At 37.8% G+C, this 72089-nt stretch overlaps 9 protein-coding genes across 9 annotated transcripts; 1 reads left to right on the plus strand and 8 right to left on the minus strand.

Moving 5' to 3' along the window:
- The first annotated feature begins 11479 nt into the window (after positions 1 to 11479).
- On the plus strand, positions 11480 to 11807 carry K441DRAFT_233315 (uncharacterized protein). Its single transcript, XM_067640660.1, has 2 exons — positions 11480 to 11590; positions 11644 to 11807. Exons 1-2 carry the CDS (start codon positions 11513 to 11515, stop codon positions 11728 to 11730), a joined length of 165 nt encoding a protein of 54 aa, XP_067500205.1. The 5' UTR covers positions 11480 to 11512; the 3' UTR covers positions 11731 to 11807.
- Positions 11808 to 13245: 1438 nt separating this feature from the next.
- Positions 13246 to 13416, minus strand: K441DRAFT_577996 (uncharacterized protein; the record flags this gene model as incomplete). Its single annotated transcript, XM_067644275.1, has 1 exon — positions 13246 to 13416. A coding segment is annotated over one exon (171 nt), but the record flags the coding sequence as incomplete, so codon positions are not given.
- Positions 13417 to 13692: 276 nt separating this feature from the next.
- On the minus strand, positions 13693 to 14244 carry K441DRAFT_578372 (uncharacterized protein; the record flags this gene model as incomplete). Its single annotated transcript, XM_067644286.1, has 2 exons — positions 13693 to 13863; positions 14131 to 14244. Coding segments are annotated over 2 exons (285 nt in total), but the record flags the coding sequence as incomplete, so codon positions are not given.
- A 4735-nt stretch (positions 14245 to 18979) lies between these two features.
- Positions 18980 to 20485, minus strand: K441DRAFT_680106 (uncharacterized protein; the record flags this gene model as incomplete). Its single annotated transcript, XM_067651340.1, has 3 exons — positions 18980 to 19170; positions 19237 to 19558; positions 20021 to 20485. 3 exons carry the CDS (start codon positions 20483 to 20485, stop codon positions 18980 to 18982), a joined length of 978 nt encoding a protein of 325 aa, XP_067500208.1.
- A 10762-nt stretch (positions 20486 to 31247) lies between these two features.
- K441DRAFT_578326 (uncharacterized protein) lies at positions 31248 to 31430 on the minus strand (the record flags this gene model as incomplete). Its single annotated transcript, XM_067644285.1, has 1 exon — positions 31248 to 31430. A coding segment is annotated over one exon (183 nt), but the record flags the coding sequence as incomplete, so codon positions are not given.
- A 165-nt stretch (positions 31431 to 31595) lies between these two features.
- Positions 31596 to 32885, minus strand: K441DRAFT_452811 (uncharacterized protein; the record flags this gene model as incomplete). The annotated part of the gene is made up of 2 exons (XM_067641709.1): positions 31596 to 31750; positions 32684 to 32885. Coding segments are annotated over 2 exons (357 nt in total), but the record flags the coding sequence as incomplete, so codon positions are not given.
- A 22008-nt stretch (positions 32886 to 54893) lies between these two features.
- K441DRAFT_689264 (WD40 repeat-like protein) lies at positions 54894 to 56094 on the minus strand (the record flags this gene model as incomplete). The annotated part of the gene is made up of 5 exons (XM_067652281.1): positions 54894 to 54936; positions 55048 to 55172; positions 55206 to 55640; positions 55674 to 55985; positions 56077 to 56094. The coding sequence occupies 5 exons, from the start codon at positions 56092 to 56094 to the stop codon at positions 54894 to 54896; spliced, it is 933 nt and encodes a 310-aa protein (XP_067500211.1).
- A 4076-nt stretch (positions 56095 to 60170) lies between these two features.
- On the minus strand, positions 60171 to 60332 carry K441DRAFT_577988 (uncharacterized protein; the record flags this gene model as incomplete). The annotated part of the gene is made up of 1 exon (XM_067644274.1): positions 60171 to 60332. A coding segment is annotated over one exon (162 nt), but the record flags the coding sequence as incomplete, so codon positions are not given.
- Positions 60333 to 68929: 8597 nt separating this feature from the next.
- On the minus strand, positions 68930 to 69298 carry K441DRAFT_578404 (uncharacterized protein; the record flags this gene model as incomplete). Its single annotated transcript, XM_067644288.1, has 2 exons — positions 68930 to 69034; positions 69149 to 69298. Coding segments are annotated over 2 exons (255 nt in total), but the record flags the coding sequence as incomplete, so codon positions are not given.
- Positions 69299 to 72089: the final 2791 nt, after the last annotated feature.

A 72089-nucleotide genomic window follows, 5' to 3' on the forward strand; every position in this document is an offset into this window, starting at 1 on the left:
AGAGAGCAGTATAGAGACCGATTTGGGGATCTATTATATATATTAGGAGGCTACTTAAGCAGATGAGAAGGAGGCAGGAATATTAACGGCCCAATTAAACGCTGGAAGCCAGATATTAGCGTAGTTAAAGCTACAATCGAATTCACAAAGGAGACTAGACGTTTATACCTAAGTATATAAGACGCAGAAAGTATAGAAGCTAACATTAATAAGTAAAGACTCTTAAGAATCCCTCCTCCAATTATCTAACCAAATATACCGCGAGCCTTATCTACACATACCTCCACTAGTGCGTTACCGATTAAGAAGCGCATAACGCTAGAATAGCCCTGCGGATATAAGGCGTCGAAAACTACTTACCTGGGCTCGCCTCTAAACTTTAACTTTCTTTTAATAGTAACGTATTACTTTCCTTTATTTCCTTAGTTAAGTATAATATTAGGTAATAGATATATAGTTCTTATAGTTGGCTTCTAAACTAGAGCATACATATTAATAGCAGGAAGTATTTAGTTAGCGCTCTATAACGGCCTATACCCTAAATAGTATATGGCTATAATAAAATATATATATATATATACATATGTCGAGATGGAGGAAGTGGGAATAAAGTGTAGGTGAAAAGTTTTAGTAAGTGCTGACCGATCTAAGCGGCAATTAAGCCCCAGCCACGTGTAGCGGAGTTAGTGTTTTGGGTACCCCACAATACGCCGCTTCGGAAGCGGATTAAACTCCTTGCTCCGCAGCTAAGCGGGGTTACGAAACCTTACTACCAAATGATTCGATATTATAATAATTAAGGGGGAATCTGTGCTAAAGTCTCTTATCTAATGCTAAGGTGTCTAATATGATTGTTACGAATTACGAGTGAAAACTTATGTTTTTATTCTGACGAAGAGCTTCTTATTAATGTATTTTTATACTCTAGGTCATTATCTACTATACGCTTCAATGCTCTCTCCTCTTGATTAATATACCTCGCTTTATTGCTAGAAGCGATATAATCTAGAGGTATCTCTAATCTTTTCCGCTTCTTAAGTCTAGGAGCCATTAAATGCTTGCTAAGTAATCCCAGCTATCGTACCTTAGTCTCCGCCGTGGTAAGGTACTGGTAGAGTTATTGGGCAGAGATTACTAATCCTAGATCCTAATCTCCAATCTTACCCTGTATAAGTTCTTTATAAGCAAAGTCTATAAGTTTAAGTTAAAGGCCTAGATAATTAGTAGGATTTCCTTAGTTGTTGCGGAACGCCTATAAAGAATATCAGATATTAGATAAAAGAGCGTCGTTTTAAAATAGAGTATACCTTATCTATAACTTCTTAAACTACTTTTAATTTATCTCTATTAGTAGTATAGAATATACAAGTTTACTATACCAATAACATCGCCTTGCGCGACTACTTCCTGCCGTATTTAATGTCTAAGCCAATAATAACCTATACGCTCGCATCTAAATCTAGAAGATAGTCTTCGGCTAGCCTACCTAACCTCTTCCTCTTTTGTAAATATATAACTTTAATTATAACGCTAGGATATTATACATTATCGTGCTAGAAAGAGGCGTCCGGCTTATATTTTAACTTTATGCTAGGCGAAGCGCCGTTAACTAGAAAATAAATCTCGGTAGAACGGGCTGGCCGCACCTTCTGCGCGAAAAGGGCTGCCTTGTCTGACCCGTTGCGAATTACCTTTAGCTAACTTTAAATTGTGTCCTTAATACTATTAATAAAGAGCTTATATATACTAGTCGGCATACAGATAACAAGTCGGTGGCTTCTTACGTTATAGTTATACCTGTCCGATTTCCATCATCAGCTACGCCTGTATTATTCTTTAAGGCTATGTACCGTATCTTATCCTTAGCATACCTAAATAGCGCCTCGTCTCGCCTAAGCTGACGCTTTATATTATTATACTCTCCTTATAAAAGCTGAAATTCTGTCTATGGGTGTTCCTTAATATGTCTTCCAGCTTTAATATCTTTAAAAAGCGCAATAAGTCGGGGAGCTTAGGTAAAGGCTTTCTTGTTAATTGGCGGAGGCGTTAAAGGCGCGCTTACGAAGCTTAAAGGCGGTGTAATATGCCGATTATCTTTTATAGGAGTCTGCGACGTAGACATAGCCGTATGTTATGCTATAAGTTAGGCCGCATTGCGAAGTTAAACGGTGACCGTCGCGAAAACTGGTTGGGGTTTGGCGGTTCCTTACGCTTCAAGTTAACTCAGCAACCGTGCCACTAAACAGCCGAGCAGCACACAAAAGCGTTGGTGGGGACTGTGGCGTGTGGATGCGGCAGTGCTTTACCGCTATAACGCCACGCCCAAAACACTTGGTTCCAACGCCAACTACTTTTTAAGGTTGAAAAATAGAGAATATAGAGGAAATGGGCAACTATAGACCCTTATAAGGGTGTAGCCAGAGCGGGTCGGCACCCTCCCTACTAGCGCCGGCATAACGTTAAAGTAAATTCACACAGCATCGGAACCCTCAACAAAGGGCAAGACGGTTTTCAAGTCACTTGCAAAAGGGATTAGCAGACATGTTTTTTAAGCCCTAATTCAAAAAGCTTCTTTGAAGGAAAAGGGTAGTGATTATAGGCATAAAGCAGGTGCTAAGAAAGTACTAATAGTAGATATATGAAAATGAAAATAACTTTAACACTATAAAGAAGAAGCTGTTTCTGTATAAAGAGCCCTATAGACCTAGTATGCCGGACAAGTTCCTATATAATAGATCCTATAGGCTTAAAGAACTAAAGAAATTCCTATAAGAGAAGCCTAATGAATTTGGTGACAAGTAGAAGTCCTATTATACTTCCTCCTAACCCTTTCCTATTATATTAATAGAGGTATATAATCCCACTTAGTAGATTGCAATAGATGGAATAAGCGCTAAAGAGTATACACTAGATATTATTCTTTAACTCTTTAATATATAAATCTATAAGCCCACTAACCTTAAACACGACTGGTACTTACTTAGGATGTAAGTGTTTAAGCTTAGAAAGAAACTTATAGAGTTTAGGGTTATTATTATATATTAGTTGTCCTTTATTGGTAATACAGTGAATAAAATCTTCTGCCCGTATTAAGAGACTTAAGAGATTATTATAAATTATATAGAGCTCGGAAGAGGTCAAGCTAAAAGAGACGAAAGTGTAGGTTTTAGAACATAGACAGACCACTAGGCGTTTTACAGGCATTCTATAATTTCTTATTAAATTTCTACTTTATTCTTCCGTATAGTATTACACTTATAGAGTCTTACCTATTAAATTACGCCAAATCCTAAGTTCTCTATTATCACTCGATAATCCATTATCGTCACTCCGGCTTAGTTTATCAATATTGGTAGTATTAATTCGCCCTTCTACTAGGTCACTTTAGCGTAATCTGTTAATAGAGTGGCTAGAAGTCTGTAGCTTATTACTATCATTTAAAACTACCGTCTCTTTATTACTATCTTTATTACTATCCTCTTTTTATCCTTAATTATAAGGTGTGAAATATATAACGCTAGGGTAGTATATATAGATCGTTTCCTAAGCTCTTCCTGCAGACCTATGAGAATTATTAGCAATCTAATTTAGGTTTGTCTGAGGCATATATATAATAGGACTTATTTAACGAGCACAGAAAAGAACTATATTTTAGTAAGGCTTAGTATTTAGGGAAAAGCTAGCTTGATCTGAGGACATTTTAAGGTAAGGTGAATGCTACCTTTATAATATTTCCTCTACTGCTTAGCTAAGCTAAGACTAAGTTTAGAAAGAGAGATTAATATTACCTAAATAAGGCGAAGTATATTAGCGGCCCCTTTACCCTAAAGCTGGCGTATAATATCCGTTGGCTATAATTACTTCTTACTTGGTGTACTGTTTATGCCTAAAAGCGTAGGCTGCTAGACTAAATCTAACGGTAGCTGTTTAAATTAAAGGAGGCATTGCTAGGGGTAATTATTGGCTAAGCTGTTACTAAATATAAATACCTAACTAAAATATATTATATTAGTGCGGAAGAACTAACGCACTAGTCTCTAGCTTTGTAAGCAGTGCTTAGCTGTTATTATTTATTAGATTATAAGTAGTCTTAATGCTCTAGCTCTTGTTAGTATTAATATAAAGAAGCTTATATAAACACCGCATACTTTAACGGCTGGAGAAGTTTATATGAATTTGTTAACTAGGATTGTGTAAGTTACTCTAAGATTGATATTTCTGCCTAAATCCATATGACGTGGGTGAAAGTAATGCCGCCTTCTAAGCGCTGTACTATGTTTTTAAGGCATGTAGTATAAGTAAGGAGTTAGGAGATAAAGCTGCGGCGTATTTAGCCACCTTTGACGTAACTGAGAAGAAGTTTAGGAATATAGTTTCTACTCTATTTGGAACCGGATAAGGGCTTCTGTATACTAGTGTTTAGGGGTAGCCCTAATAGTTGATTATTGTTTAAAGTTGATGATCCGGCCAAGCTAAGTTTTACGCTTAGAATTAAATAGGGGATTTATTTGATATTATAAGAAGAAGCTTAGATACTGGATGCTAGTAGAGGTATTAGCCCCCTAAATACCTAGAAGCTATAGGTAGTAAAGAGATTATCCTATAACTATTAATATGACTTAGTATTGCGGCGAAGCAGCTTGCGTAATTTAATATTTTTAGATTAGAGCTGTGCTTCTAGCGTTAGTCCTACGAGGGCATAAAGGGCGCTATTGCGTAGTTTTTTTTGCTTTATAGTACTTATAATTCCTAATTCTTTTATACTAGCCCTAAGCTCTTACCAGCTATGCTTTCTCTAGTTAAGGACCACTCGCAGCCGTCTAATTTTAGATAGGTGGGAATACTATCTTTACCTGCCCTAATATCCGGAATGGAAATTTCGTATCCTTACGACACCTAAGAGTATAAGGATGTGTATATCTTGGGAATAGACTATACGGAAAGCCATAGTAAGGCCAGCCCTATATTTTAAGTTTGGCTTATTAATCTTCTTACCTAATAATAGGCTCGTCTGACCCCGCGAATATAGTCGCTAATGTTGAGTACGTTTTTTTAATACCTTCTAGTAAGATAGCCGGATAATTATAGATCTTTCAATTACACTAATAGCTAAGTAGGTGACGATAAAGCCCACTTTATGGATGTTTCTAATAATAGCTTAGATTATAAAAGCGAAGATAAACAGCCTATTAGATTCCTAAGAAGACCAAACTAAATTTTAGAAGGCGTAATTAAAAACGGTGCACTTAAATACTGGGTAGAGTGGAAGCCTAGGCTGACGAGCATTAGAGCCACGGAGAGAAATAAGAATTTAAGGTATTGCTCGGTTTATATTATGGATGGAGTAGTAGTTTTATGCTAGAAGCCTATTAAAGAGCCTATAACTAACCTAATGTCCTATAAACTTTAATCTTATTATAAAAAGAATCTTAGTAAGTTTATTAAGTATATTATAAGGTTCCGAGAGCTTAGAGAGGCGCTTAAAAAGAAAGACAGAAAAACACTTATGGCTTTAGTAGATAAGAGTGGAATATAGAAGGGACTTAGATTAACCTCACGAAACGCCATTAATAAAAGTAGTAAAAAAGAGATTAACGGCAAATCTTTAAAAGCGAAAGAGAAGTAGAGATTACCCCTAAATATATGGCGTGTAGTGGGCTTAGGCCTAAATAATTTGGGAATAGAACTTTCTCCTATAGTACTTTAATAGTTTTTAAATAATTATTAAGTATTTCTAGTTACTGTTAAGCAATTTAATTATTTCCTATATATAATACGTTTTAGTCTTATTTATCCTACTATTTCTTAGGAATATCCTAATATAAGTGGGAATAGCTGGAGGTTCTAAGGGCTCTTAAGCAAGGCTTATAAAGCAGAATAATATATACTATATATGCTATATAACTATAGAAAAGAGTTTATTAAAAGGCGGAACATTAGATAGTTAGACAAAGGTTAAGCTTAGGTCTACGTCCTTACTGCTAGTGAATTCCGCCTGCTAAGACCACCTGGACTAGACGAGGTCTCTAAACTAGGTTAGGCATATTTATTCTTAAATATAAAAATCAAAAGCACTTAATAAATGTTATAGGCTTTTATAGCAGAAGCAGTTGTTCTAGTACGTTTGATAGCACTGCCTAAGATAACAACTTTCTTGCTAATGCTTTCTAAAATATTTAAGTTAGGACTAGGACTAGATAGTTAGTACAAGCTCTATTAATTTCCTTATATTAGTGCTATTTGCGTTGTCTTATCTGCTATAATGGATAAGTAAACGCACCTACTTACTTATAACGGATCTTAACTATAGTCCCTTAAGCTAGCTGGTCTACAAAGAGCGCGCCACGCGTTTACGGATCATAAAACAAATTTTCTACTCTGAGTTCCCTTACGGAGATCCTATCTAGTACTAGCTAGCATTTACCCCGCCATTAGAAACTCTTAGCATCTACCCCATATACTATCCTGTAGCGAAAGTACGTTTAAACACTAACCTCTCCCTTTATTCGCGTTTAAAAATTAAACGCCTCTTAAACGTATGTATGTATATATGTATAATCTATTATAGCCATATACTATCTAGGGTATAGGCCGTTACTAAGCGCTAACTAGAGTAAACTAATACAAATTATACCTGCTTTAATTTAGTAGCTAACTATAAGGGCTATTTCTCCTTCCTTTTACGCTGTAATTAATATAGGAAATAAAGAGAGAGTATATAAACCTAAGAGATAAAGAGCGTATATATATGTTGAAATTCCATCCTATAACCTACCCGTATCCGCCTATACCCTTAAGGAGCGCCTCCCTAGCCTCTATTACCGATAACTGCAATAGCTGCTTCCCTTAGTAGCAGTTTACTAAGTTATATTATTCTTAAACGGCCTAATACTAATAAGCAGGTTAAGAGGGCGGCGGCAATTACGTATTAAGGCGAGATCTAAAACAAAATTTAATAGAGAATAAGAATAGGGACCCGGTTACCTATGCTACTAAATTATAAGAATCCTGTCCTTCTCTTTCCTATATACTGGGCATTTACGGTATAAGGCTTAGTGTGGGCCTTAGCAGTTTACGTAGCGCAGGTTTACTGTCTTATACTAGAGATAACCTTCCTAGCCACACATATCGTATATATTGGGTCATATATAGTCTCTAGCTCTATATCTAAACCTTTTACATTTAAAACATGCCACTAGAGTGCGTCGCTCTTTAAATAGCGATACTACAATCGTACCTCCACTAAACGACACACTATCTATCCTAAGAAGCTTCTCCGTGTCCTCCTTTGTTGCTACCTTAATAACCACTAACACATGCTAGCTACTAGGCCTTAGTCTTCCGAGCCATCTCATTATATATACCTCCACCCCATTCTCCTCCCTAAACCGCTCTATAGCTAATTTACTTACTTTCCCACTATTAATATTTATTGCTAGAGCCACTTTAACCTAGTCCGCTTTAACTGTATACTACTTAGGTCCGATAAGCCTCGCCCTAGGGATATACGGTTTAAGCTACTATATAGTTATCTACCGGAACGCGGCCTCTTTATCCTTTTCCACTAAGAATTTAATAACGCTTATATTATCATTCGCTCGCTATACGCGGAAGTCCTTAACTATAGCCCCCGTAAGTCTCTTAACATCACTTATACCCTACATAATAGTTTATTTTACCACCTCTATATTCACTATCTTCTCTATCACTCCCTATCCCGCTTAGCTAATATTAATCACTAGCTAACCGTTGGGCTCCTTATAAGGGTCCCCAGCGCTTATTATTCGCAAAAGTTATCCCTAATCCTGCTACGCCTCTACTAGCCGCTACTGACGCCCATAATTATATTAATGGAGGCGATACTAAAAAATTATTAAACTGCGTTCGGAGAGAACGGATCTCCTCCTAAAGTTCGGCGTATTGGCTCTTAAGGCTCTGCTGTTCTAAGTAGATCTCTACAAGGTCGTCTTAGACGCTTTTGATAATGCTGTTCTAGTTCATAATAACGCTACTCTGCTATGTTATAATCTCTTTCAGATTTGTGATAAGCCTCGCGATTTCCTCTAAGTTAGTGCTTCTTCCCTCGCGTTTAGGTGAGACGGAGACGCTTGCGGTAGGGAATGGGGGTAGTCCATTCTGCGTTGATCGTGGCGCGATTGTTTGTGTTTTTAGCGACTGCTAGGCCTCTAGCGCCTTCGCGCTCGGTTTCCTTGTACGTCCTCTTATTGGAGCTGCTGGCGTGGCCAGAGAACGCCTCTTAAACAAGGGTGTGGCCAGAGCGGGTCGGCACCCTCCCTGCTAGCGCCTGTAGATGGCAGCATCGTGACGATGGTTCTGGAAGAGTCCTCTACATTCTTTCCTGCTTACATAAGCAGATTCCCTTTATTTCCATCTTACCTCAGCGAGCTCAGACGTGAATTTAATTGGAGCGGATGTTCCTTCGGCCCGTCAGCAAGCTAACTAACATCCACCAAAATCACGTCTAAGGCACTTTGGCGAGATTTGTTAAAATTATAACCAAAATCTTAATTTTGGCGATTTTATAAGGGGATTTCCTCCACGATATAATAAAATAAAGTCTTCAGAAGTTCATAGATGAATTTTAGGAGGCTACTTTACATATTAAATATTTTAGAATTATATTGTTCCCTTCCAAATCTAAGATTAATTTCGTTAAAGTTGAAATTCCCGTTGTTAAAACTATGAGCTTCTTTTGTATAGGCCTATATGGGCCTATATAAAGGTATAAAAAGCCTAAAATCTTATAATTTATAGAGCTAGATCTCCTGAGTAATTTAATATAATTTTTACCTTAAAAGACGCTGTAGGGATGTTGATCAATTTTGTTGGGGTTTATGAGTTTTCCTTACTAAAAAAGCTCGTGCTTCTATACAAATCTCGCCAAAGCGCCTCAGACTAAGAAATCGATCAAATATCCGAAGGAGATTAGCGCGCCAGCGTAATCGATTTCTTAGTCTAAGCTTCTGAGGTAAGTTTCCATCTTGGTCGACATCCATAAGCAATTGCTTATGACTTATAGGTATAGGCCTATATAAAGGCCTATATTTGTTGTAGATAGATTCTATATATAGATTCATTCATTCCAATATTATCTAGTTTATTACATCGAAATGCGTTCTAGTAATATGGCAAACAGGAGCTTGCTATACCCTAACTTTTAGCGTGAAAAAGGCATTGCCTTATTCCTGTCCTTCGTTCTTCACTAGTAAATAAGATCTATATGCTATATGCGATAAAGACCGTTCCAAGCTGGTAATCTCAAGCCGATCTATATTACTCAAATGCCTAGGTCTTTAGCGCCCTTTATTGTCGGTGTGTCTTAAAGACAGTATATACTGCTTAGGAGGCACGCTTTATATAGCGTATTCCGCTAGATATAGTTATACCTACTGTAAGTAGTAGGCTAGCGCCTGTTCGCATACAATCCGATCTGGGTAATCCTCGGCCAGCGTGCTTTCTTCAATCTTAACCACCTGCTCTAGCAGCTTTACAGCCTCCTTAACTTGCCCATTCGCCCCGTAAGTAATAGCAATTGGCTAGTATAGCGTATATAGATGGAGATAATGCAGAAACAGGTAATTCTTTACCTGGTCGCCCTTGGAGATAAATGCAACTCCTATAGAGGTTTAGAGAGGACTAAATTATTATAAAATAAATCGCAAGCATTGAAAATAGGTTATACTAATATTTAGAGTTTTTAAATCGCTGTGTGGATTTTAATTAATTAATTAGTATTGTACGTTATAAAGGTTTAAAGGTATACGTGGGTGGAGGCACTCCTAGCATAAACAACCTTGCCTTTACTTGGAGAGGACTTAGACGAAATATAGAGACTCTTAAATTAACGGAAGAATCTATAAACCCGGATCTTAGGCCCTGCTTATCCTAGTACTATTCCTTCCTCTATAATATTGACTAGGTAGCAGGCGGAGAAGGTAAAGGTTAGTGCCTTAGGCATTAGGGATATACGTTAAAGACTTTCGCAGTTATAAACATCATGTAGATAAAAGCGTTTATTAGTTTTGGGCGCCTTAATATCTAAGGCAATAATACCACTTGCAACCAGCTGAAAGCCCCTTACCGTTCTCCACGAAAGTGCGCATTAAATAACAACTGCATTACGGTTATTAACGGGAAATCTTGCTGTAACACCATTCTCTTAGTATAAAAGCTCTATATAATCTAACTTTATAGAGATAAGCTTCTTTCTACCCCAACCTTAATAGCAGATCTAACTTAGTTATACTACATCGCAAAATAACCGTCGACCTTTCGTCCCTACCATCTAATGTATAAAAAAGTCAAAGTGAGGCTAGGAGCCTACGATGTCTACACGTTAAGATATATAAGTGCTAGGAGATCTGACCCTCTAACCTCCAACCCTCTAACCTACTTCCTTATAATTACCCGCTTGTTAAACTAGGCACCTAAATAAATATATGGTGCCTACTTAAGGGGATCTCTAACAAAGCTTGAGCGAACCTGTAATAGAGCCTCGCGTAATACTTCTACCACCGTTTGGTTTGAATCCTCCATATCGCTGTATTTGACAAGATACTTATAGAAGTGCCTCGCCACTCGGATGTACACTTCATCGTCAGCCGACTATAATGATCCTATAACATGTCCAAATCCGGCCACCTGGAAGGCACTCACGAGATAGAGTGCCTTATCAGTAAAGCGCGCAGCCTTTACTTCTGCGGTCGAGCATGCTAACAGATAGGCAATCCATGCTCGCCCGAGGCTTTATTCGTTTGAAATCTGTGAAATAGTTAGCTCGTCGATAGAGAGCCCTAAGGCGTCCCTCTTCTAGAGCAGTAGGTGGCTATTAGAAGGGTTCGCCTGATCTAATAACCCGTAACACGCAAAATAAGTAATGTTAAATCGCTTTATATCTTTCAGCACGCGGTCCGTAGTGGGGCATTCTAGAGTCTCCACCATATAAATATTTCGAATAGTTTCTTGGATAGCCTCCTTCTCGCGATTAACCCTATAAAGTGGCCCATAACTAGGGGTTTCTGGCATAGCAACTACAAGAACTAAGGTTTTGCCGCTTTCAAGGTCAGTACTTCTTATTATACGTGATCTGGAATAGGTGAGTGCCTTAATTGTCGGGGTGTACAAGGGAATCGACTGGCTTAACGTATTCTTAATAGAGTCATTACCGTGATGGCCTGCAGCGTGGAAGGGTAGAGAGCTTGCGATGCCTATGCCAATCCACCATATCCGGGGAAGCTTGTCGACCGCCGATATTTCACCACCTTTCAATTTTGCGAGCACCAAGCTCACACAATCCGTCTATAAGCCAGAGAGGAACTCAATATCATCTTCTTTACTTTCGTTCTGTTCACTTTGTATATCTCTGCCGTAATTCTTTTCATTTTTAACTGCAGCCCGGTACCTTATAAGATCTCATTAGATTCTTCTTAACGCCTTAGACTTAACTAGCTCCGGTAGTGCGATAGCGTAGATATCGGAGGTGGAAACGATAATGGCATGGCTACTAATGTCAGTAGCATTTACAATAACAATTGGTCCTTCTCTAGCAGCATCCTTTAACTCATCCACGGTAGGCGAGAGGAGAAATTGTTCGTAGCCAGGCTACTGACGGATCTGCCCTAGGCACTCCTCTATCTCGTGAGCTGCTGCTATACGCTCTCGAACTATCTGCTCTTGAATAGCAGGTCCCTAAGCGTCGATAACTCGTGATGCCTTGAAGCGAATCGCCTCGTACGTGTTGGCCAAGCTAGGATAGTCCTTTTGTAGTTTAGACAAATCGCTTCGGCTGTTAATTAAGTATTTAAGGATAAGCCCACGTCTAAACTCTAGCTGTTGCAAAGCATTCTTAACGTTATCAACCTTTAGAGAAAGAGAGTAGGAGTTAGTAGCAAGACCTAAGGTTTGTAGAACAGTATACTGTTAATCCTTACGACTGAGATGGCGGCTGTATACGAAGGGGAGAAGTTAGACGGCATGTTGGGCGACTAAGGTGGCGCCTTCCTATTTATCGCGGTCTTAGAGCATTTATATAACGCTATATATAGCTCTAACTCAATTAATAGGAGGTAAAGTTAAATATTTAAATGAGGTTAGAAAGCAGCCTAGAGTAGCGTCTATATCGTCTAAGTTTCCTATCTACTTATATTGGCTTCTAAGTATATTCCTAAGGCCTTTTAGCCAATATGCCCGGTTAGGATAGTCTTTAGGAGTAATGGATACCGCTGCCTTTACTCTTAAAATAGCCGCTTTTAAGTTATCTATATTTCCCATCCGCTTATATTAGTAGAATAGCTTAATCCTAAGGTTGTTTAGAGGTAATGCCCGGTAAAAATGGCCTTTAGAAGTAGCGGATACCGCCTCCTTTACTCTTAAGATGGCCGCTTTTAAGTTATCTATGTTTCCCGTCCGCTTATATTAGCTTAATAGCTTACCCCTAAGGTTATTTAAATATATTGCCCGGTAAAGATAGCCTTTAGAAGTAGCAGATACTACCTCCTCTACTCCTAAGATAGCCGCTTCTAAGTTATCTATGTTTTCCGTCTACTTATATTAGCTTTTAAGTATAATCCTAAGGTTAATTAGCTAACCTACCCAGTTAAAATAGTCTTTAGGAGTAGCAGATACCGTTACCTCTACTCTTAAAATAGCCGCTTCTAAGTTATTTATATTTTCCGTCCGCTTATATTAGTGTAATAATATACCTTTAAGACCGGCTAGCTGACCTACCTAGTTAGGATAGTCTTTAGGAGTAGTAGATACCGCCTCCTTTACTCTTAAAATAGCCGCTTCTAAGTTATCTATGCTTCCCGTTTATTTATATCGGCGTAATAGTATATTCCTAAGGCTGTTTAGCCAAACTGCCTAGTTAAAATAGTCTTTAGGAGTAGTAGATACCGCCTCCTCTATTCTTAAAATAGCCGCTTCTAAGTTATCTATATCCCCTATCCGCTTATATCGACTTAATAGCTTACTCTTAAGGTTTTTTAGCCTACCTGCCTGGTTAGAACGGTCTTTAGGAGTAGTAAACACTACTACCTCTACTCTTAAGATAGCTACTTCTAAGTTATCTATATTTCCTATCCGCTTATATTAGCAGATTAGCTTATCCCTAAGGTTATTTAAATATATTACCCAGTTAGAATAGTCTTTAGGAGTAGTAGATACCGCCTCTTCTGCTCTTAAAATAGCCGCTTCTAAGTTATCTATATTTCCTATCCGTTTATATCAGCTTTTAAGTATATTTCTAAGGTTATCTAGATACCCTACCTGGTAAAGATAGCCTTTAGAAGTAGCAGACACCGCCTTCTTTACTCTTAAAATAGCCGCTTCTAAGTTATCTATATTTCCCGTCCGCTTATATCGGCTTTTAAGCATATTTATAAGGTTGTTTAGTGTAAGTACCTAGTTAGGATAATCTTTAGGAATAGTAAATACCGCTACCTCTCCTTTTAAAATAGCCTCTTCTAAGTTATCTATATTTCCCGTCCGCTTATATTAGCGAGATAGCATAATCCTAAGGTTAATTAGTATAATTGCCTAGTTAGGATAGTCTTGGGGAGTAGCAAACGCCGCCTCCTTTACTCTTAAGATGCCCGCTTTTAAGTCATTTATATTTCCTATCCGCTTATATTAGATTCTAAGGTCACTTTTAAAGTTGCTTAACCAACCTACCTAGTTAGGATAGTCTTTGGGAATAGCAGATACCGCTACCCCTACTCTTAAAATGGCCGCTTTTAAGTTATCTATGTTTCCTATCCGTTTATATTGGCTTTTAAGTATACTCTTAAGGTTGCTTAGCCGACCTACCCGGTTAGAATAATCTTTAGGAGTAGCAGATACTACCTCCTCTACTCTTAAAATAGCCGCTTTTAAGTCATTTATATTTCCTATCTGCTTATATTAGCCTTTAAGCTTACTCCCAAGGTTGCTTAAATATATTGCCCGGTTAAAATAGTCTTAGGGAGTAGCAGATACCGCTTCCTCTGCTCTTAAAATGGCCGCTTCTAAGTTATCTATATTTCTTATCCGCTTATATCGGTTTTTAAGTATATTTCTAAGGTTGTTTAGCCAACCTGCCTAGTTAGGATAGTCTTTAGGAGTAGTAGACACCGCCTCCTCTACTCTTAAAATAGCCGCTTTTAAGTTATCTATATTTCCCATCCGCTTATATCGGCCTTTAAGCGTACTCCTAAGGTTGCTTAAATACATTACCCGGTTAGGATAGCCTTAGAAAGTAGCAGAAACCGCTTCCTTTGCTCTTAAAATGGCCGCTTCTAAGTTATCTATATTTCTCATCCGCTTATATCGGTTTTTAAGTATATTCCTAAGGTTGTTTAGCCGACCTACCTAGTTAGAATAGTCTTTGGGAGTAGCAGACACCACCTCCTCTACTCTTAAGATGGCCGCTTTTAAGTTATTTATATTTCCTATCCGTTTATATTAGCGGGATAGTATAACTCTAAGGTTGCTTAGCTACCTTACCTAGTTAGAATAGTCTTCGGAAGTAGTAGATACTGCATTCTCTGCTCTTAAGATAGCTGCTTCTAAGTCATCCATATTTCCCGTTTACTTATATTAACTTAATAGCGTATTCCCAAAGTTGTTTAGTATACCTACGCGGTTAGAATAGTCTTTAGGTATAATAGCGAGAGCTAGCTCTACCTTAGAGATCGCTTCTGCTATATTATCTTTTTTTAAGGTCCGTTTAAACCAAGCTATAAGTAACTCGTTTAGGATGTATAACTTAGTTACTAAATTAAATATGTCCCTAAATAATATTATAACTGCCTATTTTATAGCCTAAATAGCTTTATCTAGGTCCTTAGTATTTTACGTTTAGCGAAACTAAGTTATAAGTATATGCTATAAGAGATTAACTCTCTTTTTTAGTATCCTATTATCTCTAGCTATTATATCTATAGCTTGTTTTGCTCTTTAGATAGACTCTTTTAAGTACTCCATACTACTAGATTGCAAAAATTAGGTATGGTTTGCTTTTATAAGAATAAATAGCATAGCAGTATTATCTAATAATGGTACGCTAGTAGACAGATCTATAACTTTCCTAAAAGGTGGCTCTTTATATATTAATTAGTTATTGATATTAAGTATATTAATTAATGTATTTAAACTTTATAAGACTGAACTTAATATATAAAAGTAATAGGTAAAGTAAAAATGCTTACTAAGGCAAATCCTACACTATGCCGGCTGCTGTTAAATACAGTAGGGTATGTAAGGGGTAGAGGATATATATTTATAGTTAGATATATAAACCACTTAGGAGCAATAGCCTTATAATTAAGCTTTTACAAAAAAGAAAGCCCTAGGGCTAGATACCTAACAGCTAGCTATTTATACTTTTACCCTAATATCGCTATACAATTGTAGATAAATAAACACTAATAGGTAGAACAGTACTAAGGTTAGGGCTTTCCTACTTAGGGTATAGCCGTATAAATAGGGCTAACCGGCTGCTACAGCCTAACTACTATAGCCTAGCTGAAATGCCTCGCCGTATATAGCCGCGGAGCCTAGCCTAGTAAAGTCATATTCTAGACAGCTAGCGAAAAGAAGCTCACACCTCACTTTACGGACAACTGGCCAATTGTAGGTTGCGCTACTACTGCCTAATAAAAGTTTTCTGTTAGTCCTCTAAGCTTTATTATAGCGATTTAGTCTATTAATCGTATACTTTGACTTTTCAATTTTCCTTATCTGTATATGACGAACTATTAGGCAGTACTTATTAGGTTTGACTTTTACGTAAAAGTCTAATCCCTTAAAGGAGCTGTTTAAGCTATAGAGATAATTAAGCAGTTTCTTTAGGAAGGAACAAACCCTATAGATATTATAATACCTATAGTAAGTACGCCTTCACACCTAAACTCTCGCTATTTAGCTAACACGTCTAATACGTCTGACTTATAACTAATATATACGAATGTAACCTCTAGCCTCGTAAAAATAACAGCTTAGGCAAAGCTAGGAGATTATATATATATCTATACCCCAAAAAGCATCTAGGTTATAACGCTTTATAACTAATTACTTCTTATATCGGCCCGCGATTCCTAGGTTATGTTTTAAGTAGATTCTAATTATCCAGCTATAAGGAATTTTCTCTTATATATACTGCGACGCGCGTATATAAACTAGCTAAGTACTTATATCCCAATCGCCTTCTACAGGCCATTAATAACGTAGATATCTATACCGGGTATTTGCTTAATATAACACTAAATGGCATTGGTCTAGTGGATCCTATAGCTTGTCCAGCTAACATAGCCGTAGTATTTCAACTTTTAGAGCTATTATATATGACGTGTTATCAGCCATTAACTTCCCTACCATAAGAACAGCTAGAAACACTCTACCGCCGCATTCTGGTAGGTATATCTTGTGCTCCACGCGACGAGACCCAATTAGTAACGTTGGCTTATAGTGGACTTATTAATTACAGCTTTGGGCACGACCAGCTTCACCCCCCTCTTTAGTAAAATTATTATTCGCTATATATCCAATTTCGCTTAGTTGCTACTAACTATATATAGCAATCGTAGCGAACGCCTATACTTGGTTGCAAGAACTTCAAACTTCGCGATCGGCCTTCTCCCGTAGTGTCGCGATCTTCGTTAAATATCGTAAGGTTTCCACCCGTACGATATTGCTAAATTTCATCGGCAATTGCAGAGACAGCGTTGTATTCGCGTTTTAGCGGCCACGACGGAGGCGTAGTTAAGGGGGGGAAGAGGAAGAGTACGTCTTTAATTTGATTCCCCTAGCTAACTAAGGCGATTCTCTAGGGCAACCAAAAAGGTCCTTGCGTGCAGGCATATGCGTTCGCTACAATTACTATATACAGTTGGTGGCGATTTGGCGAGCCCGCGTACTGTAGCGAAATAAATTTTTGCTAGAGGCTGTATACGCCCCGGCTATGTATGCCGAAAGGATATACTTAGGCGAGCAAGGTGGAATGATATTTAAAAGTAGCTCCTCCTTTGCAAGTAAAACATGCAATTTGTTGTCAATCCTATCGACACAGCCTGTTTCGTGCTAGTTGTATCTCGCTATGCTAACCGTGCTCTGTTAACTACGCAGCAATTACTATTTCCTCCTCGCTCTAGCCGCCGCTAAAGAGTCTTAATAATAAGAACGACGTGCTAATATTAAAAACCGGCTAGGATTACTAGCTGGTGTTAGCCGGCTCTTAATCGTGGTTAGGTTATGCTCCTACTATTATATCTACTACGGTCATTTATAGCTTGCAACGTTATAGGCTTTATAATATTATCGGCTCGGAAATAGCCCGGGCTCTTAGACTGGCTCTTTATAATACTTCTAAATACGTACGTTATAGTCGGTCTATACTTATAGTATATATAAAAAGTCTATAAGACTATAAGCACCACAAAGCCTTTATTGCAAGAGAAAGGCCATGATAAAATAGGAAACACTTAATCTTACAAACCCTCTATATCATTTTACTCACTCTTTAACTGTATCTTTTGGCTCAGTTAGATTGTTAACATTTATAGTTTTGGATTCCCCTTCCGTAATTACGTAGATGCCGAGTTTGCCCACGACGTTGCTTGGCAAGCTGGCCCATTGGTTAGTTTTTTTATTCGCGAGCATCCTTGTCTAAGCCTTAATATCTTGTTCTTTGTCCCTATAATCTTAGTTAGTAATCTAAATGTTATAGGGTTACTATATTAGTTCGACCAGCAAACGGACGTGTTTATGATTAGCACCAATTATATATTATAACTACGTCTTCGACCGCATCTAGCCGCCATCCACTACTTTGATCTTAGACAGTCTCTTTCCCTAGGATGCCGTTTAACTTAGTCGCCTAGTCCTGTGTCCTCAGGATCTAGTATAAGACTTCTATTAGCCTGACCCTCACTCTTTCTCCGACGACGACGACGTCATTATATAACGGCTTGAGAATTTTAAGCATATCCTCGAGCAGACAAAAGGCTTACGGCTTTATACATTCTTATCGCAGCCTCTATATATCTTATATAATGCTTAAAATGTTTCCAGGGTCGATATATCCTCAGCGGTTTGTATTAACCGTTAACTTTAAAACTCTAGAGAAATCTTCTAAAGGGTTTGCCACTCTTCGTCGTCTCGGCGATAGCTAGAGCGGGTAATTAGAAGGAGACAGAACGTTTATCTAGTAGTTGGCATTAGGACTTTGACAGACGCGCGTATTAGCCAACGCGAGTCCCAGTTAGCGGGAGTTGAAGGAGCGATCTAGGTGCCTGTGACCTTGGCCGCCGCAGCGGGTGGAGTTGTTATACCCCTAGGAGATATTTTAGATGTTGGTGCTGGTATATCTCGGGAACGACGAATAGATGAAACGAAAGGCTTTATTGCGCCGGGAGAGCAAATATTTGCCGTGCAGTATAGGAAGGTAGAGTTAAGAAGGTTTTCAAGCCGAGACATTGATAATGCCTATCTTGAGTCTGGAAACCGTTGGAAAATCTACGCAGAAGGGAGAGGAGGGAAAGAAACCGCTGGGATTATTGTTGACGCAGAGGTCCATAAATACTTATAGAAGAGGGACCTTGAACAAGGGTACTGCGAAAGTCTTATATTTAAGGGTAAAGTATTCCTCTATCTTTAGGCGTGCACCGGAGCTTAGTACCATTTGCTATATATAGTTTTATAACTTGACTATCCCTCTCTCTAGTAGCACGTGGCATCCCAATGTAGTGCGTGCGATAAAATGCGTGATTTTAGGAGGTGAATTTGCCTCGGATATAAAGACGCACGGCCTATATCCGGATACAATGCGGAGAGAAGAATAGTTTAATCTGTTAGGCCACCAAAATGATCAAAAAGGTCAAAATTCTAAGTATGTATTTTGAGCACACTATGAAGTAGCATCTTGTATGGATTGAGGTCGCAAAGAAAAAGGTAGATGCTTAACGGCGTAAGGAATACAATAACCTTAAGTATTACGCGCAATGTCTCTATCTTTGCTATAGGCAAACTGGTATATAAGCCTCTCTAAACTAGAAATATCCCCTCTTATCTCAGGACAGGGCAGCAGCGGCTTGGCTAAATGCTGAAGGTCAACCTCCGAGCTTGATATTAGAAATATTAACCTCTCCTCCACATGCTCTCTTTTAGAGATTGGTTCTGGCCAGAAAATTTCTAGTCCTTTAAGTCTAATACCGAACTGACTTTTTCCAAGCGTATACTTACGGCTAGGGCCTAGCTCAATCCCCTTTGGCGAAGATGTTAATACTAAGGTGACTTTTCTAGCAACATTAACGTCGAACACGGACACAAACACTGTGCTGGTGTCATTGCTACGAAGCGATATATAAACCCGCTCTTTCTCTGTTACAGAGGCTTGCCTATTCTCCGGAAGTGGAAGTGGATTGCGTTGGCCATCGCGAACAACACCGAATTTAATATCCACCTTATGATTAAGTTTTTTATCGCCAGTTCCTGACTCAAGTTTGAGGAGGTGCTGCGCTTGAGCAAGCCTCTTAGTATAAATGATAGCCTTTTTAACAGCTGCCTGTAAGGTCCCAATAGTGAACTAATACAAGGCAAGGTGTACTTCTCGAGCGTTAAGTATGAAAATTTCCCCTCCTTCTTGCCGAAACTCAACTAGCCGTTCAATATCTTCCTTAGGTTTGTAGCATTTAAGAAACTTAAAAGCAGCTAGCCGTGTTTAAAGAGCCTGGAAGCCATCTAGATATGAAGCGGCGAATTGATAGAGGGTCTCGGCCTGTAAGAAAGCGAGTGCTCCGTTGTAGGGTATGCGGCTAGGCGTTGTTCCAAATTCTAACTTGGCTTTGGCTTTAAATCCGTTAATATTAGTGACCTTTGCTATTGCTATAATTTTTTCCTTCTCTACCCGCTCTGACCCGAAGAGCATGATAGCATAAACATTCCCTTCCCGCACCCCTATGACTCTCCCCCCTTAAATTATTACTTTACTATCTTCCATTTTAATTACAAACGCCCCGTTTCTTACTGTTTTGATAGAAAAGAGTATGCGCTTATCAGGCCCTTCCACTCGGGGATGCTGTTGAGGGAACTCGATATTTACGCTTTCACTAACCCTAAGTAGGACGGTTCGCCACGAAACTTTTTGGCTATATGTTTTCTTAATCGCAGAAGCAAGCGATTCCGTCAGCGCACCTATGGGTTGACCCTTAAGGTTCTCGTACTCCCATGCGGTCTCTGTGGTAGCCGCGGCGGCTATGCGTATAGCGTAAGGATTGCCCTTAATGAAAATCTCTCTATTAAGCTGTCCCTCCATCCGGAGCTTGTCCGCATAGTTTAGCAGGATGTTGTGGTGCTGGAGGTTTAGCAAGCTCTTTGGTCGGGCTTTGTCTTTATGACGTAGGTCGCGGCATATGCGGGAAGCGTAACAGCAGTCCAAAATGACGGTGACGTTCCGTGTCTTCTTAGTGATGTCTTGTAATATATGTGACATCTTAACGTCTAATATGCCTTAAAAGTCATTCTTAGTTATCTTATTATAGTCTACCGGAACTATGAACTGAGAGCGCTATGGCTTTTCGGACTATTTCTGCCCATTATTCTTATTCGGTTTCGACTCCACTACGGCGCCGTGTCCAGAGTAGTAAATTACGACCGTGTTATTGGCAGAAGTATTGGAGATGAGTTGCTGCTATGCCTTGAGAATCCCGGCCCGAGTAGCATTTTTATCACAACACTTCTCTATCTGAAATGTATACTTTCCAAGAACGGCCGCTATTGTTTTAATATTATTCTTTAGGCTAAGGAGTCCGCTATAGGGGCTGGCAATAAGTAGGGCGCGATTTTTTAAAGACATTATTCCTCTAGGTGTAAGGAAGTGTTTAGAGTTAGATAGGAATTAAAGGCTAATACTTAGAAGCTTTGCATTAAGTCACCTCTAGAATATTTAAAGAAATATTAGCGTATTCGATTAATAGACCTTATGGATTATTATAAGGCTAAGTCAATAGTAAGGTTCCGTTAGGTAGCAATAGCCTTATCTAGCTAATGCGTAACAAGCGAATAGTAAACACTAAGATAAAGTTTTACTAAGCGAGGCGTAAGCTTCTTTCCGCCAGCTGTCTAGAATACGAACTTCGCTAGGCTAGGCTCCATAGCTGCATACGGCAAGGCATTTCAGCTAGGCTATAGTAGTTAGGCTATAGCAGCCAGTTAGCCCCATTTATACGGCTATACCCTAAGCAGAAAAGCCCTACTACCTTGGCGCTATCCCACCTATTAGCGTTCTTTTATTTATAATGGAAGGGTAAAGGTATAAATAGCTAACTGTTAGGCATCTAGCCCTAGGGCTTTCTTTTTTATAAGAGCTTAACTATAAGGCTATCGCTTCTTAGTAGTTTATGTATCTAACCATAGATATATATCCTCTGCCCCTTACGCACCCTACTATACTTAACAGCAGCCGGTATAGCGTAGGATTCGCCTTAATAAGCATTTTTACCTTACCCATTACTTCTATATATTAAGTTCTGTCTTGCGAAGTTTGAATATATTAATTAATATACTTGCTATTAATAACTAATTAATATATAAAGAGCCACCTTTTAGGAAAGCTATAGATCTATCTACTAGCCTAGATAATGCCGCTATACTTTTTAGTCTTATAGAAGTAAGCTATACCCAATTTCTATAATTAGGTAGTATAGAGTACCTAAAAGAGTCTATCTAAAGAGCGAAACAAGCTATAGGCGTAATAGCTAAAGATGACTAGAAACTAAAAGAGAGAGTTGATCTTTTACAGCGCTTATTTATAACTCAGTTTCGCTAAACGTAAAGCACTAAGGACCTAGACGAAGCTATTTAGGCTACAGAATAGGCAGTTGCGATTTCATCTAGGGATATGTCTGATTTAGTAGCTAAGTTATATATCCTAAGCGAGTTACTTAAAGCTCGTTTTAAACGGACCTTAAAAAAAGATAATATAGTAAAAGCGATCTCTAAGTTAGAGCTAGCTCTTAGTATTACACCTAAAGATTATCCTAACTAGGTAGATATGCTAAACAACCTTAAAAAAATGCTATCCCGCCGATATAAGCAGACGGGAAACTTAGATAACTTAGGAGCGGCTATCTTAAGAGTAGAGGAGGCGGTATCTACTACTCCCGAAGACTACCCTAACTAGGTAATATATCTAAACAACCTTAGGAATAAGCTTAGAATCCAATATAAGCGGATAGGAAACATAGATAACTTAAAAAAAACTATCTTAAGAGGAGAGGTAGCGGTATCTACTATTTTTAAAGACTATCCTAACTGGGTACTTACGCTAAACAACCTTGTAAATATGCTTAAAAGCCGATATAAATAGATAGGAAACATAGATGACTTAAAAGCGGCTATCTTAAGAGTAAAGGAGGCGGTATCTGCTACTTCTAAAGGCCATCTTTACCAGGTAAGGTATCTAGACAACCTTAGGAATATACTTAAAAGCTAATATAAACGGATAGGAAATATAGATAACTTAGAAGCGGCTATTTTAAGAGCAGAAGAGGCGGTATTTACTACTCTTAAAGACCATCCTAACCGGGTAATATATTTAAATAACCTTAGGGATAAGCTAATCTGCCGATATAAGCGGACGGGAAATATAGATAACTTAAAAGTAGCTATCTTAAAAGTAAAGGTAGCGGCGTTTACTACTTCTAAAAACCGTCCTAACCGGGTAGGTAGGCTAAAAAACCTTAGAAGTAAGCTATTAAGTTAATATAAGCGGATAGGGGATATAGATAACTTAAAAGCGGCTATTTTAAAAATAGAAAAGGCGGTATCTGCTGCTCCTAAAGACTATTCTAACCGGGCAGTTCGGCTAAACAGCCTTAGGGGCATACTATTACGCTAATATAAATAGACGGGAAGCATAGATAACTTAGAAGCGGCTATCTTAAGAGTAAAAAAGGCGGTATTTACTACTCCCAAAAACTATCCTAACTAGGTAGGTTAGCTAGCCGGTCTTAAAGGTATACTATTACGCTAATATAAGCGGACGGGAAATATAAATAACTTAAAAGCGGCTATCTTAAGAGTAAAGGTAGCGGTATCTGCTACTCCTAAAGACTATCCTAACTAGGTAGGTTAGCTAATTAACCTTAGGATTATACTTAAAAGCTAATATAAGCGGACGGAAAATATAAATGACTTAAAAGCGGCTATTTTAGGAGTAAAGGAGGCGGTATCTACTACTCCCAAAGGCTATCTTTACCGGGCAATATATTTAAATAACCTTAGGGGTAAGCTATTAAGCTAATATAAGCGGACGGGAAATATAGATAACTTAAAAGCGGCTATTTTAAGAGTAAAGAAGGCGGTGTCTACTACTCCTAAAGGCTATCTTTACTAGGTATTACCTCTAAACAACCTTAGGATTAAGCTATTCTACTAATATAAGTGGACGGGAAATATAGATAACTTAAAAGCGGCTATTTTAAGAGTAGAGATAGCGGTATCTGTTACTCCTAAAGACCATCCTAACTAGGCATATTGGCTAAAAGGCCTTAGAAATATACTTAGAAGCTAATATAAGTAGATAGAAAACTTAGATAATATAGACACTGCTTTAGACTGCTTTCTAACCTTATTTAAATATTTAACTTCGCCTCCTATTAATTAAGTTAGAGCTACATATAGCGTTATACAAATGCTCTAAGACCGCGATAAATGGGAAGGCGCCACCTTAGTCGCCCAACGTGCCGTCTAACTTCTCCCCTTCGTATACAGCCGCTATCTTAGTCGTAAGGATTAACAGCATGCTATTCTATAAACCTTAGGTCTTACTACTAACTCCTACTAAAGTCGCCATCATCTTTAGATTTTAGAAGACGCATTATACTAATAAGTCTATTAGAGAGTATTGGAAAATATAAAGATAAGTATATAACAACTTACGTTAAGTAAGCGCAATAATATTAGCTATTAGATATTGGGAAATAGTTTAGGGGGCGGGGATAAGCGAAATAATACGGGGTAGTACAACTAGGCTACCCCAAGTTTTCTTCTCTTAGCGTTTAAGGCCACTAATAGCGTCGCTAGTACGCTATAGACTTAAAGGCCTCTATAGTTTACCTACGCTAGCAGGGAGGGTAGCTAACCTACTCCAGCTATAGGGTTATTAAGGGTCTACTTCCTAGGGAACTATGGTTAGTGTTATTTTAAGTATAGCGTTATAGCGGTGATACACTACCTCCGCTGCTTGGCGTTTAGCTTGGCGTGGTTGCTAAGTTAACTAAACTATGCCGAAACCCCTACCAGTCCTTAAAATGACCACTATTTAACTTTAGGATACAGCCCATCTTATGCCATGATATACGGCTATATTTACATCGCAGCCTCCTTTAAAAGAATCTCAGCATATTACACTGCCTTTAAGCTTTATAGGCGCGCCTTTGACGCCTCCGCAAACTGATAAAAAAGCCTTTACCTAAGCTCCCTAAGTTATCGCACTTCTTAAAGATATAGCAATCAAAATCCGTAGACATCCTTTTAGCTTATATAAGGGGAATACAATAAGATAGAGCGTCGGCTTAGGCAAGACAAGTCGCTATTTGGGTTTGTTAAGAATAAAATATAGTACGTAGCCTCTAGCGGGGAAGAGGCACTAGCTAATAATACCAGTCGGATAGATATAACTATAACGGCAGGAGAAATTAACTTACTATTCGTATGCCTACTTAGCTATACTAAAGTAGAGCGCTTTTAAGCTTCTATATAAATAAAGGCTTTATAGCGGTAGGTAAAAGAGCTAAATAAAGGGCGGTATCCGGAGCGTATATATTCATTATCTTACTACTAAATTAGCAGTTTATGCCCTTAGAGGCATATTCTAGGCACCATCCTCTTAGCGAAGGCATCTATAGGAAAATATCCTCTTGGGATGCCCCCACTAAGCCTATAGTAGAATGGCCTACTTAGCGCCCCTGCTTTATTTTATTTACAAAATACTATTACTTTCACTGCGTTTTGGATATTGACTTATAGGTAGCATTACTAGATATTAATATCTAAGATATAAAAGGATCTATATTTACCGGTTAGTGATACCTGCAAGGCTACTACTTAATATCTTAAAGCTTACCGCAGGCACCTTAAAATGGAATAGTTTAAATATCTAAGTGTATTTTCTTACTACATACAGCTGTTTTTATACATCTTTGCTACTAACATATCTGCACTAATATATATAAATCTAGCCTTATTTAAGTAGAGATAAGTATTAATAGTTTATATACCTACCAAAGTCCACTTTCCTTAGCTCTGTTCTATACTAACAGCTTTAAGAAATATCACTCTATAAAAAGCTATAAAACTATAAATTCCTATAAAAGAAGAGCCAGTATTCTGCCTTAAATTTATAAAATTATTCCTTACTATCCACAGAAAGCAGCTAACTCGTCTCTAAAGGTATACTATATATATTTAGGAAATACTCTTATACAGTTACGGTTACTTTTACTCTAATAAGTGCACGCGTAAGTGTAATACGGCTAGACAAAATGGCGTATAGTGTGCGGAAAACAATCTAAATAATGTCTGGAATATAAGGACATTATAGGGTATATATAGCTGTGATTTAGAGTATAGGACGCCGGAATTGATGTAATAAGCCTTTTAAAGTCAGAAGTGCCCAATGTAGCACTCTTTATTTATAGTTATAAATATAGCCAAGTTAAATAAAACCTTAGTCTCTTTCCAAATTCCTCTAGCCTTAGACAGAAAAACTTAAAAATATTATTTCTTAACTCCATCTCTTAAATTACTGTGTATCTACGATTAACGCTTTATTATATTATTCTAGCTAATATCTCCTACCTCTAATAGACATTTCCCCTTCTTAGGCTTTAAACGGTTCTTCCTTAACTTAGTATTATTAGCCAAATGTCCATTAGAGAAGCCTTTAATTAAGAGTACTTATAGCGGCTTTAAATTCTTACCAGATATCCTAGGAGGTACTAGCGTTTACTATTTGTATATAAATAGGGTGATCTCTAGGTCTATATCCGCGCCAGTTTTCAATATATCTAAAAGGAACCTCTAGCTTTAGTTAGTATTTATAGATTGCTTTTAGTTAGTTATTAATACGCCCTAAGAGTTTCGTATCTTTAAGAGTGTGTGCTGTAAGTATGCCACTACGGAGGCGTAATTATAGAAGTTGGAGATATATGTCCTCGCTAGGCTTAAAGTAATTAAGTAGTATCGTAATATTTATAAGACTATACGTTATAGCAAAATGGTGAGGCTTGTTCCCTTTTTTATTAAGTATAGCGGTTAGATTAGAAATGAGGCCGTTAAGCGCTATATTGAGATCGGGGCCGATATAAATAAGAGTAACTAGAGTAAGCGTGAAGATAAGACGAGAATGCCCATCGAGAAGACATTCTAGATTTATTCGGACTTAAGATACTATAAAAGCAATTAGGTAGAGTGAAGAGTTATTAATAGAATTTCCTGTCGCTTAAATGATTAGCATTGCTGCTTAACTTGGGGCCGAGCGCTAGAGAGGAAACGATGATGTTAAGGAGGTTTGGGGGATTAAGTAGACCTTGAAAATTAAGTACCTAATTTTAGGCGTTAAATAAAAGACTTTTTTGGGTCAGTCGGGTGCTCCCTTAGTCATTGCTTGTTGTGAGGAGTAAGGTGTATATTTTATTATTTGGCCCCATACGCGGCGTAGCGCAGTATAGGCACCTAGCTTAGTGTTACCTTAGGCGTACAAAGCCTTACACTTTACTATATCTCTAATCTTTTATTCTTTTACTACCATTTATACTATTTATAGTTCCTCTATAGTAATTATACTAGAAAATAAAGGTAGGAATAGATAATTGAGATTAGTTTTTTTAGAATTAAGAGCTTCCTAAAAGCCCTAAACCTAAATATAATGCCTATTAAATTTGTCTTTATATAAAGTTTATGAATATATATAGTGAGAGCTATATTAAGCTTTTTAGTTGTAATAATCTATATATATAATTAATACACATCCCTATATACTGCAAAAATCTACACTAATATTTACCTATCTAGTTCTAGGTATTCTATTAAACCTAGCGAGTTAAATAGCTCCTCCTTTATAAGGGATCTATCCGTATCCTTAAGCATATATTTTCTCTCTAGAATTGGTCCCAAGAGGAGATTAAGAAAGTGAGTTATCTATTAGCTATATTTACAGAGAAAACCACTATATTCTTTATCTAAAATATTAATAAGCAATTTAAAATTATCTACTAGAAGTCTTTTAATACTATAGGAAGTTAGCCTAGTGTAGATTCTGCTAGCAGGAAGGAAGCTTACTCGCAGTTATAAATACTAAAATCACTATTAATTAGGATTAAAGCAAGGATACCAGTGCCAAATTAAGCTGCTAGTATGTGCTAGTTGCGTCCCTAACTAAGTCTATTTTTTAAGGTGGTTAGTTATTTATTATACTTAACTATATATCTTATAAGTTTAGGATACGCCTAAGATAGTATATTATCTAAAGCGCGGGAAGCAGCCTAGCCGCAGTGACCTAGTTCTAATATTTGCTCTTTATTTTACTAACGTCTAGTTTACCGGACTAATTAAAGCTAGTAATTCTATTTTAGCCGCGTATAAGCTTCTACTAATCTAATTAGGTAGAATCGCTTTATAATAAAAGCTGTAGTAAGTAAGACATCTAATTAATCTAGAGACTCTATGTTTGCGGATACTATATTACTAAAAAAAAGAATAACTATGCTTATACTCTCCTAAATAGTAAGATAGGAATTCTATAGCTATATAAAAGCGTCCTAGCTAGCAACTGTAAAGAATAAGTAAGTAAAGAGCTAGAGCCTATCAGAATTGTCTAATAAGCTATAGTTAGCAAAGGTTTAATATATCTCTATTAACGGAAATTTGTAGTTATAGATAGGTAGAATCTCCTTTAGAGTTTATTTCTATAGCCTCTTAACCTTATAGGAGTGTTAATTATTAACTTTTTGTTTACTCCAAAGCCGCTTTAATATTGTCCTTCCAGACCTAATAATTGCTGTATTTAGTGTTTTGGTAAGCTTAGCTTACTATAGTTACTTTTTATTTGTAGGCGATTATACTCCTTCTCTTTAGTATATTTTGCTTTACGGTTTAAAATTATATCTAACTTCTTCTATTATATTATCCCGTCTATAAATATTATCTAACTCTACTTTATCCTACCCCTCTTTACGCGCCTATATTTAGTCGTCCCGCCTTATATATTAGAGATTATAGTTAATTAATTATTGAGGCTCTTTACAGTATTGCTTATCTACCTAAGATAGCGACTGTTCTTTCTCTTCTTTTTAGTTATCCGTATAATTATAGGGTTAACTACTAGGACTTTGCTACAATGTCTCCGTACTTTAGATTAATAAGTTTATAGCTATAAAGGGGAACTAGTTTTCCATATAGAATAAAGGGTGTTAAAGAGAAGGCGCGGGAGACTTTTAGGGGGTTATATTAGCGCCTTAAGATAGCGTTAAATTACCGTTATAAGAGGAAAACTAATTAGCAGTGCTTACCTTAGTCTATTTAGCTAGCTTACCTATAGGTGAAAGGGATAAGCTAGAAGCTAAAAGGAGCTTACTAGGATTAATAAAATTACTATTATAATTCTATAAATCTTCTTTAAATAAGTCTCTGGCAGCAATATAGTATATAGCTATAGAATTAATAGCTGTGGAAAGTATAAGCGCCTAATTATAGATTAGTTAGGAATACTTTAAATTTATATCTAAGAGCCAGTTAAGCTTAAAGCAGACATTATATTAAAGGATTATAATTTCCTATAATAGCTATATTAGTTATAAAAATTAAACGCGAAGGGGGAAGTAAAGAAGGTATACATTTTCTATCTCGGCACTAATAGTATTAATCGGTATGCCTTAAGTCGGTTTATTATAAGTAAGGGGATTATAGTTTAAAGGCGGACACTGCGCTTACGTATATAAGTAAAAGGTGGTAGAATAAAGTCACCTATAGAGATATAGGTCTTAGCTTATTAACTACTTAAATATTTTAAGTAATAAAAGGCAGACCTAGCCTTATAGGGTAACAGCTCTATTAATAACTACTATTAATAACAATCGCTCTAAGCCATATATTTAAAATCCTAGATAAACCCACCTCCTATAATTATAGCGGCCAACTCTATAGCGGCCACCTTTCTTTAGCTAAGGAAAGAGGCTTTAGTTAAATAGATAACACCCTATATAATAATTGCGCTAAAGCTTTAACCGCTAATATCTAGGAAACGCCACCTTAATAAGGGTATAGTAGGTACAAGTCAGCTATCCTCCCTACTAGTTCCCGCGAGCGTAAGAACCTTAAGATAATACTACTTATATAGTACGTAGTAGGTACCTAGTGCAATTATATAGATCTATATCTACTACGCTATAATATAAACTAAATGCCTAAACGTACTACAAGGCTAAGGTAAGGGCCAGAAGCTTAAATAAGGCTATGCTTGCGCTATAAACGCCTAGGTGTCGCGGCCCAACTAGCTCCGCTTATAACCCTTAGTAGAGAAAATAAGTCCTTACTATACACCTTACTATAAGCACCTAAATACCAAAGTAGATATATAGAACCCAAAACAACGCGCTTTTCTATCTTATTATATAACCTTTACGACCTAACAGTACTACGTTTCTCTCTAGCGTTATATTATTCCTATCTCCATTAAGCGCTATTATACTATTTCCGTCATTTACACCTATATCCTTATCCTTACCGTTTACCCCCACAACCTCTTTTTTAAAGGTTAGTTAAATCTTTATCTGCCCTAACGTCGCAGATACACTACTATTAAGTTTTATTATTTCCTACGCACTATCCTCTCTAACTAGCCTACACTAATTATCCTTATGCATTGTCTTAACTATACTATCGCCCACTTTTATAGCTTTAGGGATAATGTTATAGCTAGCTGTCCTAGCCGCGCTGGTTCCGTCTATTGCCTAGCTCCATTTAATATCTATATCTTAAAGCGCTCTGACGGCTCTGTATAATCCCCAATATATTACTTTGTCGGTTATACCTTTATCCTAAATAGTCTTATATAGGAGCCTCGCCATACTAATATAATGGCTATTAAATACCTCCTAAAGCGTACCGATAATATGGCGAAAGCCTATAAGCTAACAGGCACTAATAAGATAAATTACCTTATTAGTGAATCTCTTAGCGTTATTTACCCTGGTCGAGCAAGCGGAAAAATAGCTAAAGAATAGTAAGTTTTCTTAAAAGCTATAATTATAAAGATCCGCTACTGTCAATAAATTGGTTTTTTAGTCTCTTAAGAGTAAATAGCTCTATAAAGGCTTTAAAGGGTCTAAGCGTCTATAGCCGGCAAAGTAGAAAATTTTACATATATATAGCTGTGATAGAACATCCTTCTTAAGCTATAGTGGCCTAACTAGCTTTAACTATAGCGACGGGTAGAGTTCCTTTAGTATATCCTCCTTATTACTAATAAAAGGAAGGACTAGATTTATTAATAGACCTAGTGTTTCTTATATAGCGACTAGTAAAGCATCCTTAGACACTAAACGTATAGGCTTTAGTACGCTATATTAGCGGCTATATATTAGTGCCTTAACTAATAATATATGGGATAATATAACTCTATTAAGTACTATTATAATAAACCCTTTAACATAACGGCCCGCCGTATGAATTGGTAAGTAGCTAAGTAGTTTAGTGAGGATCTACTATATATACGGCCAATTGTTATCGGCTGGTATTTGCTAAAAACCTAGTGCCTCCAATATTGGGTATATAGCGATATTCTATAGCTATTTTAGTGTTTCTAATGTTATGCAAGTCGACCGTATATATTATGCCTTTAGTTTAACTTCTTCTAGACTTAGTTTAGGCAATTTTAATACCCTAATCTAATACTGCTTAATAAGGAATGCGTTATAATAATAGGGACTTATATTAATTACTATAACAGGACCTAAATTAGTAGCAGCTATTAATTCCTTTACGGCTAGTAAAAGGAGAAAGTTCTAAAATCTAGGCTAAGCACAAATCTATATAATAACTATATTAAACTTTGCACATACTTTGTGGCGTTAATTTACCTATAATGTTAATAAAGGTATAGTATTACTAGGTGCTAGAAGAGCTATCCTATTAGTAGGCGAGTTAAGTTAATCTTAAAGGGATATAAATTCCTTTGCCAATTTAGGGTGCTACTACTTAATATCGGAAATATCTATACGCATCTCTAATAGAAGACTGGTAATAACGCCGCGACTAAGTTCTAGGAGTTTTAAGGCATAATAGGGTTCCTTTTCTACGTTTAGAGCAGTTACCGCAGCTGTAGACGCTAAGCCCGTAAACCCCCCTAGTATCTTCTGCTTATTAGCATTTTTTAATAATTATAGACTTAAGGCTAAGAGAAGCTTTACGGCGCCTTATAGAATATTGCTTAATTCTTCCTAGTTTAACTAGGAGGTAAGGAGCCTAGCTATATATTAAGCTAGGGTAATACAAATAGAAGGTAGAGTGGTTTAATAATTCCAGCCTTCCTTAAAAGAGAGAAGGGATTGTTTAAGATCGTTTATAGCCCTAGTCCGCTCAAATCGCCTACTAAGCCTATTTCCTAGGTTATCTAATATAGCAGCATAATTAGGGTAGTTAAGAGGCGTAGCGGCCACGGCCTTATTAGCAACGTTAACCGCGCGGTTTAGATTATCTATAGCCCTAGTCTACTTAAATCGCCTACCAAGCTTGTTTCCCAGGTTATTTAACTAGCTAGCTTAATTAGGGTAGTTAAGAGGCGTAGTAGCTACGGCCTTATTAGTAACGTTAACCGTATAATTTAAATTGTCTATAGCCCTAATCCGCCTAGATCGCGTACTAAGCTAGTTTTCTAGGTTATTTAATATAGCAGCATAATTAGGGTGGTTAAGAGGCGTAGCGGCTATAGCCTTATTAGCAATATTAACTATATAGTTAAGATTATCTATAGCCCTAGTCCGCTTAAATTACTAGCTAAGTAAGTTTCCTAGGTTATTTAACTAGCTAGCTTAATTAGGGTAGTTAAGAGGTATAGCGGCTACAGCCTTATTAGCAATGTTAACTACGCGGTTAAGATTATTTATAGCCCTAGTCCGCTTAAATTATATACTAAGCCAGCTTCCTAGGTTGTTTAACCTACTAGCTTAATTAGGGTAGTTAAAAGGCATGGCGGCTATAGCCTTATTAGCAATGTCGACTATATAGTTAAGATCGCCTATAGCCCTAGTCCGCTTAAATCGCCTACTAAGCCTATTTCCTAAGTTATTTAACTAGCTAGCTTACTTAGGGTAGTTAAGAGGCGTAGTAGCCACGGCCTTATTAGTAACATTAACCGTATAGTTAAGATCGCCCATAGCCCTAGTCTGCTTAAATCGCGTACTAAGTAAGTTTTTTAGGTTATTTAACCGGCTAGCTTAATTAGAGTAGTTAAGAGGCGTGGCGGCCATAGCCTTATTAGCAATATCGACCGTATAGTTTAAATTGTCTATAGCCCTAGTCCACTTAAATTACGTACTAAGCTAGCTTCCTAGGCTGTTTAACTAGCTAGCTTAATTAGGGTAGTTAAGAGGTGTGGCGGCTACGGCCTTATTAGCAACGTTAACCGTACAGTTTAAATTATCTATAGCCCTAATCTGCCCAAATCGCCTACTAAGCCTATTTCCTAGGTTATTTAATATAGTAGTATAATTAGGGTAGTTAAGAGGCGTAGTGGCCACGGCCTTGTTAGTAATGTTAACCGCATAGTTTAGATTGTCTATGGCCCTAGTCCGCCCAAATCGCCTACTAAGTAAGTCCCTAAGGTTATTTAACTAGCTAGCTTAATTAGGGTGGTTAAGAGGCGTAGTGGCTACGGCCTTATTAGCAACGTTAACTACGTAGTTTAGATTATTTATAGCCCTAGTCCGCCTAAATCGCCTACTAAGCCTATTTCCTAAGTTATTTAACTGGCCAGCTTAATTAGGGTAGTTAAGAGGCGTGGCGGCTACGGCTTTGTTAGTAACGTCGACCGTATAGTTAAGATCGCCTATAGCCCCAGTCCGCCTAAATTACCTACTAAGTAAGTCCCTAAGGTTATTTAACTAGCTAGCTTAATTAGGGTGGTTAAAAGGCGTAGCGGCTACGGCCTTATTAGCAATGTTAACTATATAGTTAAGATTATCTACGTTCCCTATCCTTTTATATCGCAAGCTAAGTATAGCCCCTAAGCTACTTAATATACTACCCTTATAGTGATATCCTATTAGCGCTATACTTAGTAACGCCTCTATAATGCGAATAGCTTCTTTTAAGTATTTTACTGCGCCTGTCTCCTAGTAGCTTCTTACTAGTTATACGGCTTAATTTCTTTAAATACTAATTTTATTAATTTTAAATACTTGGATTATTCTAATAGATAGTATTAGTATACTAATAGCTTAACTTCCCTTTAACTTACTAACCACTAAAGATATAGAGGTATACTTGTTTATCTTATAAGTAAGCTCCGCCTTTATTATTGCAAGTGGCCTAAAAGAGGGTAAAGGTTTGGATAAAACTATAACTTACCTTTCTTCTAAAAGGTTTAGCTTCTTTAGATCTTCTAACTCCTACTCTTACTTGCATATTCTAGCCGATATAGTGTTAAAGATTTTCAAGTGTTGCGCCTAGTCCTAGTAGCTATCGGGCGTTACTACTAGCCATTCTTCTGCTCGCTTAATGGCTTATCTAAGATATTTAATTGAGCTTATCCTTATAGAGATGAAGAAACAAACGTAAATAAATAATTCGATCTGTATATCGCTTGCGGGATCTTCTTAAAACTCTACAAAGGTGCGTAAGTCTTTATTACTTATCTCCTTAAGTAAACTAGCCATCTTAGCCTTAACGTGAAATAACTCTATCTTTAGCGGATATTTATATAAACAAAAAGAGGTAGAGTAGGGAGAACGTATATGAAGCTTCTATAAGAGTAAGGTTGATATTATCTAATCTACCGCGATTAGAAACTCCTATAATAACGATATAGGCTAATATAAAAACAAAGTTCAGCCTTATCTAAAAGGCAGTCCTAATAGCCGTTTACCGTAGAATATCGCTCTATGGGCCTATCCAAAAAGATAGATAATTAAAAAATCTAAGGTATATGTTTAATAGGCTATTCCTAGCTCTCTTTTACAGCTATATTATCGATTTTAGCTAAGTTTTAGCATATCCATCCTAGGTTGCCTTAGAAACTTATAGCTATTAGCTATTGGCCTTTAAGCTAAATAGTAAGGCTTAGAGCTCTAGTTTAGTCCTAGTCTATTGACAAGCAGCTTAGAAGCGGTCGGCAAGTATTATAATACCATAATAGGGTGGTTATTTCTTAATTTGGAAATCACGGAGGCAGCTAGTGCCGTTTAAATCTTCAATACAGCCCATTGGCTTCTGCCTTCCTATCCTTATGATGATAAGCTTAGCTTACCCTACTATAAAAGCCACAAAGCGACCCAGTTCCGTCTATTCTATAAACATAGATTAGTCAGCTCTATATCTACCCCACACAGTTATAAATATCGTGCTATATTAGCTATAGTAAACACTCTTCCTTATACGCGGATAACTGTATATATATTGCACAGCTTTTACCATTTTTAGTAATTCTTATATTTACGATACAGCTTAGCAAGGTAAAGCCTGGCTAGAAGACGCCAACTACCCACAGACTCGCGAGCGAAGATTACGTCCCTCTATAGCGTTAAGATATTTACGCTAGTAAGTAAAGATATTCTTTAACTGTTATAAGGCTGCCGGTAGCGCTAATATATAATTAACGTAGGCTTGTCTTTCACATTGACGCCATCTATCCTAGAATTGCCTATAAAGGTATATATTGGCAATTGCCTAGCACGGCTGTCGGAGGGCTTTTATGTATATATTTTGCGCGCATACCCGGTACGGTGGCATAAGTAAGGACAAGATGGCTACTAGTACGACCTTTACAGCATATGCCAGAATTCGTGTTGTAGATTAGGCAAGCTTCTATAGCGTGCGCCCGTATTTGCTACTACGGGCATATATAGTAACCCCATATTTCAGCCAACGCCAGTCCCTAACTAATCGCTCTCTTTATAACCAACGCCTGACGCTCTCTGATGCTTAATCCTCTCGGCGTCGCTGAGCCTCTTATAAACTTGCTTCGACTCTACCTCTTAGGAGTTCCTATTCTCATATTCGTCCTTGCGAACAGCGCATTCATCGTCCTTTTACTATACGGCTTTATCATTAGTAGAGAGTAAATTAGTGATAATAGTTAACTATTTGGAGCGTGTAATATACCGGACGTAACACTCTTAAATATATCTCTTGCATATTAGTGAACAGTACCAGAAGATAGGTTGCTAGAAATTGGCGTCGGCTTCTACTTTCTAGGCACGGCGAGAAATTACCGGAACGAGGACGATGGCATTTTCTTAGGTTAAAGTTATGCCATTGCTGCCCAAGCTAATCCTAAAACGGTAATGATCCCTGTCGATTTATGTGTGTGCGTAAACGGATTACCTATGACCAAATGTGTAGCCCTAAGCGAGTTTGTTAGAGGTTTAACTGTGTTAGGCTAGTATGGTATTTAGGGTAATAAGCACAGGCGTTGCACTCTAAGGCGTATATCTGTGCATGCTTCCCCACTTAACTTATTTAGCGAGAACTTTACTATTGCCGAGGAGCGCTATATGTAGAGCGTGGCGAAGCGCGTTTATTAGGTCGGACGCGCCTTTTTATAGGCTTGTGATATCTTATCCATCTCTCTATAGTTGCATATAATACTTCTAGCGTAAAAGCTCCTGCTCTAAGCGGAGAGATAACTGCGATGAATACTTACCAAAAGAGAACGTATTTTGTCTATAGCCGTGGCTTAATGCCCGACGACCTAAGGCTGGGGAGTCTTTACATCGATCCCGCAAATCCTTTAGATGGGGAACAAAAGCGTTTTATGTGCCCTCTAATGTGAGTATTACCCTAAAATCTGATTTTAAGATACTTATCCTCATTATAACCCTAGGGATATAGAGCTATACGGATGGACAGGCGACGCTAAGTATAATGACTCCTGCATTTTGAACTTCAACACTTTACGCGATTGGCTTGCCGATGCCGGCGTTCTAAGCCTCTTTAAAAGCGAAGCTGGAACTAGGAGATCCAAGTAGGCAAGGATTAAGGGGAAGAAGGGCCGTCGCTTTTAGATTAAAAGGTCAGTGACTCCTGAACTTTCAGATATTTGCTGATATACCTCACTAGGCCTAAAGGCTTTCTAAATAAAGTGGTCCTGGAGTCGCCCCTCGCCAAAGCCTGGCTTGGACAACAATTGTCAATATTGCGTAAGATGTATTATCTCAGCCGGCTGAAATTTGGAAAATCAAGATATCCCCGGATTTAGTTCATTATAGGTATTTAATATATTAGCAACGCATACGTTGTGAACGGATGGTCTAAGTTGTCCGAAGTTTTTCTGGGTTTTACAGTTCCTATTCCAGAGCCAGTAACTATGGCTGTATTAATAGCAACTACGCAGGGTGCTCTTAGCGCTAAAGCATCATTGTCTAGCAATTCGGATGCGAGCGTAGTATATCACTACTATGATGAAAGAGTTTGGGCTGTACAGTTTACACCACTGAAAGTGAAGTTTTATCCGCAGTTAGAAGGAGCCGACAAGATAGCTTTCCTAACCCGTATTAAGCTTTATGACTTAAAGGATCTTACTATAGCTGGGATTCGCTCTAAGGTCTAGTCTAAGCAACCTAGACTAATTGAGGGCTTCGCTAAAATATCTAGATTAGAAGAGCGGAGTAATAAGCAATTATAGGAAACAGAGAGTAAGCTTATTGAAGTAATGTAAGGGATAGATTGGGACTTTTATGAGGAGTATCTGGAGCTTAAGACTACAGCTTTATGACCGTCATTTGCTATTAGCAGCTGTCTAAATCAATTATACTATAAACAAATTGCTTGCTAGACTATAGGTAGAGACTATCTAAATATAGAATATACTAGGCAGAGTGCTGTGGAAATAATCAGGTTATAAAGCTATTATGCGCGATTCTAAAGAAAAGTCGCGGCTATTAGATGTGCTTCCTCTTGCTTTATAATACGCTTTTAGTTAGATCGCGGAGATGTGTGTACTATGAAATCCAAAATTATCCACCTTCCCTTATGCATTGTTCTTTGCGTCGCTATAGGCCTTAGATTCCGGTGAGCGTCAGCTACAGGATTATGCCGGACGAAAGCAGCCTCTATAGGGGTATCTGGCCAGATCAGGGAAACCTCCAGTAGTAGATTTAGCAGGGCTAGCTTATCCCACGACAAAGGGTGCTCGCCCCCGTAAACATACGCCCTTATTATATCATCGATCTCTAATAGATTATCTTCGCTGGCTTTACCAGGAATTTCCATTTCCACTATAGATCTAACAGGGTTGTTCCCTAATGCCTCTTCGGAAGGCTATCTACCTTAGGGACTTATTTTCTTAATACCCTAAGTGGCATTCAGACTAAAGAAAGCGACGTAGACTAGCTTTAGCCGTTTGTTGTTTACGAAAGATATAGTAATAGCTTGTCCTTCTTTAACCTTATATCCTCCGGAGGGCGACAGTAGTAGGGGTTTCTTATTAATATCGAGAAGCTCAAAAGTAAAACTGTTAGGCGATAGTAAGCTCCGTAGATTATTATTCTAAAGACCTTAGATAGCTTTAAACCGCGCTAGATAGCAAAGAAGGTAAGCAAGCTTTTCCATTACTTCCTTATTATCTAAGGATATCTCCGGTAGTCGAGCGAGTTATACGCCCTACTCATTCCGAATCTCGAAATACTTTTCTGGATGGACTAAGATTTAAAAACTTGCTCTAGTAGCCTTATTATTGGAGCAGAGATAAAGCCCGGGCATTCTTTGAATTTCTAACTCTAATAAATTCCTAATAATGTTAAGATTAGGCGCGTCCGGCATATAGTTAAACTTTATGTAGGTTTGTGATCCAAGAGCCTATATACAGAGGACGGCGTAACTACCGGGTTGGACGGCTATGTCCTAGGGTGTTGTGTCACTATCTATAAGTAGTATGGCCTTAGACCGAAAATCAAAGACCTTATTAATACGGACTTATAGTAGATTTATCTTTTGGGGACCAAAATCGTCAGTTGGTGGGCCCCATTTAATATCCTATATCTTAGGGTAGATATTATAAATCGCGCCTTTAGCTATACCCTGAGCCCTCCCGACATTCAGCTCCATGTAGCCATTGTGCTTCTTTAGAACCCGACACGCAGGTTATTAAATAAGGAGTTTCTCTCTAAAAAATTCGTAGTAGCTGTCACCATAGAGCACCGGTGATTGCCTTAGTTTTAGCACCATGGACCCAATCCTTAACGCCATATGCTCTCTCACCCTTGTGTATGTGGGCGGCCGCCCTTTAGGATATCTGCGCAGAATATCTAACATCTAGCGTGTTAACACGCCGTTTCTGTCTTATACGCTTCCGAATATTTATTCGCCGGCAGTCTTGTTAACTCCGTAAGCAGTCAGAATAGTACAACTAACAGGATTTAAGAGCCAAGACTGTCTGACAGCAGCATTTCTGTGTCCTGGCTTAGGTGGGATATTAGTGGTGTTAGCGGTGTCGGCGGCCTTCGCAGTGGCATTAGCGGTCTTATTACTTAATAGCATGGAGTTATTAAATTGGTCCATCGATGTGCGAACCGCGAAGCTAGCTATGTCGCGCATGCCTTGCCTAGAGAAGTAACTATCGAGCACTAGAGTCACTCGTAACTTCTTACCTTCTACTATATTCCTGATCTAGACTCCAAGTTAGTACCCCGTGAGATAGGCTCCCCCAGTTAAAACATCCGTAGGCACTAATACCGTGCCCAAGATATTATCGCCTTCCTCGTCCTATTGCCCTAGTTTATCCCGTCGGATTCTATGTCCAGAGTAGTGGATATACACCAGGTCGCCCGGGCTGGCAGCGTCCTTAATGCGCTTCAGTTCGTTTATGATATTATTATAAGTTGGCCACGCGCTCTCGTCTTCCGTCGGCTTATCACCGCCATTGGATGCGGTAAGCTTGGTAATATCGCAAGGACCAACACTCTGCAAGTAGTTTTCAATGGCGAAGATATCTTGGACGTAGCCGTTTAAATATTGGTATGTAATAGGTCTCTCCTTGCCTTTGAAATAGTAGTTGATGCCAATTAACAGCGCCTACCTTTTGGTGCTGTCCATTATTGAAATATAGAGGAAGTATTCGAGAGGTCTACCTTAAGGCTAAACTCTTTAGAACTAACCCCTTTGCATAATAATTACACCCTTTAGGAGGGTAAGTCGTGAAGTATAAATTGGGATAGATGCGCTGTTCTTAAGATAAAGTATAGATAAAGAACCTAAGAAACACGGTTAAGGAAAACTTATTGCAGTATTAGCCCTTAGGTTTAAGATAGACTTTAAGAACAATAATTTTATGCGAGAAATTCAGCGACACTAAGAAATTAAGGTTAGTTAAAGACTGAGACGAACTGCGATATTCTCTATCTCTTGCCCAAGACACATTGTCGGAAGCAAACACGGCCGCGCACGCTACAGAGACGGTATATTATCAATGTATCAAAACGGTATAACATGCTATAAAGTAGTGTTCCTATTGGCAGAATTTATGCCGGAAACGCCGATTAAGGAAGGCAACAATACGCCTTTATATGCTATTATGTGACGGGGTCGTTGTAAAAGACATGCCTACGTTAACTGGAGGAGATGCTTATATATTAGCGCCACCAGCAGCCTCACCACAGCTGAAGAAGAGTTGCCTTTATCTGCCGTTATAAATGTCTTAGCACTATAAAGGTAGCCAGGCGTCTTCTAGCTAGGTTTTACCTTGGCTAGGCCAGACCGTAGATGTAGAAAATGCTAAAAATAGCAAACGGTATGTAATATATGTGCGGTCGCCGACATATTAGTACTCGTCTAGTGGTACAGCCGATATGGCACGAATTTGTGGGGTAGATATAAAGCTAATATGCACTATATATTCCTAAGAATCCGAACACACTGCATATTAATATAACCCATGTTTATTAGAATGGACGAACTAGGTCGCTTTGTGGCAAACTAAACTAAGCTTATAATTATAAGGATAGGAAGGCAAAAGCCAATAGGCTATTTTGAAGATTTAAACGGCACTAGCTGCCTCTATAATTCTAAATTATAAAATAACCACCCTACTATAGCATTATAATGCTCGCCAACCGCTTCTAAGCTGCTTATTAATAGATAGGGACTAAACTAGAGCTCTAAGCCTTACTATTTAGTTTAAAGGTCAATAGCTTATAGCTATAAGTTTCTGGGGCTATTTAGGATAAATAGTTTAACACTTAGCTAAAACGGATAATAGAGCTATAAAGGAGAGCTAGGAGTACCCTGTTAAACATCCTCCTAAGATCTTTTAATTACCAATCTTTTTAGTAGTCCTATCCCATACGCTATCAATAAAGGTCTAGTAGTAAGCGAGCCAACTAATGCTCTAGATTTAACGTGGCCTTAGTAAAATAAAGTCGTAGATTTAATCAATTAATTACAATATTAAATTGTTGTAAAAAAGCTCCAAATTGATCTATAATAAAGCCTACAACCCCTTAATTTAATTAAAGTGTTCCTGCTAGTAAAGCCCATATAGATAGAATGGTATCTTAGTAGAGGGCAGTAGAGACGTTCGGTTTAAAATTTTAGTGTTTATATATAGGCCACATTCGCTACTGGACCTTAATAGCATATAGGATAGTGCGGGTATTTAGCCAGTAGATAGCAGCTAGGACTACCTTCTAAATAGGGCTAAACTTTATTTTTTATATCCGCCTACGTCGCTATTATAGCAGCCTCTAACTCCAGTGGATTAGATAATATCAGCCTTACTATTGCAGAAGATTTATATATCTTCTTCTAGATCCGCTATTTTCTTATTTATATAAATATCCGCTAAAGATGGAGCTGTTTTACGTCAAGGCTAAAATGGCCAGTTTACTTTAGAAGATAAGTAATAAAGACCTACGCGCCTTTATAGAGCTTTAAGAAGACCCTATAAGCGATATATAGATTAAGTTATTTATTTATGTCTGTTTCTATATCTCTATAAGGACTAGCTCGATTAAATACCTTATATAAGCTATTCAGCGAGTAGAAGAATGGGTGGCAGTAACGCCTAATAGCTATTAGGACTAGGCGCGCCGCTTATAAATCCTTAATACTATATTAGCTAGTATATATAAGCGGGCGCATATATTAGAAGATATTAATGAGCTAAATATTATAGGAGGGAGGTTAGTTATAGTTTTATCCGAGCTTATACCCGCCTAGGCTACTATAATTATAAAGATAAAGCTTACTTGTAAGACATAGATAAGTACACCTTTATATTCTTAGTAGTTAATAAGTTAAAGGGAAGTTAAAATACTAGCGCACTAATGCCTATCTATTAGAACGATTTAAGGATTTAAAATTAATAAAATTAGTATCTAAAGTAATTAAGCCGCACGATTAGTAGGAAACTACTAGTAGATGGGTACAGTAGAATACTTAAAAGAAGCGATTCGCATTATAGAGGCGTTATTAAGCATAGCGCTAATAGGTAATATGCTAAGTAACTTAAGAGCTATACTTGGTTTATAATATAAAAGAATAGGAAGCGTAGATAATCTTAACTACGCAGTTAATATTGCTAATAAGGCCGTGGCCGCTACGCCTATTAACCACCCTAATTAAGCTAGCCGGTTAAACAACCTTAGGATATAGCTCGGTACGCGATTTAAGCGGACTAGGGCTATAGACAATCTTAACCGCGCGGTTAACATTACTAAGAAGGCCGTGGCCGCCACGCCTCTTAACTACCCTAATTGTGCTGGTGTATTAGGTAGCCTAGGAACCTAGCTTAGCACGCGATTTAAGCAGACTAGGGCTATAAATAATCTTAACCGCGTGGTCAATATTGCTAATAAGGCCGTGGCCGCTTTGCCTTATAACTACCCTAATTAAGCTGGCTGCTTAAACAACATTAGGATCTGGCTTAGTAGGCGTTTTAAGCGGACTGGGACTATAAACAATTTTAAGCGCGCAATTAACATTACTAATAAGGCCGTGGCGGCCACGCCTCTTAACTACCCTAATTAAGCTGCCTACTTAAACAACCTTAGGAACTTACTTAGTAGGCGATTTGAGCGGACTGGGGCTATAGACAATCTAAACTGCGCGGTTGACGTTGCTAAGAAGGCCGTAGTGGCCATACCTCTTAACTACCCTAATTAAGCTACTTACTTAAACAACCTTGGGAATAGGCTTAGTACGCAATTTAAGTGGACTAAGGCTATAGACGATATTAACTACGTAGTCAACATTACTAAGAAGGCCGTAGTGGCTACGCCTCTTAACTACCTTAATTAAGCTGCCTAGTTAAATAACCTTAGGAATAGGCTTAGTAGGCGATTTAAGTGGACTAAGGCCATAAACAATCTAAACCGCGCGGTCGATGTTACTAAGAAGGCCGTGGCGGCTATGCCTCTTAACTACCCTAATTAAGCTACCTACTTAAATAGCCTTAGGAGCTTTCTTAGTAGGCAATTTAGGCGGACTAAGGCTATAAATAATTTAAACTGCGCGGTCGACGTTACTAATAAGGCCGTAGCGGCTATGCCTTTTAACTACCCTAATTAAGCTGCCTAGTTAAATAACCTTAGGAATAAACTTAGTAGGCGATTTAAGCGGACTGGGGCTATAAACAATATTAACTACGCGGTTGACGTTGCTAATAAGGCCGTAGCGGCCACGCCTCTTAACCACCCTATTTAAGTTACCTACTTAAATAGCCTTAGGAACTAGCTTGGTAGGCGATTTAAGTAGACTAGGGCTACGGATAATCTAAACCGCGCGGTCGACGTTGCTAAGAAGGCCATAGCGGCCACGCCTCTTAACTACCCTAATTAAGCTACCTGCTTAAGCAACCTTAGGGGCTTTCTTAGCTAGCGATTTAAGTGGACTAGGGCTATAGACGATCTAAACCGCGCGGTCGACGTTGCTAAGAAGGCCGTAGCGGCCACGCCTTTTGACCACCCTAATTAAGCTAGCCAGTTAAACAACCTTAAAATCTTACTTAGTACGCGATTTAAGCGGACTAAGGCTATAAACGATATTAACCGCGTAGTTAACGTTACTAAGAAGGCCGTGGCGGCTATACCTTTTAACTACCCTATTTAAGCTACCTGCTTAAACAACCTTAGGATATAGCTTAGTAGGCAATTTAAGCGGACTGGGGCTATAAATGACCTAAACCGCGCGGTCAACGTTACTAAGAAGGCCGTAGTAGCTATACCTCTTAACTACCCTACTTAAGCTAACTGCTTAGATAGCCTTAGGAACTAGCTTAATAGGCGATTTAAGCGGACTAGGGTAATAAACAATTATAAACAATCCCTTCTCTCTTTTAAGGAAGATTAGAATTATCAAACCGCTTTACCTTCTATTTATATTACCCTAGCTTGGCTTACAGCCGGGCTCCTCGCCTTATAGTTAAACTAGGAAGAATTAAGCGATATTTTATAGGGTACTATAGAGCTTCTCCTAGCCTTAAGCGTATAATTATTAAAAAATGCTAATAAACAGAAGATACTAGGGGAGTTCGTGAGCTTAGCGTCTATAGCCGTAGCTACTGCTCTAAATATAGGAAAGGGAGCTTATTATACCTTAAAGCTCCTAAAACTTAGTTAGGGCGTTATTGCCGGTCTTTTATTAGAGATGCGTATAGATGTTTCTAATATTAAATAGTAGTATTCTAAATTAGCGGACGAATTTATATCCCTTTAAGATTAACTTAATTTACTTACTAATAGGACAGCTCTTCTAATACCTAGTAATAATACGCCTTTGTTAATATTATAGGTAAATTAACGTTATAAAGTGGCTGAAAATTTTAATAAGGTTATTATACGAATTTATACTTAGCCTAGATTCTAGAACTTTCTCCTTCTACCAGCTATAGAGGAATTAATGGCCGCTACTAATCTAGGCTTTATTGTTATTATTAATATAAGTCCCTATTGTTACAACGTATTCCTTATTAAGAACCACCAAATTAGAGTGTTAGAATTGCCTAAACTAAGTCTAAAAGAAGTCAAACAGAGGGCGTAAGGTATATAATTAGCTTCTATAACATCTAAAATACTAAAATAGCTATGGGATGTCGCTATATACCCAATACTAGAGGTACTAGATTTCTAGCAACCGCCCGCCAATAACAATTAGCCTTATCTATAGTGGATCCCTACTAGACTACTCTACCACTTACCGCTTTACGCGGCAGGCCATCACGTTAAAGGGTCCGCTGTAATAGTGCTTAATAGAGTTATATCGTCCTATATATTATCAGTTAAGGCACTAATATATAGCCGCCAATATAGCGTACTAAAGTCTATACATCTAGTGTCTAAAAATGCTCTCCTAGTTACTATATAAGAAACGCTAAATCTATCTATAAATCTAGTCCTTCCTTTTATTCGTGACAAAGTAGAAATACTAGAGGAACTTTGCCCATTGCTATAGTTAAAGCTAGTTAGGCTATAGCAGTTTAAAAAGGACGTTCTGTCACAGCTGCGTATATATAAAATTTTCCACTTTACCAGCTATAGACGCTTAGACCCCTTAGAGCCTTTATAGAGCTATTTACTCCTAAAAGACTAGAAAACCAATCTATTAACAGTAGCAAATCTCCATAATTACAGCTTTTAGGAAAACTCGCCGTTCCTTAGCTATCTCTCTACTTACTTAACCGGGGTAAACAACACCAAGAGATTCACTAATAAGGCAATTTATCTTATTAATGCCTACCAACTCGCCGGTTTTCGGCATATTGTCGGAACGCTTTAGGAGGTATTTGACAGCCACTGTGTTAGTGTAGCGAGGCTCCTATATAAGATAATCTGGGATAAAGGTATAACTAATGGGGCGATATATTAGGGATTACACAGAGCTGTTAGAGCGCTTTAAGATAGGGATATTAAATAGAGCCAGGCGATAGACGGGAACAGCGCCGCTAGAATAGCTAGCATTAACATTATCCTTAAAGCTGGGAAAGCGGGTAATAGTATAGTTAAGATAATAGAGGAGGATGGTGGTCAGTCTAGGCTAGTAAAAGAGGATAGTGCGTATAAAACAATAAAACTTAATAGCACTATGTTTATAACGTTGGGGCGGATAGAGGTTTAACTAATTTGCGAGAAAGAGGTTAAGGGGGAGAACGGTAGGAATAAGGATATAGGTGCAAACGATAGAAATAATATAATAGCGCTTAATAGAGATGGGAACGATACGACGCTAAAGGTAAGAAATGTGGTATTATTAGGTTGTAAAGGTTATACAACGAGATAGAAAAGCGCGCTGGCTTAGGTTCTATATATCCACTTTAGTGTCTAGGCGTTAATAGCAAGGTATACGGTTCGGTGCGGTTAGACATAATAGCGGAGTAAATTTAAAACGTCTAGCATCTCCTGCGCAGCGGCAAGCTTAATAAGCATAGCGCACCCATCCTATCATATAGTCTCCGACTTAAAGGCGGTGGTGTTTCATTGCTAAGGGTAGACAGTAGATAGTAGATATATACATTAGAACTATATTGAGGACTTATCTTCTCTTACGAGTAAAGCCAGTCGGCCGCGGCACCTAGGCGTCTATAGCGTAAGCACAGCCTTACCTAAGCTTCCCGGCCTTACCTTAGCCCTATAGTACGTTTAGGGATTTAGCCTCTTTTGTAGCGCAGCAGATATAGATCTACGTAATTGTACTAGGTACCTACTATATACTACAATAGCAGTATTATCTTAAGGTTTTTACGCTCGCGGAAACTAGTAGGGAGGATAGCTAACCCGTACCGGCTATACCCTTGTTAAGGTGGCGTTTCCTAGATATTAGCGGTTAAAGCTCTAGTATAGTCATTATGTAAGGTATTATCTATTTAACTAAAGCCTCTTTCCTTAGCTAAAGAAAGGTGGCCGCTATAGAGTCGGCCGCTATAATTATAGGAGGTGGGTTTATCTGGGATTTTTAAATATATAGCCTAGAGCGATTGTTATTAATAATAGTTATTAATAGAGCTGTTACCCTACAAGGCTAAATCTGCCTTTTATTACTTAAAATATTTAGGCGGTTAATAAGCTAAGACCTATACATTAGTCTCTATAGATGACTTTATTTTACTACCTTTTATTTATATACGTAAGCGCAGTGTCCGCCTTTAAACTATAATCCCCTTACTTATAATAAACCGACTTAAGGTATACTAATTGATACTATTAGTACTAAGATAGAAAATATATACCTTCTTTACTTCCCCCTTTATATTTAATTTTTATAATTAATATAGCTACTATAGGAACTTATAATCCTTTAATATAATATCTGCTTTAAGCTTAACTAGCTCTTAAATATAAATCTAAAGTATTCCCAGCTAATCTATAATTAGGCGCTTATACTTTCTATAACTATTAATTCTATAGCTATATACTATATTACTACCAGAGACTTATTTAAAGAAGATTTATAAAATTGTAATAGTGATTTTATCGATTCTAGTAAGCTCCTTTTAGCTTCTAGCTTATCCCTTTTACCTATAGGTGAGCTAGCTAAATAGACTAAGGTAAGTACTGCTAATCAGTTTTCCTCTTATAACGGTAATTTAATACCATCTTAAGGCGTTAACACGACCCCCTAAAAGTCTCCCGCGCCTTCTCTTTAACACCCTTTATTCTATATGGAAAACTAGTTCCCCTCTATAGCTATAAACTCATTAATCTAAAGTATGGAGACATTATAGTAAAGTTCTAGTAGTTAACCCTATAATTGTACGGATAACTAGAAAGAAGAGAAAGAATAGTTACTATCTTAGGTAGATAAGTAACACTATAAAGAGCCTTAATAATTAATTAACCATAATCTTTAATATATAAGGTAGGACGACCAAACATAGGCGCGTAAAGAGGGGCAGGATAAAGTAGAGTTGGATAATATTTATAAACGGGATAACGTAATAGAAGAACGTACAAAAGATGTTTCTTTTATTAGATATGATCCTAAACCGCAAAGCAAAACATACTAAAGAGAAGGAGTATAATTGCCTATAAATAAAAAGCAACTATAATAAGCTAAGTCTACTAAAATACTAAACGCAGCGATTACTAGGTCTGGAAGGACGATATTAGAGCGGCTTTGGATTAAACAAAAAGTTAATAATTAGCACTCCTATAAGGTTAAAAGGCTATAGAAACAAACTCTAAAGGAGATTCTACCTATCTATAACTATAAATTTCCATTAATAGAGATATATTAAACCTTTACTAACTATAGCTCGTTAGATAATTCTAATAGGCTCTAGCTCCTTACTTACTTATTCTTCGCGGTTACTAGCTAGAATACTTTTATATAGTTATAAAATTCCTATCTTACTATTTAGGAGAGTATAAGCACAGTTATTCTTTTTTTTAGTAATACAGTATCCGTAAATATGGAGTCTCTAAATTAATTAGATATCTTACTTACTATAGCTTTTATTATAAAGCGATTCCACCTAATTAAATTAGTAGAAGCTTATATATAACTAGAATAGAATTACCGGCTTTAACCGGTCTGGTAGACCAGATATTAGCGGAATAAAGAGCGAATATCGGAACTAGGTTATTGCGGCTAGGCTGCTTCCCGCGCTCTAGACGATATACTATCCTAGGCATATCCTAAACTTATAAGGTATATAGTTAAGTATAATAAACGATTAACTACCCTAAAAAATAGACTTAGTTAGGGACACAACTGGCATATACTAGCAGCTTAATTTAGTACTAGTATCCTTACTTTAGTCCTAATTAATAGTGATTTTAGTATCCACAACCGCGAGTAAGCTTCCTTCCTGCTAGTAGAATCTACACTAGGCTAACTTCCTATAGTATTAAAAGACTTCTAGTAGATGATTTTAAATTGCTTATTAATATTTTAGATAAAGAATGTAGTGGTTTTCTCTATAAATACAGCCAATAGATGACTTACTTTCTTAATTTCCTCTTAGGACCAATTCTAGAGAGAAAATATATGCTTAAGGATACGGATAGATCCCTTGTAAAGGAGGAGCTATTTAACTTACTAGGTTTAATAGAATACCTAGAACTAAATAGGTAAATATTAGCGTAGATTTTTACAGTATATAGGGATATGTGTTAATTATATATATAGATTATTATAACTAAAAAGCTTAATATAGCTCTTACTATATCTATTTATAAACTTTACGCAAAGACAAATTTAATAGGCATTGTATTTAGGTTTAGGGCTTTTAGAAGGCTCTTAATCCTAGGAGAATTAATCTTAATTACCTATTCCTACCTTTATTTTCTAGTATAATTACTATAAAGGAACTATAAATAGTGTAGATAGTAGTAAAAGAATAAAAGATTAGAGATATAGTAAAGTGTGAGGCTTTATACGCCTAAGGTAACACTCTAGGTAATATAAAAGTCAAATAGTATAATAAAAGAGCTGTATTTTATTTTAATAATAATAAGAACACTAGGGAAATGCAATAGAATATTAAGGAGGAATTGTTAAGAGTAGGGACTTATTAAGAGTAGGGACTTATTAAGCTATATCCGTTTAATTAGTATTATATTCCTAAGTCGTTTCTTATAATACTAGTAAAGGAATATAGTGCTAGGGAAGTGCGGGCCAATTAAAAGCCGAGAAGCTAAGGACAAAAATAAATCCTAGCGCTCTATTCCCCTAGGGGATTATTCCCCTAGGGCTTTATTCCCCTAGGGCTTTGTTCCCTTAGGGCTTTATTCCCCTAAGGCTTCATTCCCCCCCCTTTAGCGAGCGCTCTAGAATTTTAAATTTAGTACGCGTATCTAATCTCGCTTAGTTACCACTAGCTGTATATAGTAATTATACTAAAGCCATATACTTAGCTGCGGCTGTGAGGTTTCCACCCATATAATATTGCCAAATTTTATTAACCTCTTTATAAACGTCCTGGATTATAGCTTTGACCGTACTAATGTCTGGAAAACGCCACCTTGATAAGGGTGTGGCCGGAGTGGGTTAGCCGTCCTCCCTACTAACGGTGGCGAGCTTAAGTATCTTATACGTTAATTATCTCCTTATAAATACTACTAATTATCCTACCCCCAAACGATTACCGTTGCTTAATTTATACGATAATTTGCTTTACATAGCCACTTAACCTCTTATAGATTTGCAGCGCCACTAAGTAAGTAGTTAATAACTAATAATTGTAACACTAATATATTTAGGTAGTAGTTAATAAAACTACCCTATACCTATAAATATAACTTAAACCATCCTTTTATAACAATATAGTTACCTATCTACCTACCTATATAATCTTTAACAGCGTATCCTTTTCTCTTATAACTTCGCTTCTAATAGTTCTAGTAAGTAAAGGCATAGGTAATAATTAGTCATTTACGGTAGGCTATAGCCCCTACTATAAGGCCTTAATATTAGTTAACAGCATAACTAGAGGGTAAGTATTCTCTATAGGATAATTAATATTATTCTAATATACTTATTTATAGGAGGTAAGTAGACCTATAAACACTGACCTGCGAGGCTGCTGCTAATAGTATTATATTTAGTAGTATAGGACGTAAGTAAACCTGCGAATACTAACCTGCGAGGCTACTACTAATAGTATTATATCTAGTAGTGTAAAAAGTAAGTAGACCTATAAATACTAACCTATGAGGCTGCTACTAATAGTATTATATCTGGTAGTATAGGACGTAAGTAAACCTATAAACACTAACCTATAAGGCTGCTGCTAATAGTATTATGTCTAGTAGTGTAGGACGTAAGTAAACCTATAAACACTAACCTATAAGGCTGCTGCTAATAGTGTTATATCTAGTAGTGTAGATAGTAGGTAGACCTATAAATACTAACCTATAAGGCTGCTGCTAATAGTATTATATCTAGTAGTATAGATAGTAAGTAGACCTATAAATACTAACCTATAAGGCCGCTGCTAATAGTGTTATATCTAGTAGTATAGGAGGTAAGTAGACCTGCGAATACTAATTTACGAGGCTGCTGCTAATAGTATTATATCTAGTAGTGTAGACGGTAAGTAGACCTGTAAATACTAACTTATAAGGCTGCTGCTAATAGTGTTATATCTAGTGGTGTAGTATATAAGTAGACCTACAAACACTAACCTGCGAGGCTACTACTAATAGTGTTGTGTCTAGTAATATAGGAGGTAAGTAAACCTACAAATACTAACCTATAAGGCTACTGCTAATGGTGTTATATCTAGTAGTATAGGACGTAAGTAGACCTGCAAATACTAACCTATAAGGCTGCTGCTAATAGTATTATATCTAGTAGTATAGCTAATAAGTAGACCTGCGAACACTAACCTACGAGGCTGCTGCTAATAGTATTATATCTAGTAGTATAGGAGGTAAGTAGACCTGTAAATACTAATCTGTAAGGCTGCTGCTAATAGTATTATATCTAGTGGTATAGACGGTAAGTAGACCTATAAACACTAACCTATAAGGCTGCTGCTAATAGTGTTATATTTAGTAGTATAGGAGGTAAGTAGACCTGCGAATACTAACCTACGAGGCTGCTGCTAATGGTGTTGTGTCTAGTAGTGTAGATGGTAAGTAGACCTATAAATACTAACCTGCGAGGCTGCTGTTAATAATGTTATATATAGTAGTATAGGCGGTAAGTAGACCTGCAAATACTAACCTGCGAGGCTGCTATTAATAGTGTTATATTTAGTGGTGTAGGAGGTAAGTAGACCTATAAACACTAACCTACGAGGCTGTTGCTAATGGTATTGTGTCTGGTAGTGTAGGACGTAAGTAGACCTACAAATACTAACCTACAAGGCTGCTGCTAATAGTATTATATTTAGTAGTATAGAAGGTAAGTAGACCTACGAACACTAACCTACGAGGCTGCTGTTAATAGTGTTGTGTTTAGTAATGTAGGTAGTAAGTAGACCTATAAATACTAACCTATAAGGCTGCTATTAATAGTGTTATATTTAGTGGTATAGATAGTAAGTAGACCTATAAATACTTACCTATGAGGCTACTACTAATAGTATTATATCTAGTGGTGTAGGACATAAGTAGACCTATAAATACTAACCTATAAAGCTGCTGTTAATGGTGTTATATTTAGTAGTATAGAAGGTAAGTAGACCTGCAAACACTGACCTATAAGGCTGCTGTTAATAGTATTATATCTAGTAGTATAGGTAGTAAGTAGACCTGTAAATACTAACCTATAAGGCTGCTGCTAATAGTGTTGTATTTAGTGGTGTAGATGGTAAGTAGACCTATAAATACTAACCTACGAGGCTGCTGCTAATAGTGTTGTATTTAGTGGTGTAGGACGTAAGTAGACCCGCGAATACTAACCTACGAGGCTGCTGCTAATAGTATTATGTCTAGTAGTATAGGACGTAAGTAGACCTGCAAATACTAACCTACGAGGCTACTGCTAATAGTATTATATCTAGTAGTATAGGACGTAAGTAGACCTACAAACACTGACCTGCGAGGCTGCTACTAATAGTATTATGTCTAGTGGTGTAGTTTATAAGTAGACCTACAAATACTAACCTACGAGGCTGCTGCTAATGGTATTATGTCTAGTGGTATAGCCGGTAAGTAGACCTGTAAATACTGACCTACGAGGCTGCTGCTAATGGTATTATATCTAGTAGCGTAGTATATAAGTAGACCTACAAACACTGACCTACGAGGCTGCTGCTAATAGTGTTATGTCTGGTAGTATAGGATGTAAGTAGACCTGTAAACACTAACCTGCGAGGCTACTGCTAATGGTGTTGTGTCTGGTGGTGTAGGACGTAAGTAGACCTGCGAATACTGACCTGCGAGGCTGCTGCTAATAGTGTTATGTTTGGTAGTATAGCCGGTAAGTAGACCTATGAACACTGACCTGCGAGGCTGCTGCTAATAGTGTTGTGTTTGGTGGTATAGGACGTAAGTAGACCTGCGAGCACTGACCTGCGAGGCTGCTGCTAATGGTGTTGTGTCTGGCGATGTAGCGGGTAAGTGTACCGCGGATTGCTCCTATATGTGACCGCTAGAACTAATAACAATTTGGAAGTAGTACAATGATTGGTATCTCGATTTCAACGATTCCTTTGCAAGAGGCTTCTACGCAGATTTTCCATCGCGTGCGCTACCTGCCACAGTGCACTGTTGTCCCTGCTGCAGCACCTTTCTAGATAATGCTATTGGGGGTGCTGCTTATAAGGCTAGCCTTTCCGATCTATGTACTTCTGCGGAAAGCTGTTCGGTCTGCGGAATGCTTCTCCGAGCATTTAAGCACTGCCGCAATGATAATAACGGAAATATCGTCGTAGAGCGAATAAGCTCGGCACTTAGGGCAGGAATAGGAGGCCCGCGCCTTTTGCGGTTTTGTATGGATCCAGGTTAGTGTGTATAACTCCTCTTATGCATTGGACAGAAACAATACTAATTGCATATCTTTGCTATAGAATACGCTGTTTACACTAATTATAACACCCTAATCGGCCTCCCAATTCAACCTGAACCTGATAACTATGTATGATTTGCACTGCTTTGCGCATGGCTTCGTTGGTGCGATAAGTCCCACGACTGTAATAAGCACCAAGGTGAATCGAAGATAGCATTGCCAACAAGAGTCCTCTACGTTGGTGATCTAAACGATTTGGGTTATAGTTCAGATTTTATATGTCTGGTTTGTGCCTTGGAAACAAACAGGTAGGAATACATCGCATTATCTCACTGCTGGGGCAACCTCTCAGTCGAAAAGAAGAAAGGGTACTGCATAACACAGGACAATATTAGCCAACGGCTGGAAGGATTTAGTCTCTCTGAACTACCGAAGACTTTCCAAGACGCTGTTAAAGTGACCCGAGAACTTGGCGTCCCATACCTCTGGATCGACTCTCTCTGCATCATCCAATACGAGGACAATGATGAGGACTGGAAACGCGAATCTGTCCAAATGGAAGCCGTCTTTTCGGCAGCTTATTGTACAATCGCTGTAACTGCGGCTGTCGACTCTAACGCAGGGTTCTTAGAGCGGGACGTAAACCCTAAGTCTGTCTATGTTCAAGATACCTTAGGCAAGCAGTTCTATATCAGCGCCGATATAGATGATTTTGACAGCGATGTGGCCAAGGCTTAGCTCAATATGCGAGCATGGGTAATGCAAGAAGGGGTTTTAGCGCGACGGACTATCCACTTCAGCGCCAATCAGATATACTGGGAGTGTGGGAAAGGGGTTTACTGCGAAAACCTTACTAGGCTGGAAAGGTACGAGCTCTACAAGACCTAAATTAAAACGCTCCTAACTAGACATCTTTCTCATCAGCAAATTTGAGAAAAAGCACTTTACGCTCGATCCAAACTTCCTAAGTTGGCTTATTGGATTAGGCAGGGAGCGTACCACGAGGTTCATTTACTTTCTCTTTGAAGACTACTCGAAGCGGGACCTTACAGTCGAAACCGACAGATATGTTGTAATATCTGGGTTACAGAATCGTATTGCAGGCGCTTTAGGATGTTAAAGCAGATACGGTGTCTTCTAGAAGTCCCTTTACAGGAATCTCCTCTGGCGGCCGTCTGATAATAAAATAAAGAAGATTCTATACAAAACCTAGCATATGCCATTGTGGTCATGGATGGCATATAGTGGAGGCATTCAGTTTATAAAAATCCCTTACAGCAAAGTTGACTGGATTAATAACCTCCGGTTTAATAAAGAGCGTAAATAGGCACTAGTTACCAACCTAGGAGGTTTCAGGTACTGTATGATGGAACCGGATGGGAAACAGTATGCTATCTTGGATTTTAGTGGAACGAATAGAGGCTGGGTATAGTACGATGTTGAGGACGGCGAAGATATTTGTAAAGAATAATGTGTTGTTGTAAAAAGGACGAGGAATAGTAATGTTGAGAAGTACTATGTACTAGTTATCAGGCTGACCAGTATGGATGGTAAGTATGGGAGGGTTGGAGTTGGGCTGATTCAGAGTGGCTGTGTACTGAGATAAGAAACTAACGTGCGAGTAGTGTGAACGAAGTTGCGCTAGAACATCTGGAGGAGTGGCGGATGCACACATAGACTTAATGTCGATTTCTAGCATAGTCTGCGTATACTCTTCGTCTACTTATATGACGTTTGACAGTGAAAGATCTCACCATAAAGACAGCTGGATTAAATGAATCTAAGCAGGTTTGCTAAATGCTTGGGCGCGGGGGCGACCATTTATCGACCCTTATCCACTCCCTATACGAAACGGATTTAGTGGCAAGATAATTAGTGGTATTTAAAAGTAGACAATTGACGCATAAGATACTTAAGCTCGCCACCGCTAGCAGGGAGGACGGCCGGAGCGGGTCGGCCACCCTCCCTACTAGCGCAACGAAGGGGCAAGAACTTTGCCACGTATCGTCGCCCTTAACATTTTCTGGAAACATCTAAAATCCTAGCAGCTAATTTAACTACGATAGGCCTAATAGAAACTGCTAGGAGAGATATATACTATAAATATATATTGCCCTCCAGAACCTTTTATAGAATAGTGAGTTTAGAAAGGTATAAATCGTCCTATTGCTAGCTTCTTAAGAACTATACTAGCGCTAACTACATCTTACCTTATTAAGACGGAGTTAAAGAAATGTTATCCTACCTAATGAATGCCCTATATAGATTAAGTCTCTATTAACGGCGGTGCAGTTTGGTCAATATTTAGGGGGAAGCCAAAGGATAGCCTTCTTATTAGAACTTATTCACTCATTTTCAACAAATATAGCAGTTAGCTCTTTTTCCTAAGAAAGGAATGTCCTTAAACAAGACTAAGGAAGAAGGATATCTCCTCTATCTGTCTTTAGATACCGGCTATTAGGCGAAAAGGCTACAGTAAGGACTAAGTTAGAATGATCCTTGAGGGTATTGCGGCAAGACCCTATCACTACATTCCAGAACCGTATAGTGTCGTCTTTAGATGCCGACGCTATTAGCTAGCCATCTGGAGAGAAAGCTACAGCCCTAACCCAGTCAGAATGGCCCTTAAGGGTGCCGCGGCAAGACCCCGTCACTACCTCCCACAGCCGTATATTGTAATCGTAGGATGCCGATACTACTAGCTGACTATCTGGCGCAAACGCTATAGTAAGGACCGAGTTAGAATGGCCCTTAAGGGTGCTGCGGTAAGACCCTGTCGCTGCGTCCCAGAGCCGTACAGTGTGGTCTCCGGATGCCGACGCTATCAGCTGGCCATCCGGCGAGAAGGCTACGGCGTTAATGGGGCTGGAATGGCCCTCGAGCGTGTTACGGCAGGATCCTGTTGCTACCTCCCAGAGCCGTACAGTGTGGTCGTTAGATGCCGACGCTAACAGCTGGCCATCTAGAGAGAAGGCTACAGTAAGGACCGAGTTAGAATGGCCCTCGAGCGTACTACTGCAGGACCCTGTTGCTGTCTCCCATAGCTATATAGTGTGGTCATTAGATGCCGACGCTACTAGCTGGCCATCTAGGGAGAAGGCTACAGCAAGGACCCAGTCGGAATGGCCCTTGAGCGTACTATGGCAGGACCCTGTCACTGCCTCCCAGATCCATACAGTGTGGTCGTCAGATACCGACGCTACTAGCTGACCATCCGGCGAGAAGGCTACAGCCCTAACCCAATCGGAATGGCCCTTAAGTGTACTGCGGCAAGCGTCCCAATTATCTTCGCCCTTTAATAGCCTACTAATCCACCCCGGAATATGGTTGGTAAATACCTTCCGTATTATACTTATTTCTAGGGCGAAAATAAGGGCTGAAGAATAAACCTATAGAGGTGCATCTTCTAATATGGGTTGGAACCGCCGAATAAATTGCTTCGTATTATAAAGAAATCTTAAGCTAGCACTTTTATTAGACTGTGTTATAAGTAAGCATAGTAAGTATAATAGAATGCGTAAGCCGTCTTACTTCTATAAGCGCTTATAGGCTATTAACTATAGGAATGCATTTATATGTTTCTCTAATAAGGCTTATGGCTTCTAGCTAGTAAAGGAAATACTTATAGAGGAAAAGGTAGATTAAGTCCCCGTTGTGGATATAGCGTTTTCTCTACTTTAGATGGTGCACCTAATAACAGCAAGTATACTATAACTTAGGTGGTAGACCGCGAGCAACTATTTGTTTATTAATCTTGCTTCTCAAAATCCCGGGTACGGCAAGGTTGCATATATTCTGCCGTAGGCCTTTTAGGCTAGATATTAGTTCAAGGCACTAAGATACTAGCCGGTTATGTATATCCTTCTCATCTATCCAGAATGGGTTCTTTCCCTGCTTTTAAAGATCGATAAGAAACTCGCGGAAGGACAGATACAGGAGCCTTACGGGTACATCCTCTCTATAAGGAATGCTGAGAACAGAATATAGAGAGTCTAGCTAGCACCTAATCTGCTATTAGGGAATTTGAAGAAGGTGTGCAAGTAAGGTAATAGAGAGAGGACTCCCTAAAACGATAATACTTCCAACTAGTTCTTGGAATCCGCGAAGCCATACTTCCTTGTCTTCCTCCTCCTAGTTAGCAAGTAGCTGGTTTAGGATAGGGAGATAAGTCCGCTCGAGCTGCGAGAATGTTAATCTACGGTACTGCAGAACATTTTTCAAATAACCTTCAGGATCGCTCCCTTTAGATCCAATGTACCGACAGACTATGGCAGCGAAGATAAACAATGGGACACTCAGCTCCACCAGGGCCTGGATTTGGTCTCTACTAGGCCAGTTTGGGGACAGTAAGCGCTACTGTCGTATTTCTCCGAGTTTATGCTCTAAGAAGAGGCGTATGTCATGTTTAATCGTTTGCTTCGCGACCTTATCCAGGATTAGGTCTTAGTATATGCCATCACGCATTTGTCTAAAACTAAGGCGAATGTGTAGCTTTAGTCTGCTTGTTACAAAGACCTATAGCGACACTAGCTTAAGGCCCCTAGTTCGTAAAAGAAGCTTAAGAATTACTCATACATCTTTATCTAGCTCGCACTTATCTAGCGCGTCTATTACGACAACTAGATCTAAAGCTTAAAGAGGTACTGCTTCTAAAAGCGGCTAAAAGATTAGCTTCTCAAACTGGTCTTCTAGAGCCTTCTCGGAGATAGCTGGATCCGCATTAATTACTTTCCTAACGCCTAATCTCATTCCTAGTACATAACCTATTAGATCTATAACAATAGTAGTAAAGAATCGTATGGCATTGCCACATTCTCCCTCGCCCCTCCTAAAGAAAAAGCTGGCTCCTAATTAACATTAGTTGGAGAATAACTGGGAAACAGTACGTGTAATTATAGACTTTCCCATACCTGCTATACCATTTAGCCAGAATATAGGTTTGCTGCTTTTATCCCTTGCCCATTCTCTTATTCAATACAGCAACTCAGTTCGCGTGTTTAGAAGGCATCTTGTATTATATTCCTCCATATACGAGTTAAAAGACGCTCCTTTTGCGATCAGTAGGTCAATTAAGTTATTATCCTTAATCTCTTTCCGGAGTCGATTTAGTGCCTTCTACCTCCCTTCGCCATAGATAAGCGGCATATAGATATTGAAAATGCCTAGTAGAGAGTATGCTGCGTCTTCTTCTCGCTTTATCTGGCGTTTGTCTGCCTAAGATATACGCTCGTTTATACTAAAATAAGATAAGGGGATTCCTTAAAGAGCTTAGATAGCGATTCCTGTTATTTCGTAGAGAGTCTGTTCTAGTAATTGCTTATTACTAAGCTATATTCCCTCCTTAGAGAAGAATTCAACTAATGCCGGAGCAATAAGTTCTTAAAGCGTCCAGCCACAGGTAAACTATCTGCTTCTCTTAAATACCGGTTTCCATCTTTAAGAGAACCCGTCATCTTTAGCTAAATTACTAACTAAAACATCCGACAAATATACGTAGCATCTAGTCGCAGCCTAATACTAGTAGAATATAGAGTTAATCGCTTCTAAAAGCTCTGCGCTGCTTAATTTATTAATATAGCAGGTGTCAACCCAGAAGAACTGCAGGCCGTTACTAGCAGCTTGCTTCCTATAGAAGCGGATGTTGCTGTAACCAGGTTTGCTCTTACCTGTACCGTCTACTAAGTCTTTAAATGTAACCTCTTTGTGATCTGCTCCCTAGGTATGCGAAAGAATAGTAAAGCGCGGAATGTTGCTAATAAATTCAAGCAGGCCGAATTCGCCGTTATCTTTAAGCTGTAAAAGACGCATAAGAGGATTATTAGAGAGCTCTAGGTACGCAAATTATTGAAATAGACGTAAGGAAGATATATACGGGTAGGGCAGTTAAAAAACTAAGGGACTATGTTAGGCTACTAGGTATATAGAAGAGCACCTAAAGGAACGAGGTAGTGGGGTGATGGTGGCGCGGGGGGCAGTGTAAAGTGGCTGAGTAAACGAGCTTATACTTAATGTTAACGTTGCCACCGCTAACAGGGAGGATAGACGACCCGCTCCGGCCATAGCCTTGTTTTATAGCGTTTCCTAGACATTAGCGCGGTCAAAGCTATAATCCACTTTATAAAGGAGACAGGACGTTTATACCTAAGCGAATAATAAGCCGATCTTAATAAGCGAATACACTTAAGGATCCCCTCTCCTATACCTCCTAACCGACTATACTAGCGGCGCGAAGAAATTCTGAAGAGAATACGTTAATTAGCCTAAAGAGGTAAAAAGCTAACTAATAAGAGGGCGAGAAGATTTAACAAATAAGAGGGCGAGAGATTTAATGAATAAGAGCGTAAGAAGATTTAATAAATAAAAGCGTAAGAAGATTTAATAAATAAGAGCGAAGAAGATTTAATAAATAAAAGCGAAGAAGATTTAATAAATAAGAGGGCGAGAAAATTTAATAAATAAAAGGGCGAGAAGATTTAACCAATAAGGGCAAAAAAATTTAACTAATAAGAGGGTAAGACGAGCTTAACCTAATTTTTTCTTAGGCGGTATTTAACTCCTTTTAGAACTGACGTTCCTCTAGGCAAATTTAGCTAATAAGAGGGCAAGACGAGCCTAACCTAATTTTTTCTTGGGCGGTATTAAACTCCTTTTAGAACTAACGTTCCTCTAGGCACTATTAGCTACTTTTTCCACTCCCCTATGGAAACAAATCCCCTATAAATTCCGTTCCTGTATACAGTAACTATATCTTCTACTGCCCTGTAAGAACCGTACCCTATAGCTTCTATTCCTATACGGCTTTTACTTCTCTATAGGAATTAGTGGTAATAACTTCCACTCCCTTACGGAAACTAATCTCTTATAGCTTTTAGTTCTCTATGGGAATTAGTACCGCCGTCCTCCGTCTCTTTATAGCTTTTAGTTCCTTATAGGAACTAATACCTACGTCTTTTACTTCTCTACGGGAACTAATACTCTACGGCTCCCGTTCTCCCGTTCCTAAATTCGCCTACGTTATAACCTACCGTATAGGCCTTATTATTATAGGAGTAAGGAAGTATATAGGCTTATATCCCGTATAGGAATGGGAGCTATTTACATACTAGCTACCCGCAATTGAGGTTTTAGGAGGGCAGTAGGTACTTTAAGTTATCTAGTTATATTCGTTAGAACCTGGGCCCGTAACTAGGGATTTAATATATAACTACCCGACTATATTTATATCCAAAATCGCAGCCGCCTAGAAGTCTTAAAAAGTGGGAAACACTTAGCAGTAAGTGTCTAAATTGCCAACTTGGCCTAGACCCTTATAGTTATAGTTAAACTTATTACCTAGTTATAGAACTGTTTCCAAATACTAATAGGATAACAATTTTTTTTCCTCGTGCGCTAAGGTAAGGGCTACTCCTATAGCATTTTTAATCTGCGAAATATGAATAATTTAGCACAAAAATTCTCTACTAGGACTTTAGTATTCCTACCTATCGGCCGTTAAGCTTCCGTTGTGCTAATTCCTTAAGCTCTTTGTAACTAAATCTTGCCCCACTAGTAACTGCCTTTATTAGGAAACTGGCCTAAAGGCCCCATCTCGTATTAGCGCCTAAGGGAGGGTATTTTATAGCTATACGTATTCTGCTTCGCATTACGTTATTAAAGTCTTTTACACAATTAGTAGTGAGGATTATAATTCCTTTATAGTATTTAAGTTTCCGCAGAAAAATTAAAGTTAGGTTGTTGCCTATATAATCTAATAATCGTTACTTTATAAATATGTTAGCTTTATCTAATAAAAGTATAGTATTCTAATAGCTGGCCAGCTGGAAAGCGCAAGAAAGCTGAATTTCAACCTCCTTTATGTTGGTGGCTAGGTCCCCACTAGACAACTAGAAGAGTTAGGTAAATAGTAGCAGTTTAAATAAGTAGGGTATACTGTGTAAAGTGGCTTTTATAGCTCTTCTAAAAGTCCTTTTATAGTTAAGGTCTTTCTAACTCTAGGAGGACTACTAATATTCTATATTAGTTTTCTCTAAGTATAAAGTAAAACGGAGCTCGTATTATAGTAGTATAATTAAATTACGTCCTTTGCCTGGTATAAAATTATTAAACTAAGCCCTATTTGCGTAAGAAGCTGCAAGAGCCTAAATAAGCTTCTTCCGGTCCTCTGGGATGGCAAGATTCCGAAAGGAGAGGGGATTCCACTTAATATTGCTAATATTGTTAACAGCAAACTCCACTATGGGATATTAAATTAGCTTTATAGTCTTCTTAGCTTATAAATCTAGGAACTTATACTAGAGCTTATTATTAAGACTAAACCCTAATATAGTTGGGCTATAAATAAGCAAGTCCTTATATTTTAACTCGGTAGGCTCCTTACTATTACTTTTAACTTTATTAAGTTTTTTCTTAGCCGGTTTGTTAAAACAAATCGTCTAAATGTCGTTGGTTTGGTATTTTCGCTACTTATCAATACTAGGTTTGGCGTAGTTTGGATTATTCTCTTAGAAAAGTACTGGGTTAACTATAATCTAACCATTAACAGATAATTTGGAGGGCTTTCCTTTCTCTATATAAAAGGCTTCACCTTTATACTATTAGTAGTGCGTCCCTATTAATAAAATAAATTTATAACCGCTATTAGTAAGTTCTTGCTTCTCCTTCTTTATGTTAGGGTAATATTTAAGGGGAAAATATGCAAGGCTGTGTATTAGCTTTAATCCCTAGAACTTCTAAATAGTAGCTATGGTTACAGCCTTACTAAATTTTTTGCTATTAAAATTTAGATACTGACCTTAAATGCGGAAATATTCATTTCCTTTATCGTCCTCTTTCACCTTACCCGAGTTAAATCTCGTGCATCTATACTTCTTGGTGCTATAGTATTTCCTATATACCAATTTATTTGACTTAAAAAGAGTCCAAAGCAGATTAAATGTAATTTCTCCGCTATCTTATAGTGATTTAAGGCGCTGTTTTGTTAAGGCATATATATTCCTAATATAGTTTACTAAGAGGTTAAGGTAGGTGCTGTTCTCTGGGGCTCCCTTATAAGCTTTTAGCTTGGGAAGGAAGTAGTATAATATATTCTATTTTACCTAGTCTTAAGTTAGCAGCTAATCTAGGGCCTAATAAATAGGGTTTTATACCGTAGGTTTGTCTTCCTTAAGAAAAGTTTTATCTATACCTTATAGAACGGACCTAAGTATATCCCGTAGGCCTTTAGACTTAACGTTAATAAGGTGCGTTATACGTTTAGTCTTCTTATTTGTTATTTTACCGTTAGTAATATAAATCCGGTAGCTATTTTTGTGCTTACTAATATATATACGAATAACAAATATATATTCGTTATATGCGTCCACCTTAGAAGGTACTGTAGAGGATTTAACTATCTTATACTTTGAGGTTGTATCATCCTAGCTACGTACGGCAAATCAGCTAGGGTTATACTTTCGGTTTAGCAGAGATATACATTTTATTAACTATCTTATACTCTACCTTTAAAGCTTAGGCTCTTGGTTCTTAAGGTTAGGAACTGTCTATAGCTTAAGGCTTAGTAGCCTTAGGAGAGTCTATAGCGCTAGGTATTGCTTTTACTACCTTTAATACGTCCTTAAGCAGCTCTATAAGATAAAGGACAGTAACTAGGTCTAAGGGCGGTATAACTAGGCTAGAAAGAGGCGTTTGCGGACTTCCGTAGCTAAGAGGGGTGTCTAGAGACACCTTATACGGCTTTATAGTCTTAGGCTAGTTTAACATTATTGCTTTACAAAGCTTTAGTAATGTAGTGCTAAATTAAAGTATAAAATTGGTAATAAGCTAAGTGTATAGAGTAAGGAGCTAAGTGTAGAGAAAATTAATGGTATTAATTCTTAAATAAGATCCGCCCTCTTTATACCTAGTAATATAATATGCCATGTAAATGCTTTCCCCTATTTATTCTAGGAGACGCCATATTATATATATTAACATTAGTTCCGATATAGTAGAGGACCAAGTAAATATTATATAATTTTGCCTTAACTATAGAAACAGAGCTAAGCCCTATATTTAGGAGCTTAGCGGAGCTTACGCCGCGGTTATATTCTTACTATTGCTGCGGAGATATCGCGAGGGCTTATATGCGGGATTCTTATTCCAACTATTAGAGTCGCGCTAAAACTGATATAACTGCATTGGTTTATATATAGTAGTGAAGGTAGATATTATAAATCGAAGGGAAAGAGATACGTATATAGCATTAGGTGCGCCTTTTAAACAAGAGAAGATTTAAATAAGCCCCTATTAAATATAAGCGACATTACTAAGCCCCATACTACTCCGCACTTTAAGCTACTAAATTAGGCTAAGGATTCTAGAGAGATATACGTGTAGAATGGAGTAGGTGCGCTGTTAAGCAATGGGAATCGTTGTATCGGGATGCAGCCGCAATTGGTCTAAACTTGGGTTCCCGCTATATGGTCTAGTCTAGTCCGGTTTAGTCGTATTTTTGTCCTACCTTAGTGTTATTCTTTCCTTATCTTATCCGCTCCGCTCCTATTAGCTCCTATCCCATTCTAGCCTTATCCGTTTGTTTTTAATTCTGCTATATCCTTAAAGTCTATTAAATTAAATAACTAGTTAATTAAATAACTTAAGAAAAAGAGAGCGATATTTAATAATGATATGTACCTATTACTCTTATACCAAATTAATGCGTTTAGATCGTGTTATAATTTACTATAAGAGGATATAGTATCCTTAGCGAAGCGGTTAAAATAAAGTTATAGTAAGAGGCTATAAGTACGCACTTTTTTAATAGATGTTTTCCTAGGCGTAGGACCTAAAGTGTTCCTATTATGCATCTTAGTAGCACCTATCTTAAAGTTATATAAAATAACGCTAAAGGGCCTCCTTCTAAAACTTTAAAGTTAGTAGAAGTCTGCCTTGCGCTTATAAGGACTAATAGTGGCTATAACGGAACTTTATAAGGCTAATTTGGTTAGTACCTTAATTTCCTTATCTTAGAAACGTTAGTTTTTAGAGATTACTCTCGCTACTAGTAGACAAACTCTTTTATCTTAAATAACTTTATTACTAATTCTTAATAGAGTAAGGCCTATCGCAAAGCACATATGCTCCTTTGTTAGAGAGTTACTTACTAGGCCTTAATACAGATCTAAACCTAGGGAGTACTCTACCTACTTAGACTCCGTAAACTATATATGCCTAGGTTATATACTAAACACTAGGTATATATAACTCTTCCACTCTTAATAACTAGTTACTTATTTGTAGTAGAGTAAGACTTAGCGTAAAAAGAAAGCGCTCTTATATTGGATATGCGAAAGATAAATGGTTTAGAAACCTCGTCCCTAAACTTTAATAATGGCTTATTTAAAGGTAGATGCCTTATTAGATTCTCGTTCTAACGCTATATTAGTTTTAAACCTTAAATTTACAGATCTCCTTAGCTTCCTATAGTAATATGAGGCTAGCTACCTAAACTTACAAATAATATATCTGTATATTGGTGTGCCGTTACTATCTATTAACATTAACTTGGAACTAACTCTTAGATTAAGTGTAAAAGTGGAATTCTCTCTTTAATTGAGTAAGGCGTTACTTTAATATATGCTTACTTTAAGAACTATAGCGGCGAAAGTACTGGATAGAAGGACTACTAAATAGCCTATAAGTTTCACTAGGCCTTATAATAACAATAATAAAACTAGCACCCTTATTTGGACCTGTGACTATGTTCCTTATCAGGTTACTAAAGACTTTAATAGCCCTACTGGCGCTGTGTTTCTTAATAAGGATTGCGTAAACCAATAAGTCTGTACTAATTGTCTCGGGGTCTATAATAAGATCTACTTTAGACTAGATAGTATTTAGCAAAAATATATTCCTGTAAGCCCTGTAATTATCTTACTAATTATATAGCCTTCTCCTTAAGCTTATAATCATCTTACGCGATATTATTAACCAGTATTATTTGACTTATCCTAGCTATAATTAGGGCCCTTATATAGTCTAGCGTGAGGCAGGACAATATATATTTGGAAAATAGTGCCCTATTATATAAAGGCCGTCTAAGATTAGATTAAGGTCTTTGTTAATAGCGTATAAGATTTAATAAGGGGGCAGGTCTCTTGGCGCGCGCTTGGTAAAATCCTGTAGTAATGTCTTAAGGTGATAATTATAGGGCCTAGTTAAGGGGAAGAAGTGTTTATATATAAGAATGCGTCTTCTACTAAGGGGAGGGCTTAGTTAAGGATATCCTCTAAAAAGGAGGAGGCGAGAACGTATATATGCTTACTAAAAGTGCTGCCTATAGGATAAGTAACTGTATAATTGCTATAAGGATGGAAAGTTACTTATATACAACTTACCTTAAAGTTTTAGAGGTATTATTAGGCTAATAAGATTTTAGAGAAGAGGGGCTGTTTGCGCAAAGCTGAAAAAGTTAAGTTAATTAAAATAAAGATAACCTATATGCTATATAGCAAACTATAAAGTGCATATAATATTTAAAAGAATATATAAGTAAAAGCGTATAGCGCGAGAAGGCGAAATAGGCCTTATTTAAAGTAATGCTAGCTATAAATATTAATGCCCAACTTATATAATGGCTACCCCTTTAACTTTTGGTAGGGCGGATATTACGTGCCTAATAGCTAAGGGTTAAGCGCTGGACCGTTAGATGTGGCTCGCCCTGGCCTATAGTATTAGTGTTAGTTAATATAAGTAGCTTTTACTTACCGTTTATAAATAATAGCTTTTACTTAGCCTTTTAACCCTTTTATAGATGTTTATGGCTAACCCTTATTTAATAAGGCGAACTGGTAGGCAACGAGTGCCTATATATGGCCAGTTTAGAACTATCCTAATTATAATTTAGGTATTAAATACACTGAAGGTTAGGTTTAAGATCGCTACTATAGACTTAATCCCTAAAGGGAGTCTAGTTAAAGAGAATGGAAAACTAAAAAAATTAATTATAGCTTCGACCCCGAAGACAGATGACTCCCTTAGATGGCTATACTTTAGCTATCTTCTGCGCTAAATCTATCCTTACTAGACCCTCTGCGCCTAATCGCCTTAATACTTCTCCTTATCTATAGTACTTTTAGGCTTGTATAGAAACTCTTACACTAATTATAATATAGGCCACAATATACTCTCCCTGCTTGGATTAGTGGGATATCTTGAAAAGCTAAGAGACTTACTTACTAAAAGAAATAAGTATACGCTATCCACTAATAGGAGAATTATGCTTGTTACCGCTGCGACAATCCTAATAATTATAGTGTATAAGGCTCCCTATAAGTCTGTCCTTTTAAGAAATTATATTGCTTTAATATGGAAGGGCTCTTCTAGCTCTCGCAGGTATAGTGCCTTGTAAATTAGAAAGATTGGAACCGAAATAAAAAGCGTATATATTAGGAAACTTCCTAGTGCTATTAAGGCACATCCTAACTGGTGGTGCAATTTTAGCTGGGATATTAAGGTGCCGCTAGCTTAGGATAAAACAATAATTACACTGGCCGAGGTGGGCATAAGGTAAAAGATTGGCCGGCCGGCCTCTGTAAGCCGTCTGTATAGCCACTATAGGGCTGAAATCTAATTCTTCTTAGTGGTTTTCTTTAGTAGGGTGGCAGCACGAACCTAAAAACTTAGTGTAGTTTATAGCAAAAATGCTAATAACCAACCTATCGGCTGGAAGGGGATCTAGGGCAGTTAAAGCTCCTAGTCCGCTAGATAGAACTAAATAAGAACGCTAATAGTGACTTAGAACGGAATAAAGCGGAGGAGTATTTAAACGATAAGGTACTTCTAATGGGGGGAATAGTGGTAGCGCCATCTAAGTAGAGAAATATTTATAGAACGTAAGTAAAAAACATTATAATACCAATAAAGCAGTATATTAAGAAGTATAAGGTAATAAATAAGTTTTGTATAGAAGTAGGCAGCGTAAGCAGGTAACTAATTAGGCATCTTTGGGAGAGCAAAGGCGGAAGGTAAAAGCCTTAGCCTCATCTAGTGCGCTATTTATTAAATATCTCCAATATTAGGTATATTGGCAATAGGCTTAAATTAAAGGATCTCTCTTAGCTAGAAGGGGGTTAGGCCGGAATAGGCTATATCCTACCCTATTCCTATCTATACTAGTCTAGTCTAGTCCAGTCCGGTCCCCTTATTTTACTCTTAAATATTAGTTAAAGTAAGTTTATAATAAGATTTTTGCCTTCTATCCCTACGTAAAGATACGCTTCCTAGACAAATACCATAAACATAATAGCCCGCGCACTATCTCCTTATATCTATTAAGACACGGTTAACTAAAGATAAGTCGCACTAGCTCCTGTATATAACTAGGACCCAGACCTAGGCCCCAGCATATAGCCCCGTACTTTAAGCCTATTACTTAGCTTAAAGTTAGGAGGATATTAGTATGATCTAGCACTCTAGTACTTGCTAGCTTAGCTATCTAAACGCCTTTATACCTGTAATATCTTGCTAATAAATTTTTTTATAGGCAATTAGCGTTCTATTCTCGTTTTCTAAGTTATTTAAAGCCTCTGATTTTAGACCTACGCATACTTTCGCACGAATCTCTTCACTCTTTAACATTTTTAGTCTTTTAGTTTGTTTAAGTTAAGGTTAAGGATACGGTATATAGTTAATTGAAGATAGTTATATGCTTGGCTCTAAGAACACTCCCCTAGTATTTCTAATATCTATAAAATCGTGTCCCTAGTAATATGTTCCGTATATAATATATAGAATAATTGCCAGCCTTTATATGTAAGTTTTTGTAGCTTTATATATTGTAGCTAATCTAGCTTTTAACGCTAAAATAGAGTAAAATTAGCGACGACTAAAAGAAGGAATTCGAGAGATAACGCGATATTATTTACTCTTATTTTAAAGATAATAGGTTTATAACGGATAATAAAGAAGATAAGGCTTTCTAAAACCTTATTAATTACTGTAACGCTTATAATAATCCAGAGAAAGTTTAATATTTAAAGGAGATACTACTTAACCTCGTTTAAGGTAAGACCTAATAAGAGATATTTATTAAGAAAATATTATAGGAAGGATAGAGATATTAAGATATGGAATTTAGATATACTACAGGCCTTAAGAAGCTCTTAGATATAACTTAGTAATAATATAGCGGTGGTTAATGGATCATCTCCCCCCGTTATAGCTGAATGTGTAATATAACTTTTATTTAATTTATTTAAAGGGGTATTATCGCTAGGTATGCCGTAATAATAGTAGAGATTTACGACTAATAGAGTAATTATATCCCGCTAGCTTTAAGAGTATTCCCCTAGCACTCTAAGCGTCTGTAAAATTTTATTACTAGTAGGACTGGGGTCTAGCTAAGCCTTGCGGAATTGGTTAATATAGGGTGGCTTTTAGTTTTACCTTTTGGAGATTCCTGTGATCCTAGTACCTGCTACAGCCCTAACAGCTATAGGAAGTTAGTAATGGCCTTATTAGTGGCGCGTGGGTAATAAGCTAAGTGCACTTATGGGAGAAGGGTTAACAGGACTATAAAGTGCACTTAGAGCGGCCTAATTTAACGCACTAGCTTATTATACGATTAATAAAATCTGACTATGCCCTCCTGCCCTTGTTTAAAGACGCGCTATTGACGTACGTTAACTAGTGGGGTTTTCTAGGCAGCCACTAATGTACGTAGTGATCGCATCTCTAAAATCTAGCGACCTGCAGATACTTAATGCATGCTATGTCCTAGCTAACCAATACGGGCGCTCCGTATTATTAGCGTTGAGAGCTGGCTAGGGGCGTGTTGTTGTAGCTAATGCTCTTAGGTATAAGATGGCTAACTTAGCTCGTCTAACGTCCGTCCCTAAGTATAGAGACGCACCTTAACTTAAGCAAAATGTATACCTATGTTAATAACCCCTACTTATACTCTAAATATAAGCAGAACCATACCTTCCCTAAATAATTATACGATTACTGCTAGGATGGCAGTGCGGTAACCGGCCCTTGTAACAATCCCACACCGGCTAAAGGGGTAAATGGATAAATAATTACCTTTGGCAGTTCTAAGAAGCCTAGGAAATACCCGCTCTGCGCTTATTATATAACCCTATCCTCCTAATTTATTATCGCCTTACTAATCTATAGGTAAGGAATATGAGTAAGCTAAGAACTAAAACTGCAATAGTTGTCTTAAGGAGGGGAGGAGCGAAGGGATAGGTTCTATTATAGAAGTTAATAGCTAAACGGCGTTAGTATATAACAGTTAAGGGAGATTAATAAGTGGTATACCTTTAAAAATATTATCTGCACTTATAAACCTGCCTTACCAGCACCCTATAATAATGTCGCCTATTAGTCCTAGACTTTTTATCTTAGGAAACTTAGATTGTTTAAACAAATTGGTAATTTCTATCTCTTTAAGCCCAAGCTTAAAGTATAGAGGTTTGCCTATTTAGATTTCGTATAGGGTAGAGCTAAGGGCAAACAGGTCCGCCTAAGTTAATTTTAGGTCGGCTTTAGGATATTTATAGCTCGCAGTCACTATAATAAATGGCTTAGAGCTATCTAATAAGGAGCTACTAAAGTTAAGGAGCTTTGCGTATAGGCTGTCGTCTAAGGAAATATTGCCGTATGTTAGATCTATATAAATAACATTTATTAAATAAATAAAGGCAAGTGCACTAGTAACTTGTTAAGCCTATTAAAGGCGTTACTTAGTATAAACTTTATAGGTTTAGATATATTAGCGGAGTCTATTTTTACTTATATATTCTAGCTAGATGCCGGATTTAAAGGTACTATAAAACTTTAGCAGACCTTTATGCCCGCTGTGTTACTAAAACCGCTTATAGATCCGTCTCTTAACTTTAATAGTGGGCTCTTCTTCTACTTAGTAAGGATATTTAATAACAGTATTAAAGGAGGAGTCTAGGTATACTATGCTCGTAAGTCCGGAGCTAAGGTAGTTCGTTATATTAAACCCGGTTAGGAATCTAATAGCGGTTATTTTTTAGTTGTGCGGTAAAGGAGTAGGGGCGGTCCTAAGTTAATATAACTTGTATAGCTTATACAAGTAGCTGTTTATTACTAGAGGGTATAATTCTTCTATAAAAGGGTTAAGAGAGGGATATTATTACTAAAACCGTATTAGGGAATATAGTTATGGCAGCGAAGTGGCTCAAAGAAGGTAGCGAGGCACGTTAGTCCGTAATGGGGAGGCGCGATTGTAAAATAGGGTAGATAACAGCGAGCTTAAAGACAGGACGGACGTGGTTAGGAGACGATGTGGTCTATTAAATGCTATAAGCAGTTTGTTATAGCTAATGCGGTCTACTATAAGTTGCGCCTTAAGAAGTCGCAGATTAAACGCGTTATTGGAGATGCTTAGAGGCGGCGGTGGAGGTAGCTCTAGGCTTTGGCTTCGTGCCTATGCGGTTAAAGGATAGGAGGCTTTACTAAGGCTCTGTTAACGCTGCCTTAAAACTTAAGGTAGTATACTAAATAGCCTATAGCATTCTTTAAGCTTAATAGCGTCGGGTTAGGTATTTTTACCATTCTAAACCGCGTGGGGCTTAGCCTTAAGGTTATAAGAAATACCAGTTATATATACCGTAAGCTATAGGCGCAAGCTACAGGTTAACCTCAGCTTGCTTATATATATTTAGTTATAGTATCGGCTTAGCTTAGGATCCCTAATAGGTCTAATTAGAAGTACTGACTAAGGTGGTAACCTTATATAAATTTGCGCGCAATAGCAGATGGTCTTCTAAGCCTAGGCTTTTCTTTAGTGTTTCTAGAGCGGAAGGAGAACTTTTATTAAGTAGAGCTGGTATCTAATTGGCATTAAGGCTGTTATTTCCAATCTAAATGCTTTTAATTGTTTTAACTCTTTATACTTCGTTTTAACTAGCTATATATAAAAAGAATAGGATAAGTATATTGAGAAGATTATAGGCTAGGTCTCTAAATTTTCTATAATGTTATAAAACTTCGCCGCTTTAGACAAAATTAGATAATAAAGAGAAGGAGAAATTCCAGAGACTAACTCCTTTAGGGAGATTGGAATTATTTCTTAATATTAGTATAGTGTATATAATTCTATAGACAAAATAGTAAGGGAATCCAGTAGTAAATAGGATAAAGTGCTATAGTTGTAATAAACCTTACTCTATAAGAACGGTTTGGGAGATCCTAAGGATATTGCAGCGGCCTTAATAAATTACTTCCCTTATAATATATGCTAGTGCGCCCATACTACACCTAGCGTCCGATCTGGGAAGCGACTAAATATATCGTCCTACTTTATACCTATCTTATTCTTGTACGCGAGTAAGCGCCAATTATCTAACTTTAGCCACGGCCGACGTGTTCGGACTTATACGCGCCTATGCTCTCTATAGAGCCGCCCGTTGTCGGCGGCGCTAGTATTAGAATTACTACCGCCTAAGCTTTCGCTGCCTAAGCTTTGGCTGCCATTCCCAAAATCATTGTCTCTGTCGTTGTTGTCCTCGTCGTCGTCTAGACTAATAGCATTATTATTAGCACCTTTGCCGTGCGGACTACGCGTATTAGTTTTACTGGCGGTATAGTTACTGCTTTGCTGTGTTAAGCTCGGACTAGCGTATACGTTTAGTACATTATTATACTAATAGCCCACTAATAGCTATAAATTTGACGTTAACTGCGTTATGTAGATAAGTTGCCCTACGTTACCGAGTAAGTTATATATAATTGTTAACGGTTTTAAAGATAACTTTAACGTTATCTTATTTTAATAGACAATCGCCATTACTAATATTGTGCATTCTGGCACCTAGTAAAGGGTAATATTGGTTAGCTAATAGTCCGCATAGTCACTCTGTCTATAGTTAATAGTATAGTTATATACTACCTTCGCTCCTAAAGAGGATGTTTAAAGGGAGGCAGACTAAGTTATAATATCTGCTTTAGATCTAAAGTGGCGGCGTACTGGTGATAACTTTAGATGTTATAATTTTCTTATGGGCCTTATGCTCCCGTTAAGCCGTTTAAGACTTATTTCTATTGGACCGCGCCGCTTATCCTAGAATAGATAATTGCTACATTTATATTGCTATAAAGTTGCTACACTAGCCCTACGGGACACCTCCTAGTCGCCATTAGGGTTATCCTTACCGCTTTCCCTAACCTTACCATCGCTACTATTGCTTTTATCTTTACCCGTATATATATCCTTACTAATGTATTAATCGCCCTCCGTTCGTCTATATAGAGAGACTAATTAGCTTAAGGGCTCTAGCGGCCCCGTATCTAGCCTATGCCCTTAGTATTTACTATCCCCGCCGTTTACTAAATTAAGGATATTGCTTTGAGGTAAGTCTAGGATATTAGCGTTATTGTCTTTACTGCCACCGTCTAGGTTTTTAGCATTTGGATTATTACTAGTTCTAAGAGGCGAAATTAAGCTACCGCGGCCCGGCGGCGGCGTTAACTTTAGTATATAT

Source organism: Cenococcum geophilum, assembly GCF_001692895.1.
Source record: "Cenococcum geophilum 1.58 unplaced genomic scaffold K441scaffold_45, whole genome shotgun sequence".
NCBI lineage: Eukaryota > Fungi > Ascomycota > Dothideomycetes > Gloniales > Gloniaceae > Cenococcum > Cenococcum geophilum.

Coding starts and splice junctions, on each gene's coding strand:
- K441DRAFT_233315 (XM_067640660.1), top strand. CDS start 11,513: ATGGCATGGCTACTAATGTCAGTAGCATTTACAATAACAATTGGTCCT. Junction 11,591..11,643: donor CATCCTTTAACTCATCCACG/GTAGGCGAGAGG, acceptor GATCTGCCCTAG/GCACTCCTCTATCTCGTGAG.